The 72,089-nt window shown below is 42.5% G+C and overlaps 1 protein-coding gene and 1 pseudogene across 1 annotated transcript; both read right to left on the reverse strand.

Annotated features, from left to right (window-relative positions):
- Positions 1–22,200: 22,200 nt before the first annotated feature.
- LOC116537711 (ATM interactor-like) lies at positions 22,201–24,308 on the reverse strand. The gene has a single exon (XM_032259996.1). It carries the CDS (start codon positions 23,959–23,961, stop codon positions 22,201–22,203), a length of 1,761 nt encoding a protein of 586 aa, XP_032115887.1. The 5' UTR covers positions 23,962–24,308.
- LOC116537720 lies at positions 23,964–25,092 on the reverse strand (annotated as a pseudogene).
- Positions 25,093–72,089: the final 46,997 nt, after the last annotated feature.

Genomic DNA, 72,089 nt, shown 5'->3' on the forward strand with positions numbered 1-72,089 from the left:
GTTATGCTTTTCTCTTGTTAACCTGTTTTTGTCGTATCAGTGTGGCCATGTCCCTTAGGATGAGTAAGGAAAGGTATCACCCCTTACTGGCCCTACAGATAGAAAGATAGGAGGTGGTGTTGGAGAACAGAATGTCTGGGATTACGATTAGGGAGGGGTTGTTGTTGAAAATGCAAAACTGAGATAGGACTCTGAAAGTGAGTAGGTGAGGTCGGGTTGGGGACAGGATCCCTGGATGAGAAGACAGGAACTGAGAAGCCAGGACTTTGGGAGGATCATCTGTGTGGTTGTTAAAACCTCCAAGAATTAAGGCAAGAGTAGGGTTGGAGAGAGTGACAGTGACCTAGCAGCTAGACTCGTCAAGGTCTGGTGGGGTGTGTTCCAGGAGCTGGGAGATGACTGCAATGAGTAGAGGTGTGGAAGGGCCTGCAGAACATCCGAGATTCAAAGATGCTGGAGGGTGCAGCAAGTCAGAAAGGATGGAGGCAAGAGCATCCCCCAATCCCAGCCTCAGGGCCAGTGCATGAGGCCTGGTGGGCGCTGCAGGGGAGCGGTGTTCTCAGGACAGCTGGTTACTATTAGAGCAGGAAGGCCAGGACTGCATTTAGAGAAGAGACTGGGGACAGAGAGAGTTTTGTTGATGACTGTGAGTTTCCAGGGGATGGCTTTGGGAGTTTGGGAATGGAGAGGAATAGGTCAGGAAGGGACATGATTTTGAGGTTCCAAGTGTGGGAAAGGGAAGTGATCTGAGTCCTAGGATAAAAGGCAAAATGAGATGAGTGGTAAAACCCAAGTTCCTTCTGCAGCTGCAGTGACTCAGCAAATCAACTAGTCGCCTGTTATTCTGAGCAAAAATAACATTTTAAACTATAAAAGTAATATATGCCTCTGATAAAAAAAAATCCAAATAATTTAGAAAAGGATAAATTGGAAAATAAAAACCTGCCTCTCCCTCCCAGTCCTACTCCCCAGAAGTAGCCACTGTTAACATTTTCTTGGGTATCCTTGCATCCATTTTTTATGCATGTACAAGCAAAAAACAGTAGGTTTTTGATGGGATAATTTTATACAGCTTGGTCTTATCCATTAAAAAATATACTCTCTATACTTTGTCATACATATATAAATTCCTTCCTTTTGCTGCATAATATTTGATTATATACAATCTATTTCACCAGTCTCCTGTTGTCAGCCACGTAAGTGATTGCCAGTTTTTTCCTTATAGACAGTGCTTCAGGTAACATGGTTGAGCATAAATCTTTGTTTTACTTCCCATTTTATTTCTTTGTGCTCATTGGTTAATATCCATATCGTTATAAGTGTCAACTAATGAGCACAAAACATGTATACATACACAGTGTTACCTGTTATTCATATTGTTACATTGTAACATATTCATACTGTCAAAATAATAAAACATTTTTAACATTAAAAGTACAGGACAGATATAATAGGTAACTACACACACACTACTGGGATTGAATACATGTTAATGTTTTACCGTAATTGCCTTAAGTCTCCAACTTTACTTTGTGGCTACCTTGCTTTTCAAGGCAGTTGTACTGATTTATAGTCCCACCAGTAATTATAAGCATTACCATTTCCCCACATCTCTGACAGCACAGTTGTTAAAGTTTTGTTTGTCCAGTCTGTTGGGTAGAAAATCGTATTGCATTACTTTCGTTACATTTTCCTGTTTCAAAAACTATTCAAATGTTTCATGGCCATTTGAGTTTCCATCTTTATGAATTACCTGTCCTTCACATTTTCCTTGTTCTTCCTGGCAATATGTTCTTCCAACAGGATATAGGATTACTTTACCAAGTTTCTATGAAAAACCATTGTTCTAGCTATAGCTCTTTGCATCTGTTTCATTTGTTTTGGTTGTTGCTTTAAGGATTACATACTCTATGTCAGCGCTGCCCAACTTTTTTGGCACCAAGAACCCTGGATGTTCCACCTCAGATCATCAGGCATTAGTTAGATTCTCATAAGAAGCACGTGACCTAGATTCCTCATGTATACAGTTTGCAGTAGGTTTCATGCTCCTATGAGAATCTAATGCCATTGCTGATTTAACAGGGAGAGCTCAGGCAATAATGCTTCATCCCGCTCACCTCCTGCTATGCAGCCCAGTTCCTAACAGGCCACGGATCAGTACCAGTCCACGGCCTGGGGGCTGGGGACCCCTGCTCTGTATCCTTTACTTTGCACAGTCCTTTTACAGTTGATATTGTATCATTTTGTGTGTAAATACTGTTAAAAATAAACATAAAAATTTTACAATCATAGAAGTCTATTTACTCCCCTCCATGCCTTTGCACTAGTTGCTATATGTAATCATCTATATACTTATAAATGTATATAATTATAATATATGTTATAATTTTCGCTTTAAGTATTACTGCATATTTTAAAGGAACTAAGAGGAAAAAATAGTCATTTATATATACCCACAGATAGTTACTATTTCATTGCTTTTTTATTTTTTTTATTTGAGATGGAGTCTTACTTTCTTGCCCAGGCTAAAGTGCAGTGGTATGATCATAGCCCACTGTAACCTGGAACTATTAGGCACAAGCAATCCTCCTACCTCAGCCTTCTGAGAATTTGGGACTACAAACATGTGCTGCCACACCTGCCTAACTTTTTACTTACTTATTTATTTATTTTTGAGAGAGAGAGCCTTACTCTGTCACCCAAGTTGGAGAGCAATGGCATGATCTCAGCTCACTGCAAACTCTACCTCCATAGGTTCAAGAGATTTTTGTATTTTTAGTAGAGGTGGGGTTTTGCCATGTTGGCCAGGCTGGTCTTGGACTCCTGGCTTCAGGTGATCCACCTGCCTTGGCCTCCTAAAGTGCTGAGATTTACAGGTGTGGGCCACCACCCCAGCCTAACTTTTTTCCTTTAAATGTGGAGTCTTGCTATGTTGCCCAGGCTGGTCTTGAACTCTTGGCTTCAAGTGGTCCTCCCACCTCAACTTCCCAATGCGCTGGGATTACAGGCATTAGCTACCATGCCCGGCCTTTGTTTCATTGCTCTTTATTACTTCCTAGAGATTCTTATTTCCATCTGGTACCATTTTCCTTCAGTTAGAAGAAATTCCTTTAGCCTTTCTTGTAGTGCAAGTCTATGGTGACAAATTATCTTGTGCATTTTGTTTTTTAACCTGAAACTATATTTTGCCTTCATTACTGGAGGATATCTTTCTTGGATGTAGAATTCTAAGTTGATAGGTTTTATTTTTTCAACACTCTAAAAGTATATTCCACTCCCTTTTGGACCTTGTAATTTACAATCCAAATAATCAGAAACTTTATTCATTGTTCTCCTGTGATGCGCTGCTTTTATATTTGGTTTTCCACAGTTTTACCATGATGTGCCTAGGTGTCATTTTCTTCATATTTATCTTGTGTGGGATTCACTGAAATAATGGAATCTGTTAATTTATGTTTTTCACCAAATCAGGAAATTTTTCTACATTTGTATCTTCAAATATTTTTCTACCTCGGTCTCACCTTGCCTTTTCGGACTCCCAGAGCATGTTTCTTTAACTTTTTGATATTGTCCTTTAGAAGCCTAAGTCTGTTAATTTTATGCATTTTTTTCTGTTCTTGAGATTGGATGATTTATATTGATTTATATCCAAGTTTATTGACTTTTCATTGTCATCAGCATTCTGCTGTAGAATTTTAATTTTAATTTTAACTTTTATTGCTCCTTGTGATTTTTAAATGTCAGATATCATTTTTGAATTTCCAGTGATTCTTTTTGAAGTTTTAATTACTCTATTGGTATTTTTTCCATTTATTGGAAATATATATTCTTTTATTTTGTTGAGCATAATTGATGTAAATGCTTTAAAATCCTTGTCTACTAATGCTGAAGTTTGGATAACACTGGGATTGGTCTCTACCGGCTGCCTTTTCTCCTGACAGTAGATCACATTTTTTTTTTTTCTCTTCATATGCCAAATCTTGAATTGTGTCTTGTACATTGTCATAGGTTGTATAAATGCTGACATTTGTTATTCCTTCCAAAACTTGTGATGTTTTTGTGTTTGGAGGCAATTAACTTGATTGGACTCAAGCTGCAAACCATCTTGTTGCTTGGCAGCTCAAGTTTCAGTTCAATTCTGTCTCTGTGAGTTGCTCTGAGTCTGCCCCATGAATTCAGAGAATTGGGTATAATTTAGACTCAGGATCTGGGGGTTCCCCTACTCAGGTTCTTTCCTTTCAGGAATTCTCCCCTCCTTTTCTAGTGTATGCAGCTGCTCTAAACTCTGTCCTCTGGTTTTCCAGCCCACAAAAACCATGCTTTTTTATATCAGACTTTTAGTACTCTGTGTATCACTGACCTCAGCAAAAAGCCATTGAAAACAGGAAAATCACTTTTTATTATTTCCTTGTTTCAAGTTTTAACTTTCTTTCAGAATAGATTAACTCTTTTTTTCCCTATTCAGTGTCTTCGGTGTATGGATGTGTACATATGTATGTGTGATATTTTCTCCAGAGGTTATAGTTGCCTGTGGAAGTTGTTTCCAGGAAAATCTTACATGCTTACTTGGGCATACTGGAAGCAGAAGCCTTCATTCTTTTTTTATTTTGCATTCTTTAAAATTAGAATTTGGTGGAGCATCTTTTCATGTGTTTGTTTATATTTGTATTCTTTTTAAAAATCAATTATCTGTTCATGTCCTTTGGCTATTTTTTCATTGCTTTTTTTTTTTCTTGGTCTTTTGATGTATAGAAGCTCTTGTTATATTAAGTATATTAGCTCTGTCTGTCATACTTGTCACAGTTATTTTTTCCAGATTGTTCTTTTCTTTTGACTGTTCACTTTTAACTATTAGGAAGCTTACATTTTTTATGTACTTAAATTTATCAATCTTGCCTTTAATGATTTCTGGATTTTTGGGTCATGCTTAGAAAACTTTTCTCCATTAAATACTAAAATAACTACTTTTAAATATTTTAACACTCACCTATTTAATCTATTTATAATTTATCTTAGTGTAAGTATTTAGAAAATGAACCAGGTCTGGGTGAGGTGGCTCACACCTGTAATCCTAGCACTTTGGGAGGCCAAAGCAGGAGGATCACAAGGTCAGGAGTTGGAGACCAGCCTGGACAACATGGTGAAACTCCATCTCTATTAAAAAGACGAAAAATTAGCCCGGTGTGGTGGTGGGCACCTGTAGTCCCAGCAACTCAGAAGGCTGAGGCAGGAGAATTGTTTGAACCCGGAAGACAGAGGTTGCAGTGAAATGAGACTGCCCTGTTGCACTCCAGCCCAGGTGACAGATCAAGACTCCATCTCAAAAAAAAAAAAAAGAAACCAAACCAGCTTATTTTTCCAAATATGTAACTAATTATACCAAATTAATTTATTAGATAATTTATCTTTTCCTCACTGATTTTATAATGCCAACTATTTTACTTTTATATCTTTATTATCTTCCTGCAAATCATTAATTTTCTCTTAAAATTTATATTTCTGACTCTTTTAATCAGTATGTATTCTACTTCTTGCTCTTTTTTTTTTTGAGATGGAGTATCACTCTTGTTGCCCAGGCTGGAGTGCAGTCATGCTATCTGGGCTCACTGCAACCTCCACCTCCTGGGTTCAAGTAATTCTCCTGTGTCAGCCTAGCTGGGATTACAGGCACGCACCAATATGCCAGGCTAATTTTTGTATTTTGTTTTTAGTAGAGACAGGGTTTCACCATGTTGGCCAAGCTGGTCTTTAACTGTTAACCTCAGGTGATCTGCTTACCTCAGCCTCCCAAAGTGCTAGGATTACAGATGCGAGCCACTGCACCTGGCCCTCCTGCTTCTTTTAAGATGGCTTTCATTTTTCTAACATTTATATATTTATTTTCTTTTTATTGTCCTAAGACTCTGCCATCTTATTCTTCAACAATTTTGTCATCTTATCTGATCATATTTGATCTCTCAAATTTCTTCTTTGAGTTTTATTTCTTCCACAGTTCATATCTATTCCAATTTCTTTGAGAGCATGAAGAAGTATTTGCCTGATATTTTCTCCTGTTTCTGAAGTGATTCTTCTGCTGTGAAACATTAATCTATATTTTGCTTATTCTGTTCCTTCCCCCAGCTTCTGTCAGGTTTGAACCACATTAATTTATCTGACATCAAATTCCAAGTTACACTGATGCAGGATATAACATAATGGGTGAGAGTGCAGACTCCAGAGCCAGAAAGGCTGGCATGAAATCCCAGCTCTACCACTTACCAGTTCTGTGACCTTGGACAATGGAATTGGTATCACATTACCTGTCTTACAGGGCTGTTGTTGGGATTAAAGTGTTTAATACAGGATGTGGTACATAGTACTCAATAAATATTAGGGGAAGATAATTCTAGTTATTATTTTAGCAAGAGAAAAACTAAACTGGCATTATTGTATCCATATATTAATTAGATAATACCAAAATTATATAATATGTATACATATATTAGATAACATCAAAATTATATAATTCTTATATAATTTTATATAATACTTATTATATAATTTTGGTGTTTTCTAATTAATATATGGATACAAGAATGCTAATTTAGTTTTTCTTTTTGGTTCATCCAAAAAAATGACAAACTAAATTATTGGTGTTATTATCCACCAATAAAGAACTATCCCCACCTGCTGGCCACACTCAAGAATTAAAAATTCAAAAGATGTTCAAATATGGTTGTTGGAATATTTCATTGTGTAGCTACTGTGACTTGTAGCTGTCTTTGTAGCAAACAGCCCCTCTCTCTCACCTACGCAGTCAAATAGATTAGCATCTTCTCACACAGTGCTGGGTAACTGTTGATACACTTACTTAATTGAGGGCAAATGCTTATTTTCATTTGGGAATTTAGATTTAGATCCAGTCTGTACAGGTTTTCCTTCTTGCTTAGCTTGGCTATTTCATAGGTTTAGCTTTCCAAATCTTGAATGTTTGTCCCAAGAAAGGAGTTTCCCCAATGTCTTTTTTTTTTCCCCTTCTTAAGACTCACTGCAGTCAACACAAAGGATATTCCTAACTACTGTCAATGTTTCACAGAAAAAAAAAATCTCTTAACTGGTTTCTCTCTCTCTCTCTCTCTCTCTCTCTCTCTCTCTCTCTCTCAGATGCAAGAATTGCTGGTAAAAGGCCAATAAGTCTTGGCCTTTGAGTTTTGGCCTTTCTGAGATCCATGCATTTCATCAGAGCTTTCTTTGGGGTACAGAAAAGTGGCAATCCAGACCTTGCTCTTTGGGGAGCTTCCATTGCTATGGGTCGCAGGGATTGGCTCAGGGCAGTGACTCAGGTCAGTGCAGCAAGAGAAGCTGAAGCAGCACTTGCTGTGGAGGCTGAGAAGGACCCCAGACATGCCTGTGGCATTTCTGCATAATTGGTGTTAGCCTGTCTGCCCTTCCGGCCTTCTTCTTGTTACCAGGGCAACAGTGGGCCTGTTCTGAGCTGGCTGAGAGGTTGCTACCCTCCTCTGCCTTCTACCTCCACATTCATCGTGGCCTCGTTGTGTCACTGCTCCCATTGGCCTCCAGCTCTTTCTCTACCTGGATTCCCAAGGACTCCAGAGGACAAAGGGACTCTCTCACTCCTTATTCCAAAGGATATAGCTCTTATTACTTCACTTTCACTCTACCCTGTACCTGGCCTGTCCACCATCTTCTCTCCAACTTCTCCCAAACTGTCTGCTGTTCCCTCACCAACTGTCTGCATCTCTTCCCACTCGGCCCCAGCCTCTATGTCTTCCCAACCGCTCTCCTGCTCCCTCACTCTTTACCTCCACGGGGCCTTTCTTTTCTGCACTTTTGTAACGTCTTAGGCTGCTTTGTGCCCACTGATGACACACCTTGGTTTTTTATTACTCCTTTTCCCTCTGTGTTCCTGTGACACTTTGCTCGCTTCTCAGATAGTCCTCATCACAGTACCCCATCACTTTTGTGTCTGGATCCTTCTAGTCCAGACTCAGGCCTCACAGATATTGGGGACTGTCTTCTTCCTGGTTGTATCCCGAGTTCTAAGAACAGCCCCTGGCATACAGTAGACCACTTTTGTTGAGAAAATGAATTGTCCGTCATTCCAAATCATCATTTGTTGATCAAGTTTCTCTGATGTTTATTTTCTCCTGATTTTATTGTCCAAAGTTTTCAAATAACTTTCATTTTGAAGTACTTTGAGACTTTTTAAAAACTTGTAAAAATAGTACAAGAAATTCCCACTCTTTAGCCAGATTCTCCAAATGTTAACATCTAGCATAACTACAGTATGATGATCAAAACTAGGATATTAACACTGATGCAGTACTACTAACATCTCCAGATCTTTCTCAAATTTTCTCAATTTTCCCATTAATGTCCTTTTTCTGACCCAGGATACCAATCCAGAGTTACACATAGTATTTAGTTTTCACACCTCTTTAGTCCCCTTTAATCTGGGACAGTTCCTTCATCTTCCTTTGTCTTTCACGATCTTCAAACATTTCAAGGGTACTTGATAGTCATTTTGTAGACTGTTCCTCAAATTCAGTTTGTATAATGTTTTCGTATTATAATAAGCAAGTTTTACACTTTCCCCAAGAATCTCCTTCTTGGTGCATCGTATCAGAGGGTACTTGATGCCTATTTCTCTTATTACTGATGATATCAATGTTGATCTCTTGGGTAAGGTGGTCCTAGCAATTTTCTCCAATCTAAAATTATTATTTTTTCTTTGTAATTAATAAGTATTATACAGGAATATATAACTATACTGGTTCTCACCATACCACTGATTTTAATATCCTTTGATGACTCTGCATTGCATGGTTATTATTGTGGTGTTTTCGAAACGGCAGTTTTCTAATTCCAAGATTTTACATGGGGCTGAGGAAGTGATTTTCCATGGTGAATTGTCAGGATCTAATTCCAGGCATGACACTAAAGCATTCTCTAAATGAGACTTGAGCATTTCAGGTAGCGCTCTGGGTCACAGATCTCTCTAAACAACTTCGGTGTAAGGACTGCTTCCTTTCCCTTTTTTCCCCCAAGCCCCAAATCTGTGGACACAAATAGGCTCTCCTGATGGGATGGTAGTGTTCCTGATGAGACACCAAGAAGGGCTATCACAAGTAAATTGATCATGACTTAATTATTAATTCATGCCCTTAAAGTACATACTGTGGAGATTAATGCCCCAAGCTGAAAGATCCTTGGCTCACATTTTTAGAACCACTGTCTTAAAGGACAGCTGCATAGGCTGAGATCAAGGTAGCATATGATAAACCTAGACCTAATGTCTTTAGGGAAAACACTTCACAATCCATTATGAGCTATGTCATGAAATCAATGACCTTAGGATCTTTCCTAAGACATTCAAGCTCAGAGTTAATGAGCTTAGGGGAGGAGTTGGAGGTCGCATGACATTTTAAAATGCCAAAACACTGGATCCTTGACAGAATGCTTGTTAGATTCCATTATTCCCTGAAGTAAAGGCTGTTTATGATCTACAGAAAGTTTCAAATCCACAGACAGTGTCAGGAAAGAAAACCTTTTCTTTGATCATGTTTGCAGTAGCTCGGTTTCAGTGTGACCAAGTTTTGGTTAATTATTATCTGATTAGGAGGTCGAGGTGGTACAAATCTGAATGCCTTAGGGGACTACAAAGCAAGTCACCAGAATTCCTAGCTGTAGGAGGACTCCTTGAAATAATCAGGTAAGTGTACACTGGGATTCATAGTCAAGATGGAGAAGAAGAAAAGGTAGCAGCCTGCCTTTGACCCTGTGCTGGGATCAGTAGGCTGCTGAAGTGATTGGAGTCACCAAGCAAGAGAGAATCCAAGACATGGCCAGGGTTCTAGATTGAGTTTCAGGGCTGGAGGAGTCTCTCAACAATTGCCCCTCACCACATTCCCTATCCAGAAACCTGGGAATTCCAGAGGTGAATGAAGAACAAAAGGCCTCAGTTTGGCTGAGAAACACGTGACAGTTGGCAGTCGCTGCCCTGGCTTTCTCTTGTGTGAGAACACTGAGGCAGAAGCTGAGGACGGTGTGTGCGATGGGGATGTGGCAGGGGCTGGCAGCAGCCCCAGGGTGACAATTACAAAGGCAGAGAGATCCTGCCATCATTAGAACCCCTGCCTGTGACTCCCCCTGATCCATGGCGGGTATAGTCCAAGAAACAAAGGTTATCTTCAGGAATACATTAAAAACAAACGTTATTTCCTCTTTTTGTGAAATTCCTTAATACTGATTATTGTATCTTTTGCAATCCATAAGAAAAAGTAATCTTCCCTTGAGTTGGAACAGAGAAATCTGTATGTTCAAGTGGCAGTGCTGAGTGAATTATTCAAAATCTTTTAAGAATTGGACGGCCTAACTGCTCTCTGTGTTGCACAAAAGCTGTTTGTCATGAGAACCACATTCTCAACAAAGGCCTTCTTTGGAGCTGAAGACTTTGGACTGAGTTTAGTCTTTGGTAACTCATAAATCCTGTCAGCAGTTGAAGACGCCCTTTCTGAGGGTAGCTCTGACCAAAGGGATAGCACTATCTAGGGAGGACTTCTCGCCCCTGTTTCTCAATAGCATCTTAGGGACAAAGCTCTCGTTTCACAGCTCTGAGCTTCAAGTTGACAGTCTCCCTTTAAGACTTGGCTTCACCCAGCTGGGTTCTCTGAAAGAATGACCACGGAAAACACTGGAGCATATACATCACCACTGTGCACAATAATTTGAAATAACCAGTGTACAAATGGGACACCAGGCTGGGTACTTGTCATGGGGGAGGAGGATGAAGTTATATCCTGGTCCATCACTGAGCAGTCAGCTAGGTGATGCTGAGAAATGTTTTGCTTAGGACCTGTATGAATTCTATCAGTCAGATCTGGCAGTCGACCTGGCCTCGCTTTGGGACAGCTTGATTTGGAAAGACGTTGAAGAGGCCTGAGAGACCTGGGCTGGAGGGAGGGGTAGTGACTGATCCCCGGCCAAGGCCATTTTTATTAGGAGTATTAATATTGTTTCCAGTGTACAAACCATTAGATACACAATAAGAGTCCTTCCTCTCCTAGAATACCCTGGGAACGTACCAAAAAGCGAAGATCTAGTAAAATACTCTTTTGGTGAATGTTATTCATTCATTTAACTAATCACACTGCTGTTCCATGAATATTTATTGAGTGTCTAGTAAGTGGCAGGCACTGTACCAGGTGCCAGGAATGACAGCAGTGAACAAGATAGACACAGTCCCTGCCCTTGGAGAATTTGCTTTCTAGTTGAGGGAGACATCAACAACACATTAATCAGATATACTGTGGATAATAGTGTTATAAAGGAAATAAGGCAGGTTAATGCAATGGAAATGGTGTGGGGTGTAGAGGAGCCCCTGATCTCAATGCAGGACAGATCCTGTTAGGTGAAGACCTGAGGCAAGTGAATTTCAGGCAGTGGGAGCATCTAGGCACAGCCCTGTGGTAGGACCACACAGTGATAGAACTGTGTTTGAAGAGCAGAGAGAAGGCCATTGGAACAGAGCTCAGAGAACAGACGTGGGGCGGGCTGGGAGTGAGGGTGAGACGGTGAATCTAGATCAAGACCAGAGAGACAGGCAGAGACTGGATCGTGCAGGGCCTTGTAGGCCATGGCAAAGTCTCCTCAAAGAAAACTAGGAGGTCATTCAGGTGAATCTTTAAAAACTGTCTTCTCTAGGGACCTCTATTTTCATCTTAAGTCCAAGGGAGCAGCAGAAGGAGCAAGACTCTGCCCCCCATCACACCCACCCCCCCGACCCTGGAGTCCCCACGTCTAGCTAATATGCCTCTCTCCCCTTTGTCAGCTTTGCACAAATTCTGTGTAAGATTAGCCACTCAAAGGTTTCAAAGTTGTGATAGATTAAAGATGGCCAGAAATTCTTTTACTCCCCCACCAAGAGGTGAGGTTTTTATTTATCCTGCCTTTGAAACTGGGCTGCTTCTGTAACTGCTTTAACCAAAGACTGTGGTAGAAGTGGTGCTGCACAGCCTTGAAGAGGACTGACACCTTCCATGCCCTCCTTGACTGATGGGCTCTTGGAGCCTTTGCTGCCATAGAAGAAGTTCTATTCCACTGAAAAGGCCACATGGCAGACAGCCAAGCAACCAACAGACAAGGAGACCAGCAGCACTGACCCATGCCCTCCACTGGACTGTTTCGGCCAGCCCCCAGCCATCTGCACCCTCTCAGCAGACGTGAAGAAGCATGGACATTTCATCTCTAGCAGACATCACCTGGGGCAGAGACAAGTAGATCCTGGTTGACTTTGCCATGGACCTCAGAACTGTGTTCAACATCAAATGGTTGCTACTTTAATCCACTTTGCTTTGGGGCAGTTTATTACACAGCAATAGATAACTGAAGCAAAGGTTTAAAGAAAGAGGCTGAAAGCCACTTCTCAGAGCAAAATCGATGGTTTTACAAAGAACTCAGAGAGCTCCGCTCTCACAGCTGGGAAGGCGGTGGAGTGTGATGAAGAGGGGAAGGACTTGGGAGTAAGATGGTCCTGAGGCTGAGTCATGGCATAACCTTGATTCTTTGCCACTTCGTTTCTGAGACACAAAGATCAATATGTACCGTGGAGGCTTAATTTGAGACTTAAAATCTGACGTGATGTGTGAAGACCTTGGCACATGCTAAGAGTTTGACAAGTTGTAACTATCGGGTGGTCATGGGGCCCTTCCAGGCTCCTGGCTACCTGGGTTGGGCATCCACTTGGTGGGCCAGGCCCTGTCACTGCCAGAACCCTGGTGAAATCACAGCTGTGGGCAGCGGCAGGAGCAATTCTGTTGCCCAGACTTACTGTTGAGCCTGTTGAGTTTCCTCACATGTTAATGTGTTTCATGAACACAGTATTTTATAATGTTGAATTAGTATTGAGAATATTTTTCCCTATTCAATTCTCTTTCAGTCCTGATAAAATCAAAGCAAAATTGCTACTACAGCTTTAACATCTCTCTAGCCCTTGATGATCTGTCTTCTTTCCTTTTTTTTTTTTAGCAGAGTATAACCTTAGGTTTAGAGTGCTTGGCAGGCAACAGTATATAACTAGACCAATATAGATATCATTTAGTTTTCATTGTATTTGTGTTTTATTCTATTATTAATTTACTTTTTTGTTTGAACTTAATATAAAGATTTCCCAAAAATGAAGGAAGAAAAGTGAGCAATTTAAAGAAGACTATTAGATAAGAAATATACAGGTGCGATGTGACAAAGATTGGGATGAAAGTATCTGTGTTGACTGATGCAAATGCTGCTCCATTGAATATCCCCCAAGCTTTGTCTACAGGCCTACTCTGGGTTGTCACAGTGGAAAAAAGCTGACAAAGCCACTGTGTGTGAACTTTCCCTCTGTCATCTCTGAGGCCCATGCACCCTACAGTCCCCCACAACCCAGAGTACTCCAGCAGGGGTGACAGGAGCAGGCAGTAGGAGGGAATGACAGCTTCATGATTAAGACCCGAACACACAGTTGGTAAGACTCTTTCAGCTAGCCCCTGGCATTCGGCCTCTTGATTTCTTAGTTCTTTTCAGAGCCGGGCTGGCCCATGAGCCATGCAGCTGCCCCGGGACTCCTGCCCGGCAGTTCTGTCGGCTCAGCTCTCCCTGACCTTCTCCTTGTCTGCAGCTCTTCCCTCCCTAATGCACTCAGCACTTTTAGATGTTCTGTGATAGTCTCAAAGGGCATGGAGATGAGAGCTTTGCTGAAAATGTGCATCTTCTGCAGAAAAGGGCCACGAAACACTTAGAGAGGAAAAGGACATAAAGATCAAAGTGGTTTTGGAACAGAGGAGGGAATGAGGAGCTATAAAATTTGAATGAAGAGCCTGGAAAAAAGAAGCAGGAGAAAGGAAATGGCTTTGTTTGGTAGTTAGGGCTAAGAAGGGAGAAATGATAAGAACAAGGATGGAAGCCCTTTACATGAAGGGGCTGCTTTAAAACTAAAAATACCCAGGTGATAGTGATCAAGCTATCAAAACCTACCACAGCGTGGATCTCAAGCACTGAATGTAAGTATAGTATTTCCGTCTATAGCACAGTGTTTCTATGACTCCTTTATCCTCCCAGGTATCTGCTCTTATGTCACCTCCTCTGTGAAGTGTTCCTGTACCACTGAAATAGCAACCTCCTTTTTCTCTATCCCTGATCCCACAGTGGTTTTCTTCACCTCATCACTACATGGAATTTTATTTGGTCATTTATTTGTTATTCTATCTCCATTAGATAGAAACTCCATGAAGGCAGGGACTTTGCCTGTCATTCTCTATCTTCAGTTCCTCTGGCACACAGAAGGCACTCAATTAAAAGCAAATGTTAGAATAATGAATTCAAATAGTTAATGTAGGCCAGGCGCAGTGGCTCACACCTGTAATCCCAGCACTTTGGGAGGCTAAGGTGGGTGAATCACTTAAGTCCAGGAATTTGAGACCAGCCTGACCAACATGGCAAAACCTTGTCTCTACTAAAAATACAAAAATTAGCAGGGCATGGTGGCATGGACCTGTAGCCCCAGCTACTTGGGAGGCTAAGGCAGGAAAATGGCTTGAATCTGGGAGGCAGAGGTTGCAGTGACCTCCGATCGTGCCATTGCACTCCAGCCTGGGCGACAGAGCGAGACTCCATCTCAGAAAACAACAACGATAATGACCAAAAAAAAAATAGCTATGTATATAAAGCCCCTAATATTCTCAAGAAAATACTAAGAACAAAAGATGAGTCAGATATGAATTTTGCCCTCAATATGTAGTCTAATAATTATGATAACCACTATCCATTTTAGAGGGCTACTATGGGCTAGGCACTTTATACATATTATATTATCTTTAATAATTAGGAGTGATGGTCAATGTAAACATGTTTAACAGGTATTACAGAAATTGACCTATCATCACCATGACATATTAAATAATATTGCCAAAATCTGAGAACCAGAAAACGGCAGAGTCAAAATCTGAATGAAGGTGTACCTGACTCCAATGTGCATTCTTCCAGGCATACTACTGCCCTTATTGTAAATACATGTGAGCACATGTTTTCAGACTTACGGTTCTTTGATGCTGGAGACTATTCTTTTATGTGTGTTGTAAATAGTTGTCAAAAGACAACTTTTATGTGTGCACAGAAATAGAATGGTTTCCAGCATCAGAGAACTGTAAGTCTCACTGAAGAGCTAAGGACTTTGGACCAGTTAGGAGCTGGGGAGCCAGCCAGCTTTCTTCTCTCACAGCCATCTTAGCTTCAAGAGGTGCTAGATCCAAAGTCTATACAAACAGAGAAGGAGAAAAGGGCAAGTGCGGGGGGTTGGGGCGGGGAGAGCTGAGCAAGCAGGTAGCTTTGAGGAAGTTTACGGAAACTGGGAGAATAGGCAGAGACAGCCCAGATCCTTGGATAGTTTGCTGGTTTCCATAGAGCTGTGTTCTTCCTCACCTCTTTTAAGTGACCTCTGTCATGAGGGAGTCCAGCCCAGGGGAGCAGCGGTAGGCTGAGCTCTCTAGCACAGGCTTCTCAGGCCTGGTAGTGCAATTTGAATTTTTATCCCATATGATACCTAATACAAACAGTATCACCACAGTCAAGGAGAATGGGACCTGCCCTTCGCACTGTCTGCAGAGCTTGTGCCTTTGGCAGTTAACAGTTAGTGCATGCCAAATGTCCATGTGCTCCCTCTGTTTCCCAGCCTTCCTTGCAGTTCATGGGTGGCAAAAAAGATGTGCCACTTTCAACCTTAATGCCTCTCTTCTGCTGCTGTGGCCTTAGAGTCACATTTTCCAAATTCATAGTTACAAGATAGAGATCAGCCTCCTGACTCTCATGATTAGCAACCACAACAAACTTGTATTAGGTTACACCACTGAGCATTCAGGTTTGTCTGTTGCAGAAGCTAGAGTTAACTGACTTGGACTAGTATGTCTCCCTAAATGCACTCTGCACTTCCTAATAAACTTGTAATGATCACTGCTAATAATATATATAATATACTTTCATATTAACAGTATTTGCCTTAAACTTACATGGGCTTGGCACATGGCACAATTTTATCCTGGCGTTTTAGAGAAAGTAACAATGATGGAATTAAATCTTTGCTTGTGCCTCTACAGTGACATAGCACTATACGATAGCTTCCTAAGACATACCTACAGATTCTATACATCATCTGGGTAGGCAGACATTTTTGTATTTACCCTGCTAGGTGGATACTGTTATCTCCAAGTTACAGAAGGAGAATAAAGCTCAGAAAGGCCAATGAACCTGCCCACAGTTGCATGGCTACTGAGCAGTGGAGCTGGGCTTGTAACCAGGGGGCACTGATTCCAGAGCTCATTCCACAGTGCCCTGCTCCCTTGACTGATAAGTTGCCTCTATTTAATTCACAAATAAGACCTGAATATTAACCTTAAGAAGAATAGAAGCCAGATGAGGCAACTAGCTGAACCCAGGTAAGATAGAAGGCAATATTAAAAAGCACTAGTGTGAATGAAACAGATTTGAAATACTACAGGTACCCAAATAAGCAGGGAGAGAGAGATGCATGCATGGCTGGGAACACAAGGCTTCCCAAAGCTTAGAGAACTGAGGGAGGCCAAGAAGGAGGGAGAAGGTAGGGGGCAGGAGGAGGGAAGAAGGTGTCTTACGTGTGGGAGAGAGCATCCTTGCAGGGCCTGGGGATAGCAAGGGGGAACCAGCCAGAGGCATCAGGCAACAGGGAGAAAACTGATCTAGCAAAATGAAGGCTTTGTGTGGAGATGAGTGGGATGGAGGCCGCAGGACAGGAAGTGGTGGAAGGCCTGGCTGGGGAGTTTGGAATTGACCCTGAGGCAGGGCAGAGGCATAAAAGTGAAAAGAAAGGAATCAGCTGTTTGGAGAAGGAGGCAGTCTAAGAAATATTTTGAATATGTGCTTCCTTTAAAAATGGAATTGATTTGCAAGCAGTTAAAGATAAAGGGATTCGACTCAGGAAAAATGAAGATCCAGAATGTTAGTTTAGAAGACATTCCGTGGTTGCAGTTGGCACCAGGGTGAACCCTGTTTTCCTTCCTGCAGAGCAGGCCACCCCTCCAAAGACTCACCCTCTCCTGACATTGAATGAGAAATGACTGAGGATCAACAGCTGTCTTTGGCCTTTATTCCAAATCACTTTATCTGCCTGGCCTCTGTTGTTTTACTTATGAGTTGGCAGCATTGGACCTGGCAGTCTCCGGCTGGTGGTCGGCCATGGTGACGGCAAGCTCTTTATTTACGTCTATCCTGTTCTGCTTCTTTTCATCAAGCCCTTGCTCCCCCTTTTTCCCCCTTGGAGGATGTCTTGGGATATATGGTCAGATTGCCTCTTTGGGGTCTTTGGTTAGGTGGGAACAGAAGCCATCTGTCCTGCTTTGTATGGGTCCTGACTGCCTATTCTTGTGTTTGGGCAAAGCTTAGAGTCTCAGGGAATGCAGCCCTCTTCAGCTGTAGCATGTGAGGAATTGCTCCCATGCTGAGATCTGGGGGACCCTAGAAGAGATAAATGTTCAAAAACCACCTCTGTGAGTACACACTGAAATATTTATGGATAAAGCGATACGGTATCTGGGGAGTGGGTCATGAATGGATGAAACCAGATTGGCCATGACCTGGTAATTGCTAAAGCTGATAATTGCTTTGACCTGGTAATTGACCTGGTAATTGCTTTGACCTGGTAATTGCTAAAGCTGGGTGATACCACATGGGGTTTAATTAAACTGTCCTGATGACTTTTGTATATATTTAACGTTTTTCCATGATGAAAAGTTGAAAAAGCCACACACACATGCACACACACACACACACACGCACTTTTTTTCATGTTGCAGCATTCAGAAAACTGGACTGTTTAGTCTCCAGAGAGCACAAGCTGAATACCCACAGGGCAGTAAAGCAGTATCCATAAGGCACCCCTGAGATGTGGGACAACAGTAAAGCTGACACAGCTAAATAATTTACTGCACATCGTAGGGTCGCTCTGAGCACACTGGCCTCGGATGCCTTGTTCACCAGAACGTCTCCCTTTATTGTGTGCTGTTTTCCTGTCTGAACACTCTGCCTTCCACTTCTTTCTCTTGGTATTTCTCGTTGGCAAGTTAACTTTCTCCCATAGGCAGTTGGAGCTTCTCTTTCAGGAACCATAAAGGAAGGTATGAGAGAGCTCTCCAAAGCTGCAGTTTTCAATTTTTTTGACCACAACCCGGTGTAAAAGATATGTACTTTTATCATTATAGGCAATCATAACTAAAATGTAAGTTTCAAAAAATAACACCCTTTATCAAATGGGATACATTCTGATATTTTCTCTTCTGTTCTATTCTAGTCTATTCTATTCCAATATTTTAAAAGGCTGTCATGATCCACTAAATGGAAATCATTAATAAATTTGGGATTACTAACGGGTTGCAGCCTGCATTTTAAAAACAAAATTGTGGAAAAGATATGCTGGGCAGGAAACTTACCATCTAACACATCTGGCCTGGGGTTGAAGTCATAGGCAGCTGGATTTCATTTGCATCTGACAGTGGAGAAGCCCTCCATATTTTGTGTGGGTGTTAAGGTCAGATCTACAGTGCTAGCCAAGGATTGACTAGAGTATTAAATTTCAGCATGTATTAATTGATGTGCTCATCAATAGGGCGAGATCACAGGTCATAGGCTTAAGATGGGAATTTGGTTGAACTGAGTTGTCACATGCCATCTCGTAGTTTTAAGACAGAAAAAAAAAAAAAAAGATGTGTTGGCTCATGCCTGTAACCCCAGCACTTTGAGAGGCCTAGGCAGGTAGATCGCCTGAGGTCAGGAGATCGAGACCAGCTTGGCCAATGGGGTGAAACCCTGTCTCTACTAAAAATGCAGAAATTAGCTGGGCATGGTGGTGCGTGCCTGTAAAGCTAGCTACTCAGGTGGCTGAGGTAGGAGAATTGCTTGAACCTGGAAGGTGGAGGTTGCAGTGAGCTGATTGTGCCGCTGCACTCTAGCCTGGGCAACAGAGCAAGACTCCGTCTCAAAAAAAAAAAAAAAAAATAGCCCTGTCAGTCACACCACCACTATGACTGTGGCTCACAAAAGATGTCAGGCAGCAGGGTAAGGCAGTGCATGTCATTCAGAACCAGGTGGATCTGAATTTGGATTCCATAAACTACTAACCATGTGACTTCAGAAAGATTACTTAACCTCTCTGAATCCCAGTTTTTCTCATCAGAATAGGAGAATGATAATATTTCATTTTAAATGAGAGAATATATAGCATCTAGCCCAGAATCTGACCTGAGGGCAGACCCTCAAATGTTAATCCCTTGAGGTGTTAACACACTGACCCTATGAGGTTTCCTTCAAAGGCTGTCTGCCTGGTACCCTGTATGACAAATCCATCACCCCTACTTTCCCCAGAGGTTTACTGGAGTGAGAAGAGACCCGGGAGAATACCCAAATAGAAACAAATGAAGTGCCAAAAGAGAAGCCACATTTTCAGGCCAAGTGACCTAGGCAGCGCCATTCACCAGCTTTAGCTCTCCAGTTCTCAATCATGAAATGAAGATGAAGAAAATGCTGTGTTCTCCAAGAACTCTTGACTCACATTTCCTAAAGATAGTTAGCTTCCTGGGCACTAACTCAGACCCAGTGAATCATAATCATTCTAAGCCAGTGTCCAGTAATTCACCAAGTCCTTTCCAGCCTGCTTCCTAACCCTCTCTCCAAGCCAGCTCATTTCCTCCTCCTCACTGCCCCTACCTCTGTACCCTTCCCACTCCTGCTTCCCCTCTTGTCCTGTTGACTGCATTCCTGGCTTTCAGTCTTGCTTATTCTTCAATCAGTCTCCACTGTGCAACCAGAGAGACAGTTTTTGTTTTGTTTTGTTTTGTTTTTGAGACGGAGTCTTGCTCTGTTACCCAGGCTGGAGTGCAGTGGCCTGCTCACTGCAACCTCCGCCTTCTGGGGTCAAGTGATTCTCCTGCCTCAGCCTCCCAAGTAGCTGGGATTACAAGTGTGTGCCACCACGCCTAGCTAATATTTGAATTTTTAGTAGAGATAGGGTTTCACCATGTTGGCCAGTATCATCTAGATCTACTAACCTTGTACAGCGAGTGCTTGACTTACAACCACGGTCAGGACCGCGGACCGGTCGTAACACGATTTGGTCGTAAGTTGAGTAGGCCATATGTACAGTTGAAATGGTGCATGCGGAGACGGTAGTGCTGCTGGAAGCTGGCCCGCACTGTCGTACGCCCAGCTGGGCAACGTTTGCGCTGCCAGACGCGGAGCAGTCGTGGCTAGCGATTGTGGTCCTAAAGTTGCATAGGTGGTAAGTCGATCAATACCTGTAATTCACCTGCCTTGGCCTCCCAAAGTTCTGGGATTACAGGTGTGAGCCACCACGCCCAGTGGAGACCGTTTTATAATGCAAACATGACACCAAGACTGCGGTGAAAACTTCTAGTGATTTCTCTTTGTCCTAAAAATAAAGTCTCAACTCTTAACCTCTCTGTTCCAAGGGCTCATCTTGATCTTGTCAGCACCAACCCTTGCTCTTTCTTTTTTGATCATCAGTCCCCACCCCTGGACCGTCAAGTCAAGTCCAGGATAGTAGCAGCAGTGTCTCTCCTGCTGTTGATGTAGGCCCAATGCCCAGCACATGGCCTGTTGCAAGTCAGGCACTAAATGAAAAAGCAGTTGCTAAGCTCCAACTAATCCTTTTCCATAAAATGATAGCAAGTGACCTATTTTCTGGATAAAATAAATTCCATATGAGATGGCAAATTGTCTCTTAAAGTCCTTATTGTGTTTTCTGCTAGCTGTGTAGAGACTAAATCAATTGTACTATGATGCCCATTATTTTATATTTTGGTACAAGGATGCTTTCAAGGATTTTTTGGGGGTTTTGAAGAACAAATATAATTTGGGCTCCATTTCCATACTCCTAGAAATACTCTAAGTGGATAGTGAAGCTGCTCTTTATTTTTAAACCCTCATCTCACACAGACATAATGGCCAGAGATTTCCCTTAGCAGGAGAAATGTCACGCATTATGGTTTTCATTTCCATTTAACTGGATTAAGTATTTGTTGAAGCGCTTTGTGCTGTGATTAGAGATGTTGGAATATGAAGTGCTCCTTGAACAAAAGTTATGAGTAGTCAAATGCAATTTAATTGAAAAATGTTCCATAATTAAGGCAAAACCACTTCACTTAAATAATTAGCTTGAAGTGGTCACAGTAACATAGTTAATAGATTTGCTTTCATTTCCTCTGTGTCACTGGTGCTGCCTGACAAAAGAACATTGGTGACATGGTGTTCTACAGAAAATTTTGGGCTTAGCAATTTAGAGTTCTGTGCCACATAAGTACTGTCCAACTGTCTTCCTAAGAAGGCACCTAAAGAGGTGTCAAAGTACAATAAACAACAGATCATGATGTATTCATAAAGTTAAATAAGCATTCAAAACAGAGTGTTCTGGAGAGAATATGGGTGGTTCCACCCAGCTGAGTAGTGCACATTGGAGGAATTATTTCCAGAGTTTTCTAGAGTAGTGATTCTCACATCACTACTGATTTAGGATGCTGCAAAATCTTTGGGGTGTCAACTGCAGGTGATTCAGTGTAGGCAAAGGATTATTAAATTATCAGATATGTGTTCTGAAGCTCATAGCAGAAAACCCAATTTACAATGACTTAAACAATTTCCCTTTGACATAATCAAATATCCAGAAGTAGGTGGTTCTTTGTCTTAGTTCAGCAGTTCCAAGATGTCACATGGGCACCCAGGTGCTTTCTCTTTCTGTCTGCCATCTTGCAATGCTGCCCTCATCCTTGGGCTCCTCCCACCATGGTCACAAGCTGCAGTGCCAGCCATATATCAGCAGTCTAGGTGACAAGAGGGGAAAAGGCAGGTAAGCCACATATGGCATCCTTTATCAATAGAAAACAAGGCTTCTTGGACCCCTCTACCTTGCTTAGATCTCACTGCACGGCCACCCAGGTCAGGAAGTACAGGACAGTGGAGGACAGGATTTTCATATTTGCTTCAGACCTAGCTTTATTGTAGGATAAATACACCCAACAGCAATAATTGAAACGTACCCTTAGAATGACCCTGTGTGGTAGATGCACCCGAATGTGTGCACAGTGCTAGGGAATCTGGGAGTGGTCAACTCAGAGACTCGCTCCTTGTCTATGAGGCTGTGTGTGGTTCAGCAGAGGTCCGGGTTTCTACAGAGCTGAACTGAGACTCCATCGTGTTCCATGCCAAATCAGCCAGAAGAAAGTCGGCCATCACTGTTTGAGTTTCATTGCTGGCGAAGAACAAGTTCCCCAGGGTTTCAAACGCAGAACTCATGGTCTGTGTTTCTGTACTGTTCAACTGAACTTTGCTTTCTAGAGCAGGTATATTTTTAGCAGTGGAGATTCCTTCAGTTTGAGTCTCTGTGTCAGATGAATCAGTACTCATGAAAAAGCTGGAGTGTTTCAGAATACTTCCCAGAGGCAGATGAGGGCCACTGTCTAAGAAAAAATTTAAGTCTGTCTGTGTCTGTGCATCAAACATCTCAAGGCCTAAGAAGTTAGAATTTCCCCCACACCCGTAGGACTGAGCAGAGGTATCTGCAAGTAGGAAGTCCGTTTGAGTCTCTATGTCCAGTGACTCCAAGACTGGCACAGTGTTCATGGTGCTAAGTTCACTCTCTTCAGTTTGAGTCTGGATATTTGAGGCCGAAAAGAACTCTTCAATGTCAAAATCGATTCCAGGATTCCGGGCTGGGCCAGATGGGAGCTGGGTGTCAGGTCCAGGATTTGTATCAAACAAAAGACTATGATGATCCAATGTCTGAGCAGGTAGATTACTTGACAAGATGTTTTCAAAATCACTTAATAAATCCATGGTTTTGGTCTGATTATCTGTCATGTTCTGTGAAGGAAGCATACTATTCTGTGCACTGAAGTTTATAATTGGTGCAGATTTCTCAGTATCTTGATTTAAAGTCTTAGGGTCATTCTGAGGTAACAAACTATGAGTTACTGTCTCTGCTACTAAACTGTTACTTATAATGTTACCTATAGCAACATTATATGATGAATGAACACTCTCAAAAATGTCTCCACACATTGCAGCTTGGTCCATCTGTACGTGGTCTTCTGTTGGATTTTGTATCCCACTGGTTTGAGTTTCTCTGGAGACTCCACCTGACTGGTAACAGGTGTCAATAAATGTATCAGTCTGAGCAGCTATAGATGAATTTACCTTAGAGCTGGGCAAAAATGTCTGAGTGTGAACACTAATGGGAAGAGACACTTGAGAATCAAACGACAAATCTGTTTGAGAACAAGATGACACAGAGGAATCAGTGCCGGCCCACTGTGCAGAAGGTATAAAGTTGTTTTGTGAGGCATAAGACAGATCTGTCTGCACACTGATGGAAGAAATGCTGTTCTTTTGACATGTGTTCCCTAGTTCTTGTAAAGCAGCAGACAGACTTTTATACAAGTTCACTTGAACACCTGTACTTATGGGCTCAACAGCAACAGGATTCGCAGTTTTGAAAAGAGTTTTGCTCTCCTTTAGAGAGCAACCGTCTGAATCTAGGCCAAGGATCAGAGTTCCTACCGACAAAGGCAGCAAGTGCACAGCCCCTGTGGCAGAGCCCTGATGGACACCTACCACCAAGGGCTGGGCTGAGGAGTCGGCTGTAGGCACAAAGACCAGCATAAGAGAAAACTGCATCACTGGTAGTTTAACCAAAGCCACTTCTGAGGATATCTCGGCAGTGTTGTAAGAGGTCTGCTTTTCAGTGTTAAAGCCACAGGAGTCTTCAAAAGATGGTTCTAGCTTTATTTCTGAAGCTTCTAGTTCTTGAGTGTCTAATCTAGGGACTGGCTGGTTGTTCAGTGATTCAATGGTCTTATTGGATACCTTCTGGTTTTGCAAGCAATTTTCCATTTTCCTTTTTTTTAACTAGGTGGATCCCTGTGTTCTACAGGGATCTCGTGGCCAATTCGGTAGATGTGAGACTGCATTGCTGTTCTACCGGCTTAGGGACAGCCACATGTGCACCGGATGATCTTGACACAGTCCTCTGCGTGCCTTTTGAAGTCCCATTTTGTGCCATGTGAATTGCTACACTTACTACATTTGTGCTTCTTCTCAGCATGCATTTTCATAAAGTGCTGTTTTATGAGAGAAAATTGAGAAAATGGTCTGTCAGGGCCTCTGGGGCAGCCTTCGATTGGACATCAGTAGAATTTCGGTACAGTTTTCAAATCTTTTCTTATTGTTGGATTGACTATGCCATCCTGCAGGCGGTGGCTCTTGGCCAGGTGTCTGTTGAGCCCGGGGCTCTTGGGCAGGATCTTGCCGCTCCCGCGCACGGCGCGCAGGTCGCTGGTCCGCGCGCAGGTCGCTGGTCCGCGCGCAGGTCGCTGGTCCGCGCGCAGGACGCTGGTCCGCGCGCTGGACGCTGATCCGCGCGCAGGACGCTGATCCGCGCGCAGGACGCTGATCCGCACGCCTGGGCAGTTGGCTCTCCAACAGCTGATCAGCTCCCCCCGCCAGTAGCGCGGGGGCCGTGGACTGCTGCGTCGCCCCTGTGGGTCGAGGCCGGCCGCCCCTCAGTTGGGGTCCCGGCGGCACCTACGGGCCCAAGGCGGCTGCGGCGGCTCCTCTTGTGGCTGCCGGGACGGCCCGGGTACCCGCTGCCAGCCCACCGCCACCTCCAAGGCCACCATGGCTCCCGCACGGCTGCCGCGCCCAGATCGCAGGCCGAGAAAATCTTATAGAACTAAGGGAGAATCCCAGGCTGAAGGTCGGAAATTAACAAGTATGACTAATTTTCACCCAAAGGTAAACATCAGCTGCAAGAGGAATACCTTCATAGGTTTACTCACTTGCTTCTAGGTTCCTTTCACATTTGGGGAAGGCTGAAGCAGTTTCGCTGACTGTGGTCCTCCTCTTGAGCAGGCCACATACAATCTCCCTCATCTCATTGATTGGGGCATGTACCATTGACTGGGGTTCCCACCTCTGGAACCCTCTGGCATAACCACAGTTATTTCCTGGAGTCTGGGCTAGCATGCTGCTAGTGAGGAAACAGTCAGAGGTTAAATGCCAGGATGAATCTATTAGTTTTATGCAATGGAAGCTCCAGACCTTCTGTCCCAGAGAATCCCTGGCTTTGGTGGCTCAGGTCACACTCAGAGTCAAGGGCACCAGATGAGGACACATTGCAACTCTTACAACTGGAAGAATAGTTCATATCACTGCTCTGTTAATGGCATGTAAATGAAAGGAAGGGTCTCTTACTGCATGGAATTTCTAGTGGTCCACAGTTTTCTTTTAAGCAGAGTTAGGCAGACATTTAATTTTTTTTCAATGGCTATCAATGAAAACAGCATTCCACTTTTAAGTCGTTCATTGTACTTCCCAAGTGAGTACTTGCTCTGTGGTACATTGTCCCTTAGAGGAAGCAGAGGCATTGCTTTTTTAAAGTGAATAACATGGACTGTTTTTTCATATTCAAATGTGAAATGAATGAAACATGTGGCTAACAAGCAATTACAATTTCAGTCTTTCTCTTCAGCATAAGACTTAGGCATATCTTAACAGGATTGAAAATACCAGCATGTGGTAAATAAAAGAATTAATTGTGTCCTCACTCTTAATGATAATTTAGCTGGGTGTAAAATTCTATCCACCAACTGATGAGTGCATAAACCAAATATGGTATATCCATGAAATGGAATATTATTAACTAATAAAAAGGAGTAGTGATACATGCTGCAACATTGGACAAAACTTGAAAACGTTATGTTAAGTGAAAGAAAACAGATACAAAAGGCCATATATTATATGATTCCATTTATATAAAATATCCAAGATTGGCAAATCTGTAGACATAAAAAGTAGGCTAATGGATGCCTAGGGTTGACAGTGGGGTGGGGTGATTGGGGAATGGTGGCTAGGGCGTATGGGTTGTCTTCTTGGGCTAATGAAATATTCTAAAATGGGTCATGGTGATGGACACATAACTGTGACTCTAATAAAAGCCATTGAATTGAATTGTACACTTCAAATGGTTGCATTATGTTTGAATGATACTTTGATAAACCTGTTTGTTTGTTTTTAAGTAGCCATGGGCAGCCACTCTTTTCTGGGCATATGCTTACATTTAGGACCCTCTTTTTGGTCTCCTCTGTGTGGTTCTAATATTCCTGGCTTGTTTTTAATGCCTTCCTTTCATTGCTCTATTTGAAATCTCCTTTTTGTTTTATTGTACTGAGCTTTTCATTTGCCTCGTGGCTCTGCTTGTTCTCCTAATTTTGGTGAGTCTGCCAACCTTTGGCGACCATCCCTCTTCCTTCTCCAGCTCCAGGTTTCCACCATGATCTTGCATAACAGATGAGGAATGCAACAGAGACAGACCCATGCTCTCCTCCATAGTGGCTTTTCCTTGGACCATAAGAGGAGCTTGGTTATTTTTCCTTACTGCAACTACCTTTTGTGAGTATAGTTCTTTCACAAGGCAGCTTTCATGCTCACTATTATACTTGCTTTTCACAGTAATCCTGTGAAATGAATACAATAAGTGTTACCCTCCTCGTTTTACATGTGAGGAAACTGAGCTCAAAGAGGTTAGCCAGGCTCCAAGTCACACACAGGCTCATACAACTCGGATCTTCTGAGTCTAGCTCTATTATACTTTCCATTGATTCAGGATTTCCCAACATAAAATTCTAGGATTAATCCTTTACTCTTAATAAATTGCTTTTTTTAATCTCTGTTCTTCTCTCATGTTTATTGAGCATCTGCTATGTGTCAGACACTACTAGGTGCTGGAGATATGTTTGAGAAAAAAGTCCCAGCCCTACAAACTATCAGAGAAAGTAGACATGCCTCTCTCCTTATCTTTGCCCAGATAGTATCACCACCACCACCCAAAACACCCACCTCCCATCCTCCGCTACCACGCACCATCTGGCATGACTTCCGTCTCCTCTCTACAAGGTTAATGTCTATCTCTCTAACTTTGAAGGCTCTCCTACCTAGAGTAACACACCTTCCTGAGAATACACAATCCACAGGGGCTTTTCTCTACTTTCCTTTGTTGTTACATATAGGTTTTAAGTGAAGGCAACCATGAGCTAAGTGCTACTCCCCTGCCATATTCAGAAAAAAAGAAAATAAATAATCCTCTGAACCTGAAAGGGCTCAGAGCAGAGATATGCAAAGTCATCTTAAAGAGACAGAGTGGCTCCCAGGTGGTCCAACTGCCGGTAATTTGATTGAATGTACTAAAGTATCTAAAGAAAGAAACCATCATGAAGAGGGGGTTGGTCGGCCAGGGAAATTGGAAAAGGGACAGTTCCTGAAGCAAATGTTGCTGGGGCCGTTCAAACATTATTCAGGGAAAGGGGTGCCCAGCCAGCATGCAGAACAGGAATGACTTGTAGTCATGGTCCAGTGGCTACCAAAATCTTCTGGGACCCCTGATTCATATAACTCCCATCTGTTGCTCTGATGCCATGATGAGATAACCAGCCTTTAAACTGGCTTCCCTTGCTTACCTGTGGGGAAGAAGGGGCTGTTCAAGCTGGCATATTATCTGACCTACCCAACAGTTCCTTTCTCACTGGAAGTTAATAAATAGCAGTGGCTTTGTGCATCAGCATGGGAGTCTTTGGGAGATGGTTAGGTCATGAGAGCAGATTCCTCATGAATGGGATTAGTACCCTTAGGAAAGAGGCCCCAGAGAGCTGCCTTGCCCCTTTGATCATGTAAGGACACAGCAAGAAGATGCCATGTGTATTAGTCAGGGTTCTCCAGCGAGACAGAGCTAATATGTACATTATTATATATATACACACATACATATATATGTATATATGCACACATATACAAACACATATATAATATATGTATACACACATATTATATATATATATGGGAATTTATTACCTCACACAATCACAAGGTCACACAATAGGCCATCTGCAGGCTGAGGAGCAAGGAGAGACAGACAGAGTTCCAAAACTGAAGAACTTGGGAGTCTGATGTTCAAGGACAGGAAGCATCTGGCATAGGAGAAGGATGTAGGCTGGGAGGCTAGGCCAGGCTCTCTCTTCGTGTTTTTCTTCCTGCTTATATTCTAGCAGCGCTGGCAGCTGATTAGATTGTGCCCACCCAGATTGAGGGTGGGTCTGCCTTTCCCAACCCACTGACTCAAATGTTAATCTCCTTTGGCAACACCCTCACAGACACACCCAGTATCAATACTTTGTATCCTTCAATCCAATCGAGTTGACACTCAGTATTAACCATCACACTGTGTATGAACTGGAAAGCAGACCCTCATCAGATACCAAACGTGAAGGTACCCTGAGCTTGCACTTCCCAGCCTCTAGAATTGTGAGAAATAAATTTCTGTTGTTTGTGAGTCACTCAGTCTCACTCGTGTGAGACACACGAGTCAGCCTCATCTAGATCAGACAAGGTGACTTAACAAGACCTCACAAAAGCTGGTGTTTATCTCACTAAGGCCAAAGGCAGAACCCTGCACTACCCTAAATCAGAGAAAATGGCACTTTATGTGGCTGAGTGGGTGATATACCCACTTCCCTCAAACCCCTAAACCTAACAACAAATGATAATTGGTTGATACATTATCCTAGAGGGAAGACTTGAAGAAAACCCAGGCCTGACCCCTGCTTGCTTGCGGCTTAAGCACTTCTATAATTTTGGTTGCTGTTGTAATAAAGCCAAATTATCAAGGCTATGACATTTGTCAAGGGAAACCTGGGAAAAATGATCGTTTGAGTAAAAATGCATTTTTATTTTTATTTTTATTTCAGACCAAGTCTCTCACTCTGTCACCCAGGCTATAGTCAGTGGTGTGATCTCGGCTCATTGCAACCTCCACCTTCTAAGTTCAAGTGATTTCTTGTGCCTCAGCCTCCTGAGTAGCTGGAACTACAGGCACGCGCCACCATACCAGGTAAATTTTTGTATTTTTAGGAGAGACTAGGTTACACCATGTTGGCCAAGTTGATCTTAAACTCCTGACTCAGGTTATCACCCTCCTTGTTCTCCCAAAGTGCTGGGATTATAGGCGTGAGCCACCACACCCTGCCAAAAATGCATTTTTAAATATATTTAGTTGCAACCATTTTGGTAGGCAATGTCCTTACTCAGTATTTAATGTAATTTTCAAAAGCTGAATCCATTTTAAAGTTCTACAATTTGGAACTGCAACGAAAGTCCATCTGTGGAGGTGGACCATCAACAGAAGTCCCTGTGTCATTGCATATGGCTCCATTGTGCAGAGGGAGGGTAAATGGCTTGTTTAAAAATTTTTTTTGTGTGTATAGTGGTTTATCTAAATTTTATTATTTGACCTTGTATGTTTTATAGAGGTTCATTTAAACCATGAAATATCATTGATTAGAAGAAGTAACTATTTTAGTCCATAGAGACTATCATGAGTCACCTTGACCAACAAATTGGCCTTGATGACAGAGCTCTGCACAGATGCAGAAAAGTACACTATAGCAGCTAGAGGTTAATGATAAACAATGAGTTTCTTACATTAAGATATCTTCTAATTTAAGAAAGAAAAATCACATTTGGTAACACAATAGTTCAGGGATATCTGTGTTTTCAGGCACAGACAAAATTGGAAAGAACTGTGAAGATTAAAGGAAATTTTAGAATTTTCTATAATGTACACTGTGCTCTAGCAGGAAAAAAAAATAGTATCAGGTTGAGGTAAATTAGCTTAATTCTGTTACCTGAATGTGTTCACTAGTAGATTCTTTCTTCCATTTGTTAACTAATTGAATATAAATTCCATTAAAGGGCATTGGATTCATTTTTCATTTGAATGAAAGGAGCTCAATTTCCTAAAAGAATTGGCCTGCTGAGAATTCTTAACACACTGCTAAAAGTGCTCTAAATTTGCAATTCAAACCCAAAGGGAGGCGAAATCTCATGTGATGAACACACACTTACACATACACGCACATGTGCACACACACATGATGAGTTAAATTTAAGAATTTACATTATGAAATAAATTAGTTGTCAGATTATCGTGAATTACAGATCCCCAACAAGAAGGTAATTCTGGCTTCCTTTTCCCTCTTAACAAGTAGGGTAGGCTTATGAAGACCATACTAAGAAAATAAACAATCTAAGGAGTAATTATTATATTTCAAATGGCTAGAGGCTTTTGGCAAGATGAGGAGAAAATTTAAAAACAAAAAATGAGAAAATTTAAAAATGTATTTGCGTTTTTAATATTTAAAATTATCATAATTTAGAAGGAGAAAATTTGTAGTTTTAATTGGGAATATATTTGAACAAGTAAATTTTAGTTTAAACATTGGTAAACTTGAATTTTAATGTGAAATTAAGCCCTTATGGAATTACACTATCACTCCCATTTTTTGTTGTTGTGGTTTTTGAGACAGAGTCTTGCTCTGGTGTCCAGGCTGAAGTGCAGTGCAGTGGCATGATCTCGGCTCACTGCAACCTCTGCCTCCTAGGTTCAAGTGATTCTCCTGCCTCAGTGTACTGAGCAGCTGGGATTACAGGCACCCACTACCATGCCTGGCTAATTTTTAAAATATTTTTAGTGGAAACAGGGTTTCACCATGTTGGCCAAGCTGGTCTTGAACTCCTGGCCTCAAGTGATCCATTTGCCTTGGCCTCCCAAAGTGTTGGCATTACAGGGCTTAGCCACTGCACCCAGCCTGTCCCATGTCATATAATCATCTATTTTTATGTAGGGGTTACGTTACAGCAAAAGAAAAAATATAGATATGGCTCCTCCATTCTCCCATGATAGCTATGATAGCTAAATGAATGTCTTTTTTTTTTTAAAAATTTTTAAAAATTTAAGTTCTGGAATACACACGCAGAGTGTGCAGATTTGTTACGTAGGTAAACGTGTGCCATGGTGGTTTGCTGCACCTATCAACCCGTCATCTAGGTTTTAAGCCCCACATGCATTACGTATTTGTCCTAATGCTCTCCCTCCCCTAGTGCCCTCTCAGCAGGCCCCTGTGTGTGATGTTCCCCTCCCTGTGTCCATGTGCTCTTATTGTTCAACTCCCACTTATGAGTGAAAACATGCGGTGTTTGTTTTTTTGTTCCTGTGTTACTTTTCTGAGAATGTCTCAGTTGGACATACAGTTATCTAAGGCCTTCTCCCGTTAAAGGCCTCCCAGTTACCCTCTAGTCAAACAGATGAGTGTCAACTCTACAGTGCTTGCTGGGACGTCATGTCATTCCACAGTCCTGTTTTTGCTTCTGGGTGAGTCATACAAGTCAGTATACTTAGGGTGAAGAATCTCTGGGAATCATATACAGCAACTCAGCAGCGTCACAGAATTTAGCTTGGCAGGATAATGCGTTAGTCTGAACTGTTTTACCCATTGTCTTAGCCCTAACCTGTGGGGAAGCTGACTCTTTTAACCTGAGCCTTGATTGGCAACTTGAGCTGCGAATCCTAGGTGCTCCTCTGCAACCTCCTGACACCCATGCCATTTGTCCCCTGCCTGGTCTGTCTTGACCTCCTAGGTCTTCAGGGTTTCTCCAGCCTGAATCTTTATCTCCATCAGTTCTTGGGCTTCTTATTCTAGTTCTTTTGAAGTTTTTGCTCTTCTTGCTTTCATTTTTGTCAATCTTCACAAATAAGGTCTTGGGACCCATCCTAGCTGTTAAGATGGGGAATAGAGGGGCTAGCTGCTTTTGGGCTCAGAAGTGCTAGCAGCTGGATCCTTCCTTCCTCTCTTCTGTCCAGAAGAGGGGGAGGTAAGGGTTTGATAGGTGGGTGCGATTTTACCTGAAAAATAAAGATATTGTGAAAGCTAGTGAGGCTTTTTGGTGAACTTTAAAGTCAAAGAGTTTACCAAAGGATCATGGAAAGTTTTTGACTGGGGAGCTCTGGGGTGTCTCTGATTGGTGGCTTAGGTAGGAAGAAGCCAAGAGCAGGCTTTTTAGGTGCTAGGCTCTAGAAATAAAGAAAGCCTCCTGGTTTCCTTCTCAATGGTCTCACCCACTTCCTAAGCCTGGAGAATGGGCAGGGACTCTGGTAAAAGCCTGACCCTAAATCTTCCTGTGGGTTTTTGTTTTTTGGATCCTGACCCATGCATTATATGTAGTGCTGGAGAGCAAGAAATCCGAAGCAGTAATGGCTTTCATTGCCCAATGGTCTGGGGGGATATTAATTTTGATCCTAAATTCCTTTGTGTTTTCCCAGCTTATAATGGGATGATCGTCTAAATGAAGCCCCACCAAGCATTATGACATGGCATTGTCCCATTGTCCCAAACCACGGTCACCACCCAAATGTTTGTGTGTTGCCTACAAATGTCAACCAAGTCTGTTGGTCATCCATCCTAGCATGCCTACACTGAGTCCAGCAGAATTCCTTAAAAGCCGTTTATGTATTTTATTTTATTTTTTTTGGCCACAAGCAGAAGGACAGCTGACCCCTTGTGTTCCTAAAGCCAGCCCCTGCTAACCACAAGCTCCCTCGAACCCCTTGACCTTCCCAGGATACCTTATCTTGGACTTGTCACTTCCATTCATTAAGGGCAATATAAACCTCAGGGCCGTTGGGAAAGGCTATTTCAGCAGACCCCAAGTTCTCTGTGACCATGACTATACAAGGCTGCAGGGTGGGGCCTGTCATTTCATTCCAGTTGTTCTCACTGAGACTTGGCCATTAGAGACTACTCTGGGGGGAAACCCTTCTTCTTTTATGTAGATGCTTTATCTACAAAAAGCTTGATGTCATGATTGTGGGACCCTTTCTGCACCCTTGAAGCTGTCAGGACATGTGTGTGAGTCAACTAGTGGCATTCCATCATGACAACTCTTCACCCAGTTCTCACCTCACTGAGCAGGCAAATTCATTTTAGGTTAAGGTTGATAGCATTTATGCTTCAGGTCCTTTAGATGTATGTATAACTGCTGAGCCACCAGAGATATAATAGGTACCGCATTCCAACATACAAACTTCCAAGGGACTTAGCAGAAAAGTGCTTACAGACTCTTGAACTCTTTACCTATGTCAGGGGCACATAAAACATTGATGAGAGTAGAGACATAGAGTTGGTGAAGTGGATTTTTGGAAATTGTTGTTGGTGCATTAAGAATCTGATCCCAGTGGATGTGGTGGCTCACGCCTCTAATCCCAGCACTTTGGAAGACCAAGGTGGGCAGATCATGAGGTAAGGAGTTCGAGACCAGCCTGACCAACATGGTGAAACCCAGTCTCTACTAAAATTACAAAAATGAGCGTGGTGGTGGGCATCTGTAATTCCAGCTAATCGGGAAGCTGAGGCAGGACATTGTTTGAATCTGGGAAACCGAGGTTGCAGTGAGCCGAGGTCACACCATTGCACTCCAGCCTGGGTGACAGGGAAAGACTCTGTCTCAAAAACAACAACAACAAAAGAATCTGATTCTGATCCCCAGAAAAGGGCAAGGACTCCTCCTCACATCTCAAACCCAATGAAAGAGGCTTCAAGACAATCTTGGGATAGCTAGATGGGGGCAGAGGTGTCTTCTACAGCTGGGTCATGGCAATCTGCTGTCAACTTTGGTCTGAGAAGTAAAACAAAATGTTGAAGGGTGGACTGGCCAACAGCTTTGGTTGTGAGCAAAGGGGTTGGGTCGGGATAGGACCAGATGGCACTCATAGACTTTGTAAGCATATGTTTCGCGTGCTCCAAATGTAGGTTACAGCATAAGAAAGAGCTGGGGGCAAACAAAGCTGAGAGGATGTGAAGTTCTGGCTGGATTTTTAGAGGCTAGTATCCAAAGTCAGGTGCTGACAGAATAGAGATGAATTCACCTGGGGCATGATTGCTGCCAGCTGGATAACCTAGGTCTTGTTTTGGGGAGTAGGGTGGAGGTGGGCAGAGCTCTCCAAAGAATCCACAAAACACCCACAGGAGGAAGCCCGCACTTTAAACACCTACAAGACCTGGAAAGCTTGGAGCCAGAAGATGATAGAACAAGTCAATTGAGAACTTTTCTGTGACCCTCTGACCCTGGAGAGATTAGAAGCTACTGCAGCAAAAGGGTGGGGCCAGAGATCAGCACGCAGGGGCCAGAGAGACCAGCACAGGCTTTCTCCAAAGGGAAGTTCCTGTTAGCAGCGAGTCCTGGGTGGCCACAGACCCAAGAGTGATAGTTTCAACTTGAAGTTACAGTTGGAGTGTTTAATTTGATCCTGGCCAGATATATTAAGGTAAGTGCTCAGAATGGAGAAGTGCTGAGTCAGAGTAGAGAGAAGTGGCTTTGAAGATCCCTGACAAGGAGCCCTCCAAATGGAGGCACCTGGGCTAGGAATCAGTGAGGTGTAACAGTGCAGGCAGCCACGGGCAGCTTCCCCATGAGGCCTGCCAGGCTAAGCCTCTGTCATTGCTCATAGACAGGCCTGAAAAATCACCCAAAGGATTTTGACCTGGAGCTAGACTTCCCAAGGGTTACTTGATAATGTCTCTAACACAGATCTTTATGATAAGTCTGTAGCTTCTACAAAGAGTGAGAGACAGACGTGCTCCTAAGGACTGAGATCTTCCCCACCTCATTTTTTTAATTAAAAAAAAATTTAGAGATGGGATTTCATCATGTTGCCCAGGCTGGTCTTGAACTCAGAGCTCAGGCAATCCACCTGACTTTCCCTCCGAAAGTGCTAGGAGAACAGGTGTGAACCACCACACCAGGCCAGGACTGAGATCTTAAACCTGAAACATTTTCTTCCTGCAGTGTCACTAGGAAAACAAATCCACAAATCCAAATCCTGGATAAACCTAGCTTTATCCAGGAGGGTTTGGGCCATCCCCTCTATGGGGACTTAGGTAGCCAGGAAAGCCTTTGTGGAAACGTGTGCCTTCCTTCCCTTGACCAGCTCCCTCCCTTGTGAGGGGTTCCAGGGATGCCAAGTACTCCACAGTTCACGCCACCCTGTTGAGGTTACAGGGCAGTTGGGAGCAGGGCGGTGGGGGGTGGGGCATTGAACCCAAGGTAATGCCTGTGTTATATTAAGTGAAGGTGAGGGTCATTTTAACCAAGCAATTGGCAACTCCAGAGATTTCTGTATTATGGAGTACGGTTTGGATCTGGGGTCAGAATGCCAGGTTTAGAATCCCAGGTCTGCATCTTATTGGCCATGTATCTTGGGTTAATTACATAAATTCACTGAGCCTCAGTTTTCTCATCTGTAGAATAAGCATCTCACCAACACCTGCCTTATGTAGTTGTTAGAGAGAATTAAACGAGTTAATACATGTGAAGTGCCTAGCCTGTGCCTGGCACACAATGTATGCCCAATGGCAGTCACTGTTGTGGGCTTATTTGGCTGTCTGAGGGAGAGGAGCAGCAGAGATGGAAGAAAAGCTGAGGGTGCAGGTGATGGGCATTTTGCTGCTTCATAGTTCCTTGGATGTTACTCCTGAATCTAGAAGCTCAATTCCCAGAGAGAAAAGAACTTTTCCTCAATCAAGGGTAATAGAGTAATTTCAACTCCCTGCTTGAGTCTTATTCTTCAAGGTAAAGAGTCGTGCCATAGGGTACTATATGGTAAACACACCTGGTAGCAATAACTTAAGCATACTCTGCAGGGCAGATGCACCTGAGAGTATGTTCCCAACTAGGGAATCCTACAGTGGCCAACCTGGAGATTCGCTCCTTGTCTATGGGGAGCATCTGGGCCTGCCCCCCATCCCATGGAACATGGACCATACAGGACATCAAGGCCCCAAACTTTGGCTTGAATGAAGGTGGCCAGGTGGAGGTTGTTAGGGAAGGGGCTCTAAGTGAAAATGCTGTATAAACTACATGCCTTTTGCAAGCAGTTTGGTTCTTCTGCACAGCTCACCATCACTGGACTCTCTCCCCTGTATGTAAGCTCCCAGTAAAAGTCATGCCTCATTTGCTGGCTCTGGGTTGCTTCTTTGGCCTCTTGAAACTGGTGCCCTCACCATTGGAGCTGATAGGGATTTGGCACAACAGGCACGTGCGTAGAAGTACTACCCACTACCCAAGAAGGGATGTCCCACTTGCCTACGAGTAAAGTTGGTCTAAGAGTGGCTGATACTAGATGACTTCAAGAAAGAAAACCAACCTCGTTCTGACAGTCCTTATTTGCTACTATTCATAGTAGTGAAAGCACAAATGACTTAGGATCAACTAAAGAGACATCTGCTAAGAAAAAAAAGGTTTTTTGCTCTCTACGATTAGTGATTATTCTTTAAATTTGCCTGTAATATTTTATTAATAAACTAAAAAATTATGTTCCAAATGAATGTTTAATCAAATAATGCAGGATGAACAATATTGTCAAAATATCCATGACCACACAAAAAACGACTGAGATGTCCCTTCTCCAAATTGCCAGAGTGCCTTATCTGTTTGTGCTGCTTTGCCAACTCAGTTGCTACTAACACTACCATTTCAAGTTCCACATATAACACGAGGTACTCCTCACAGTTCTTGCTACATACCTACATTAAATTGGCTTGCCTATTAATGAACTTGTATGCTATTTTATTAATTTCACACATGGGTTGCACACATGTTCTCTTCAAGCTGAGAATTTACACAAAATGGAAGCTTTACAAACCTGTGTTACTAGGAATCTGCTTTTTTTTTTTTTTTTTTTTTTTTTTTTAGAGTGAGTCTCACTCTGTTGCCCAGGCTGGCGTTTAGTGGTGCAATCTCGGCTTACTGCAGCCTTCTCCCCACCCCAACCCCATCCCGGGTTCAGGCAATTCTCGTGCCTCAGCTTCCCAAGTAGCTGGAATTACAGGTGCCTACCACCATGCCTGGCTAATTTTTATATTTTCAGTAGAGATGGGGTTTCACCATGTTGGCCAGGCTGGTTTCAAACTTCAAGTGATTTCCCCACCTTGGCCTCCCAAAGTACTGGGATTATAGGTGTGAGCCACTGTGCCCAGCCCAGAATCTGCTCTAAGTTCAAGAATTCTATAATTACATTTTATTTTATTTTTGTTTTTAGGAAGAATGATTATAGATGACATGGAGGGAGTTGGGAAAGGCAGGAAATGATTATGGAAACATTTCTTTAGTTTGAAATTATAAGTTTATGCTCAGGGGGCCTTTTATTAGTTCTTGGCATTGCTTTTGCTAGACACTTGGGTGTGATTAGTCATCACCATGCTCAGGAGGAAAACTAAACAGCCAAGGGATCAAGAGTAGTCAAGAAATTGGACAAGGATATTCAGCCAGGCAGTACTCAGGGAACCAAAACCCTAAGTTCCCGAAGAGTCCAGGATAGGAAGCAGGACAATTGAGGCATTCTTAGGGAAACATGACCAGCAAGCTGAAAGAAATTGAGAGGTTTTCTAAGAAAAATTATTAAGGGAGAAAAGTATAAGTTATGTGAATAGTAGAAACTTGATAAATATGACTGAAATGGAGCTTAATTATTTTGATAATTATAATGTATTCTCAACCAACTATTGACAAGATGATGCATTGCAAATAGTTACAGATTAACATTATGGAGGGAAAAAAGAGTGTTTATCATAATCGTATGTGAATAGACAGAGGGCTGAGAAAAGTAGGAGTAAGGAAAGGTAAGGGGAATATCAGGGTAGGAAGAAAAACACTTGCAAACCTGATTGTGAACTAGTCTTGCAAGGGTAGCAGTGGTAATGACTCCAGAATTCAACAGTTGGGGAGTTATGTACCTTCTCTTGGGGCCTCCTATGTCAGGGTGATGACATATGACAATCACCCTGAGCTGTCCCTGGTGATCTCACAGAGCTTTTGGACCTCTGGGTTTTGGCTTGCTCAGCATCCAGAGTGTCCTTCAGGGAACTAGCCCTCCTCCAAAATATGCAGTCTGTGAATGCCAGCCATATCTCTTCACCTCCACAAGAGGTGTGCATGTGTGCAACCCAACTTCTACATCGATTAGACTCCTGGTCACAATTACTGTGTACTTGCTATGTGCCAGGAACTGTCGTTAGGGCTTTACATATACTAAATCATCTAAACTTCAGAACAACTCTATGAGGTAGTTACATTTTACAGTCAAGCTAACTGAGGTAAAGAGAGGTTAAATGACTTGCTCAACGTCACACAGCTCATAAGAGGAAAAACCAGATTTGAACCTGAGCAGTTTAGTTCCTGCTGGCTGCAGGGAAGACAAGGGAAAGAGGCTATTTTAACTTTTCCAGCCTTTAAAGCAGAGTAAGGCAAGCAAAGTTGAGAGATACTGAATGAGTCAACTATGATGTCTGCTGAATCTGTCTGGTCAGTTTCCTCTTCCCCTGCTGTTAATTATTTATTCCTGTCTGTTGTGGCTTTGTATGTGATTTAAATAATTCTCTAATGTCACACTCATTGCTTCACGAACCACATCTTTTATGAGACTTGCAATTTCACTTTGCAATTGATTGCATTGTAGTCTTTGTAGTCATGAATATCATCTGAAAATGGCAGGTACATTTATAGTATCTGACAGCCTATGAGAGACTGACCCCACATCTTTGATTGATAGCTGGTATAGACACTAGTGTGCTTGGGCAGGGATGTTTCAGTGGGGAATGATTTAAATACATGGATAGTTCAGGAGGGCATTTTAATAACATATTTACTTTCCTACATAACCTGGTAACCCAAGTTCTTGTATAATGAATACTAGGATTATCATGTGAAATTTGCAGATGGCAGGATGAAATCACTTTTGTCAGACCCAGACAAAATAGGGCCAGAAAAACGTGAAAGAGAGGAGGCCCATGCTTACATATTTGAGATAAGAAAGTCAAAGGACTTTCAGCCAGCGCGGTAGCTCTCGCCTGTAATCCTAGCACTTTGGGAGGTTGAGGTGGGTGGATCATCTGAGGTGAGAACAGCCCGGCCAACATGGTGAAACCCTGTCTCTACTAAAATTACAAAAATTAGCTGGGCCTTGGTGGCATGTGCCTGTAATCCCAGCTGCTAGGAGGCTAAGGTAGGAGAATTGCTTGAACCAGGGAGGCAGAGGTTGCAGTAAGCTGAGATTGCACCATTGCACTCCAACCTAAGGGACAAGAGTAAAACCCCGTCTCAAAAAAACAAAAACAAAACAAAACAAAACAAAAACCAACGACTTTCTGCAAGCCCTTTCATACCTCCTGCTTTGATAAGGCTTATCATTAGACATGCTTTAGGATTGGCAGTGTTCTTAGAAGAATGCTTGCCCAGTAGTGGAATCTCTACCAATAACTGACAACAACTCTGACTTTGAAACTCTGGAACCAATAAACTCTGTTCTAGGCAGCTTATGTAAATCTCTTTTGCTTATAAAAAGCTCTCCTTATCCTTCTGTCACCAAATGGGCTGGTGGCTTGCCATTCTGTGCATTCCAGATATAATCCTGAGTAAACACATTTAGACATAATTTTCTCTGTCTTTATTTAAGTTGACAATAAAAACTTCTTGAATATAGTACACAGTAACCTAATCCTTAATTCCCCTCAGTCCCACATCTTCCTTTGAATATCCTAAGGAGGATATTCAAAGAACATTGATACCATTAATAATGGCAACAAGAAAGATCTGTAGGCTTGAGGCACACTCAGGCCCATGCATCCCTCCGTCCTTCAGGTTACCCCTCTGTCTATAGCTGGGTCTGATGCCCATCAAAATTCTTCAGTGTCAGCTTTAGATGCAGCTCTCCTCGAGCCACTGCTGCTGCTTTAGGTCCCTCTGTGGCTGCCCACAGAACCTGACTGCAGATTCAGTCCTGCTTGTGACTTACATGGAGAGCCTCTATCTGTTGTTCACCAAGGGCTGTCTGTTAAGCAGCCGGTGCTGCTGTCTTTATGTGGATGAAGGTCTACTCTATGAATATGTCACAATTCCTTTTTAAATCCTGAAGTGGTAACATTATTCCCTCAGTCTTTTGTGATTACATGAAGACGCTTAGACTATGAAGAAATTTGGAAGGAACCAGGCAGGGTCTTACTTATCCTCTGTGAAAATTAAAATTATCACTGTCATATATCTATATATTCATAAAGATAAGTACATGATAAAGATTTTACTCATTGATCAGTGAGGGACTGGATCAGGTGGACATTACAACCTGAAGAACAGAGATTTATATATAGATCAGGAACAGTGAAATTGGCTAGCCTTGGATGCTCATACCTATAATCCCAGCATTTTGGGAGACTGAGGCAGTAGGATTGCTTAAGACTGGGAGTTTGAGACTAGGCTAAGCAACACAGTGAGACAAAAAAAAATTTTTTTTAATTGTTTTCATTAGCTGGGCATGGTGGCACACCTGTAATACCAGCTACTTGGGAGACTGAAGTGGGAGGATCACTTGAGCCCAGGAGTTCAAGGTTGCAGTGAGTTATGATTGCACCACTGCACTCCAGCCTGGGCTATAGGGCAAGACAGGGAGCCTTTATATCAAAAAAAAAAAAAAAAAAAAAAAGAAGAAGAAAAGGAAATGAATATATATGAATGCATAAATGGAGACAAATTGGTTTTCCCACAGATATTGGAGATATTGTAGAATCAACTGGACCTCTACTAGACAGGACAGTTTTGCATGTTGAAGGGAATCATTGCTATCAATGAACTACAACTTGAAATAGTTCAAAGGCAATAAAAGGTTGTAATACTATAAACTGGAGGACTATCCTTTGGACAGTGTCTCATTTTCCATTCAAGTACAATTCTTTTACCGTAAGTCCCAAAACATCTCTTTTCTTTGACAGCCAAGCAAGGCACCCCAGGTCCCTAACCTCACTGGGATAACCTTGATGCAGTGTTCCTGAGATTACCACTAAATGCTCTTTTATTCCTTGTTTCTCTCAGGATGATTTGGTCCTTATGTAAACTAGGCTCCTGGTGTCCTGCATTGAGGCTCAGGAAATAATACCCCAAATATGGCACCTTGACATGTTGAACTAAAGAAACAGACTCTCTGATCACCCCTCAACCCCCACCCCACACCATCTCTCTCCAAAAGCACAGAATGATGCTATTCTCTGATTTCCTTATCAGACTAGAAACTCAAATCACCAAAGGGAAGCATAATTGCCTTCAGTCCCCTCCCTGAAATGTCAAAACCAGAGAATATTAAAATTCATAGCACAGAGGAAGAGACTGAAAATTGTACATCACACCTAGAACCCAGATGAACTTCAATCCAAACTATTGTCAGTTCTCTGATCCCATTCAATTTCTAAAGGGAATTATTTGCTAGCCATTGTCTGAGCGTTGGGCCTGTTCATTCACTCCCCCTTTTTAAAAAATTTTTTTTGAGATGGAGTCTTACCCTGTCACCCAGGCTGGAATGCAGTGATGTGATCTTGGGTCACTGCAACTTCTGCCTCCTGGGTTCACGCAATTCTCCGGACTCAGCCTCCTGAGTAGCTAGGACTATAGGTGCCTGCCACCACACCCGGCTAATTTTGTGCATTTTTGATAAAGATAGGTTTCACCATGTTGGCCAGGTTGGTCTTGAACTCCTGACCTCAAGCAGTCCGTCCACCTTGGCCTCGAAAAATGCTGGGATTACAGGTGTGAGCCACTGTGCCCAGCCCATTTTTCCTAATAATCAATTACCCCTCAAAAGAATTGTCCACATCCATCCCCATTTTTTCCTCCCCTGTGAAGAAGGGTGTATAGGCATCTGTACCCTATTGGGTTATTAGGTAATCATTCTCCTCTGAGTCCCCATGCTATGCATGTTAAATAAATTTGTATACTTTCTCCCTACTATTTACCTGTCTATCATGGTTTCATTTCTGTGAACCTTCAGAGTGTGGAGGGGAAGCTTTCTCTTGTCTTCTATACCTGCCATAAACTGCCAGAGATCATATATGAGGCGCACAGGTCAGGCCTTCCCAGGGACCCTCACTGTAATGACATGCTGTATGATGTTGGGAGGGGGTACATGGCTCATTGGTTGCAGCAGGGGAGGCTGCAGGGAAGTCAGGATAGGGTCAAGTCATGAAGTGCCTTCTGTGCCATGCTAAACTATTTGTTCTTGACCTCAAAGGCAAAGGAGAGCAACTGCAGGCTTTTGGTTAGGTCAGTTAAGTGAGCAAACTGGGTTTTAATCAGGTAATTGGAGGTGATAATGAAGGATATATCCCAGTAAGGAAACTGAAGGTTTTTAAGGACGTGGGAGGGGCGCAGTGGAATGGAGGGACATTAGCTTGTGGAATTGTCTTCAGTAAATGGAAATACATTTTATTTTATGTTTGATTTTTTGAGACAAAGTTTCATTCTCACTGCCCAGGCTAGAGTGCAATGGCATGGTCTCAGCTCACTGTAACCTCTGCCTCCTGGGTTCAAGTGATTCTCCTGCCTCAGACTCCCAAGTAGGTGGGATTGCAGATGCCCACCACCATGCCCGGCTAATTTTTGTATTTTTAGTAGAGATGGGGTTTCACCATATTGGCCAGGCTGGTCTTGAACTCCTAACCTCAGGTGATTTGCCCACCTTTGCCTCCCATAGTGCTGGGATTACAGGCGTAAGCCACTGTGCCTGGCCGGAAATGTCTTTTAAAGAATTTTCCCACACCTTTCCCTCTTCTCTTTAAAATATCTCCAGATTTGCTGCCATATTCTTCCCTGCCTTCTTAGGGCTTCCCTTCTTTCTAACAGTTCCTAAGCAAGGAGAACATTCAGCCTCATCCTCATCCTCAGTTGTACCTGAAATGCTTGAAAGGGCTCATGCTCTGTGTAAAGATTGTATATGTCTTCAGGAAGAGGGTCAGGGGATGTCAAAGGCAAAAAAGTGGGACAAAGTAAGGAAATTATTTTTATTCAGGCTATTGGAATAGAGATAATTCTCCAGGTGTGAAGATCAGAGGGTCTTAGCAGGGTTGTTTCTTCGTAGACTTTGATAGGAAGGAGTAGACAAGTTACAGGGATGGTGATCTGACAATAGGGGTTGTTTTGTCATCAGAGGAAGTCCCAGTCTATCAGTTGAACAAGAAACATTTATCTCTGTGTTTAGCTAGTTTTTAAATTTTGTTTCTAAGAGAGACAGCAGGAGACAATTCAGCTAATCATTTCTAAGAAGAATGGGAATTCAGAGGGTTTGTATTTAGACCTTTCATAGGTAAACAAGGGGATGCAGATCTTACCTAAGTCATATTGGGGAAGACAGAAGATTTTAGAAAACAAAAATCCAGGACTGGGCATGGTGACTCACATCTGTAATCCTAGCACTTTGGGTGGCTAAGGTGGGAGGATGGTTTGAGGCCAGGAGTTTGAGACCATAGTGAGACCCTGTCTCTACAGAAAGTGAAATTAGCCAGGCATGGTAGCACATGCCTTTAGTCCCAGCTACTTGGGAGAATGAGGAGGGAGGATGGCTTGAGCCCAGAAGTTCAAGGTTACATTGAGCTATGGTCATGCTAGTGCATTCCAGCCTGAGCAACAGAAAAAGACCTCATCTATCGGTTGGGGGGCAGGGGGAGGAAATAAAGAGAGAAAATAAGAAGTCCAGCAAATTAATCCTCCCTGTTTTTCAAAAGCACTGGACTCAGGCAAAGTTCAATATTGTCAGTTATTATGGATTTATACATCCAAACCCAGTGTGAAGAAAAGAAGGCAAATGTTCAGTGTTGATGAAGAGTGAAAGTCTGTAAAATATTTGAAGAGATTTATTCTGAGCCAAATATGAGTGATCATGGCCCATAACACAGCCCTCAGGAGGTCCTGAGAACATGAGCCCAAGATGGTTGGGCTACAGCTTGGTTTTGTACATTTTTGGAAGACTTAAGACATCAGTTAGTACATTTAAGATGCACATTGGTTCCATCCAGAAGGATGGGACAACTTGAAGGTGGGGTTGAGGGCGGTGGGAAGTAGGGCTTCCATGTCATAGGCAGATTCAAAGATTTTCTGATTGGCAGTTCGTTGAAAGAGTTTATCTGAAGACCTGGAATCAATAGAAAGGAGTGTTTGGGTTAACATAAGGGGTTTAGAGACCAAGGTTCTCATTATGCAGATGAAGCCTCCAGGCAGCAGGTTTCAGAGAAAATAGACTATAAACATTTCTAACCAGACTTAGAGCCTATTCTGTCAGTTTTAAGGTCCCTGTTTTAATGCTAATGCTGGTCAGCTGTGCCTGAATTCCAAAGGGAGGAGGATGTAATGAGGCATGTCTGACCCTCACTTTCCATCATAGCCTGAACTAGATTTTCAGGTTAATATTAGAATCCCCTTGGCCGAGAGGTAGGCCAAAAGGCAGGGTCCATTCAGTAGGTGGGGGAGTGCTTAGGATTTTATTTTTTGGTTGCACTAGGAAGAAGTTGGAGGGCAGATAACCCCGCTCCCAATATTGTAACTCACTCCTTTACAGGGATAAAGACATCAAATGCCTGTCTGCACCAGACAGGTTCCATTAATGAATGGATAGTGCTGGGCACCAGGGTAACATGGAAAGCAAGTGCTCCATTGAAATTGGGGAAATTAGGCTGGGTGTGGTGGCTCACGCCTGCAATCCCAGCACTTTGAGAAGCCAAAGCAGGTGGATCACTTGAGATCAAGAGTTTGATGTTCTCACTCATAGGCGGGTGTTGAATGATGAGAACACATGGACACAGGGAGGGGAGTATCACACACTGAGGTCTGTTGTGGGAAGCTAGGGGAGGGACAGCGGAGGGTGGGGAGTTGGGGAGGGATAACATGGGGAGAAATGCCAGAAATAGATGATGGGGAGGAAGGCAGCAAACCACATTGCCATGTATGTACCTATGCAACAATCCTGCATGTTCTTCACATGTACCCCAAAACCTAAAATGCAATAAAATATTTAAAAAAAAAAAAAGAGTTCAAGACCAGCGTGGCCAACACAGAAAAATCCTGTCTTTACTAAAAATACAAAACTTAGCCAGGCATAGTGGCACACACCTGTAATCCCAGCAACTTGGAAGGTTGAGGCACAAGAATCGCTGGAACCCAGGAGGCTGAGGTTGCAGTGAGCTAAGATCATGCCACCGCATTCCAGCTTGGGTCACAGAGTGAGACTCTGTCTCAAAAAAAAAGAAAGTTGGAAAATGCTCCTCACCTCCATATGTGCGAATGTGGGCCCAATATTGAAAGGACTTACTTCCATTTTTTTTTTTTCCAGAAAAGATGGTAAACCAGATTTTTAAGCAAAATCTCCAAATTAAAACATTGAAGCTAAAATGGCTGGGTGTGGTGGTTCATGCCTGTAATCCCAACACTTTGGGAGGTGGAGGCAGGAGGATTGCTTGAGCCCAGAAAGGATTTTGCAACCAGCTTGGGCCACATAGGAAGACCCATCTCTACAAAAAATTTTTTAAAAATTAGTGTGGTAGCTTCTGCCTGTATTCTCAGCTACTAGGGAGTCCGAGTGAGGAGGATCACTTGAGGCTAGGAGGTGGAGGCTGTCGTGAGCTGTGATCGTGCCACTGCTTTCAAGCCTGGATAATGAAGCAAGACTTTGTCTCAAAACAAACAAACAAACAGACACCACAAACAGAAACCCAAAACACAAAATCAAAGCCAAACAACAACAAAACATTGAAACTAAAGTAAATTTTAGGAAATCATGTCAGAAAATTGACAAGCCATTGTCAGGCTCAGAAAATGCTATCCCAAAGTATTTGAATGGGAGGAGACTGGAAACAAGACCTCTTCAACATCTTGATCTCCTCCCAGTCTCCTGTCTTCCCCACCATCCTCTGCAAAGTGAGTCATAGAAACCAGAATTCTTCTTCACCAAGGTGGGTCATAGAAACTAAAACTCCTCTTCCCCACGGCAAGTCATAAAACCTAGAAGGATGACATTTTCCCTTCTCGAAGACCTTTATGTAACAGGTGTCCTAACCTGAACACATAGGCCTTCCGTGTTTCTCCCTTAGTCTATTACCATTAGCCTTCTGTCCAATCGCATTTCTACATGGCTATCCATTCTTTATCGAACCTAAGCATAAAAACATTTTCTCCTGGAACTTTAGACCATTTCTGAAGTCTCTTGTGTCTCACAAAGCCTTGATTAAATAAATTGGTTATGCTTTTCTCTTGTTAACCTGCCTTGTGCTTTAAGAGTGTTAGCCGTCTCCCTCCTACAGGGAGGAAAGATATCATACTTTTCTACCCTTATGCCATCAATTTCAACCTCCCATCATGATGTTTTCCAGATATAAACTCATTTGATCTTACTTAACTCTTTTTTTAAATACTTTAATTTCTGGGGTACATTTGCAGAATGTGCAGGTTCGTTGCATAGGTATACATGTGCCATGGTGGTTTGCTGCATCCGTCACCCCATCATCTACATTAGGTGTTTCTCCTAATGCTATCCCTCACCTAGCCCCCCACCATCCTACTATCCCTCTCGTAGCTACCCACCCCCTAATAGGCCCCAATGTGTGATGTTCCCCTCCCTGTGTCCATGTGTTCTTATTGTTCAACTCCCACTTATGAGTGAGAACATGCAGCGTTTGGTTTTCTGTTCTTGTGTCAGTTTGCTGAGAATGTTTTCCAGCTTCATCCATGTCCCTACAAAGGACATGAACTCATCCTATTTTATGGCTACATATTATTCCATGGTATATATGTGCCAGATTTTCTTTATCTAGTCTATAATTGATGGGCGTTTGGGTTAGTTCCAAGTCTTTGCTATTGTGAACAGTGCTGCAATAAACATACATGTGCATTTGTCTTTTTAATGGAATGATTTATATCCTTTGGGTATTTACTCAGTAATGGGATTGCTGGGTCAAATGGTATTTCTAGTTCTAGATCCTTGAGGAATCGCCACACTGTCTTCCACAATGATTGAACTAATTTACACTCCCACCAACAGTGTAAAAACATTCCTGTTTCTTCGCATCCTCTCCAGCACCTGTTGTCTCTTTTAATGATTACCATTGTAACTGGTGTGAGATGGTATCTCAATGTGGTTTTGATTTGCATTTCTCTAATGACCAGTGATGATGAGCTTTTTTTCATATGTTTGTTGGCTGCATGTCTTGTTTTGAAAAGTCTCTGTTCATATCCTTCCCCCACTTTTTGATGGGGTTGTTTTTTTCTTGTACATTTGTTTAATTTCTTTGTAGATTCTGGATATTAGCCCTTTGTCAGATGGGTAGATTGCAAAATTTTTTTTCCCGTTCTGTTGGTTGCTGATTCACTCTAATGATAGTTTATTTTGCTGTGCAGAAGCTCTTAAGTTTCATTAATCCCATTTGTCTATTTTGGCTTTTGTTGCCATTGCTTTTGGTGTTTTAGCCGTGAAGTCCTTGCCCATACCTATGATCTCACTTAACTCTTTTCAACATCCCATAAGGAGGGCACAGCAGCAATTGTTATATTTTGCAGGAGGAGAGACAGTTGCAGAGGGGTTGAAGGAATTGCTAGGGTCACGTGGCTGACACACTGCCTCACCTGAGTGGGAAACCAGCTCTCCATGACTGCAGCTGCTCTTGCTTATTACCACACAGACATCCTAGAGGCTGGTCCCAAGTCTCCTCTTCTGTTAATAGAAAAGTAGAACAGTCATCATTTTATTTTCCAATTCTAAAATTCCAGGTAGGTTCTCTAGTTTTATTTGCAATTCCACAGAGGAATCTATCAGGTTTGTAAGTTACATCCTTGCTTACTTATTTTAGAAAATGGGTGATTATATTCACTCTCTAGCTGGTTGAGTTTTTAAAAGCCATGGTATCCCACAGTGAAGAATCAAAATGACAATCAGGACCTTAAGCGACATGAAGGTGAAGAAAAGACAGAATACTAATAATAATTGTTCTATTGATCTCTTGGCCAAGAAGCAAGAAAAATTCAATTATAAATAACAATAGCTTTTAACTAATTGAGCTGTCTTTTCTCTTAAAATTAAGATAAAAGCCAAATTGTAGATGGCTGCAGATAGAATAAATTTTAGTTTCCAGAAAGGCTCCTTCAGCACTCATATAAGTAATAAGTAGATTCTATCAGGTTCATTTTCTCTGACCTCCTCCTGCCCTCCTGTCTCCCATACCTCATTCTTCTCTGAATTGAGTCATAGAATCTAGAGTTCCTCAGCCAGGTGCAGTGGCTCACTCCTGTAGTCCCAGCATTTTGGGAGGTCAAGGCGGGTGGGTGGTCACGAAGTCAGGAGTTTGAGGTTACCATGAGACTGGCAAATACTACTTTATAAATCTGTATTTTAACCTGATAACAACTTAACACCATTTGCATAAACAAACCAGCAAAAAGAAAATAAAAATTCTGTGCCTTAACTTTGTCTCTCTACTTTTTAACTTCTTACAGTTTCTATTTATATTTTATTGTACTATGTATGTCTTGAAAAGTTATTATAGTTCTTATTTTTGGATTGTTCATCATTTAGTCTTTCTACTTAGGATAAAAATAGTTTACACATTACAGTTACAGGGTTATTATATTCTGTGTTTTTCTCTGTACTTACTATTTCCAGTGAGTTTTCTATCTTCAGGTGATTACATATTGCTGATTAACATCCTTTTCTCTCTGATTGAAGTACTCCCCACTTAAGCATTATTGTAGGACAGGTCTGGTATTGATGAAATCCTTCAGCTTTTGTTTGTCTAGGAAAGTTTTTATTTCTCCTTCATGCTTGAAGGATATTTTTACCAGATATACTACTCTAGGGTAAACTTTTCTCCTTCAGCAGTTTAAATATGTTATGCTACTCTCTCCTGGCCCATAAAATTTCCATTGAAAAGTCTGCTGCCAGACATATTGGAGCTCCATTGTGTGTTATTTATTTATCTTCTCTTGCTGCTTTTAGGATCCATTTTTATCCTTGATCTTTGGGAGTTTGATTTTTAAATGCCTTGAGGTAGTTTTTTTGGGGTTAAATTTGCTTGATGTTCTATAACCTTCTTTTTCTTGGTTGTTGATTTTTTTGTTAGGGTTGAGAAGTTCCCTGTTATTATTCCTTTGAATAAACTTTCTATACCTATCTCTTTCCTTACCTCCTCTATAAAGCCAGTAAGTTGTAGATTTTCTGTGGGCAGATCACTTGAGGTCAGGAGTTTGAGATCAGCCTGGCCAACATGGTGAAACACCGTCTCTACTGAAAATATAAAAATTAGCTGGGTGTGGTGGTGCGCATCTGTAATCCCAGCTACTTGGAAAGCTGAGGCAGGAAATGAACCTGGGAGGCAGAGGTTGCAGTGAGCTAAGATCGTACCGCTGCATTCCAGACTGGATAAGAGAGCCAAACACCAAGCTAAAAAGGAACAGTCTTAGATTTTCCTTTTTGAGGCTATTTCCTATATCCTGTAGGTACGCCCATTGTTTTTTATTCTTTTTTTCTTTTGTCTCCTCTACTTTCAAATAGCCTGTCATCAAGCTCGCTAATTCTTTCTTCTGCTTGATGAATTCTGCTATAAAAAGACTCTTATGCATTCATAAGTATGCCATTTGCATTTTTCAGCTCCAGAATTTCTGCTTGATTCCTTTTAATTATTTCAATCTCTTTCTTATATTTTTCTGATAGAATTCTAAATTCCTGCTCTGTGTTATCTTGAATTTCTTTGAGGTTCTTCAACGTAGCTACTTTGAATTCTGTATCTGAAAGGTCACACATCTCTGTTTCTCCAGGATTGGTCCATTGCAGATCATTTAGTTCATTTGGTGAGGTCATGCTTTCCAGGATGTTGTTGGTGCTAATAATTGTTCTTTGGTGTCTACACATTGAAGAATTAGGTATTTATTGTAGTTGGCACTGTCTAAGCTTCTTTGTACTCATTTTTCTTGGGAAGACTTTCCAGATATTTTAAAGGACTTGGGTGTTGTGATCTAAGCTGTATCTGCTAAATTTAGAGGGCTCCCCAAACCCAGTAATACTGTGGTTCTTGAAGACTTGTGGAAGTGCTACCTTGACAGCCTTGGACAAGATCCAAGAGAATTTTCTGTATTACCAGGCAGAGATTCGTTTTCTCTTCCTTTACTTTCTACAAAACAAATGAAGTCTTTCTGTTCTGAGCCACCTAAAGCTTAGGGAAGAGTGACATAAGCACTCCTGTTGCCACCACCACTGGTCTGACCCTGAAGTGGTCAGACCTAGTGCCAGCACAGCACTGGGTCTTGCCCAAAGCCTACTGTAACCTCTCCCTAGCAACTGCTTATGTTTGCTGAAGGTCCAGTGGCTCTGTAATCAGCAGGTGGTAAAGCCAGCCAGGACTGTGTCCTTCCCTTTAGAGCAGTGGATTCCCCTAGAACCTGGGTGGGTCCAGAGGTCCCAACCATGTGTCAGGGACTAGAATCAAAAACCTTAGGAGTCTAGCTACTGTTCTATCATACTGCAGCTAAGCTGTACTCAAAACACAACACACGGTCCTTCCCACTCTTACCTCTTCTTTTTAAAGGCAAAGGGGCCTCATCCCAAGTACAACACCACAGGCCATGAGCAGTAGTACTACCGCCAGACTAGCACTGATAGTCCCTTAAGGCCTAAGGGCTCTGATTTCAGCTTGTGGTGAATACTGCCTGGCCTAGGGCTCACCCTTCAGGGCAGTGGGCTTCCTTCTGGCCCAGGGCAGGTGCAGAGATGCCATCCAAGTCAAGCCCTGGAATTGAGGTGCTCCAGAGCCTCCTTGGTGCTTTCCCCCACTGTGGCTGTGCTGGCACCTAGGGTGCAAGATAAAGTCCCCTTTACTTTTCTCCCTGCTTTTCTGAAGCAGAAGGAGTTTCACCCTGTAGCCACCAAAGCTGATAATGTGCTGAGTCTCACCTGAAGCCAGCAAGTCTCAGAAGCTCACTCAAGGCACTCTATGTAGTACTTGGGTATCACTGCTTGTTATTCAGGGCCCAAGGGCTCTTCAGTTAGCAGGTGATAAATGCTGCCAAGACTGTGTCCTTCCCTTCAAGGCAGCAGGTTCTCTTCTGCGCCAGGGTGTGTCTAGAAATGTTATCCAGGAACTAGGGTCTGGAAAGGGGGCCTCACAACTCTGACTGGTCCCCTATCCTGCTGTTGCTGAGCTCATATCCAAGATGCAAGACAAAGTTCTCCCCACTTCTCTTTCTCCTCTCCTCAGGCAGAAGGAAGGAGTCTCTTTTGGAGCCACAAGCTGTGTAGCCTGGGGTAGGGGAAGGGTAACACTCCAGCTGGAGTCTCAGTATGCCATGCGCCCCCCATATCCCAGGTCCTCTGTCTCTGGGCCCATTTCAGCACTAGGTCTTGCCTAAGAGTTACAGTCCTCATGGCCAAGACTGCCTTTTCAATTTACTTAGAGACCCAGAGTAGTTTAGTCCTTGGTGGTGAGGTCTGTAGGAATTCAAGTTCAGACCGCTGGAATCAGCGATTCCCTTCTGCCTAGGGCTGGTTTAAACATTCCCTTCATGGATGGGCAGCTGAGTATGGTCCAGTTTCCCCTTCTTCTATAACAGGGCAGCACTGACTTCAATGCCTCTTAGTTACTATGTTCTTGTTCTCCCTGCACAAAGACATGTTCTCTGCACCATGCTGCTGCTGTTGACCGGGGAGGGGTAGCACTGGCAGTTCAAGACTTTTTTTCTATCTCTTCAGTGCCACTTCCAGAGAGATGAAGATAAAACCTGTTACTATGAGGCCTAACCTGATAGTTGGTTCTTACACAGGTGTTTTCCCTGTGTAGATAATTGTTAAATTGTTGTCTTTGTGGGGGAAAGGATCCATGGTGCCTTCTATTCCACTATCTTGTTCCACCTCCCTGCTTCTGCCTCATTTTAGAGATGAAAAATAAAGCCAAGTGTTACTAAGGGTTACAAGGTTAATAAACAGAAACTAAATTATAAGCCAGTGTCTATGACTTCAAAACTACTAGCATAGCTGGGTGTGGTGGCTCATGCCTGTAATCCCAGCACTTTGGAAGACTGAGGAGGGAAGATCACAAGGTCAGGAGATCAAGACCATCCTGGCTAACATGCTGAAAACCCGTGTCTACTAAAAATACCAAAATTAGCCAGATGCAGTGGCACGCACCTGTGGTCCCAGCTACTTGGGAGGCTGAGGCAGGAAAATCGCTTGAACCTGGGAGGCACTGTACTCCAGCCTGGGTGACAGAGCAAGACTGTCTCAAAAAAAAAAGAAAAGAAAAAATCTACTGGCATGTGTACCATGTAAATAAAGTTTCCTTTAAAATTACCATTTTATTTCACAACAGTTTTAGATTTATAGAAAAACTATAGAGATAGCTCAGAAAGTTCCTATGTACTCCACACCTAAGTTCACCTGTTATTAACATCTCACATTACTGTGGCACATCTGTACAAATAATGAACCAATACTGATACATTATTATTAACTAAAGTCCATACTTTATGGCAATTTCCTTGATGTTCATTGAATATTCTTTTTCTGTTCAATGATCCCATCCAAGAAACCATATTACATTTCCCTGTTGTGTCTCTTCAGCTTCCTCTTGGTTGTGAAAATTTAACAGACTTTCCTCAGTTTTGATGGCAATTTTGAGGAATACTGGTCAAGTAGTTTATAGAATGCTCCTCAATTGGAATTTATCTAACATTTTCTCGTGATAAGACTGAGATTACATGTTTTGAAAGGAAGACCACAGAGTAAAGTGCCATTTTCATCACATTATACCAAGGATAACACACTGCCTCCATGAGTTACCACTGTTGATGTTGGCTTTTGATCATCTCTCTGAGATAGCGTGTACATGTTTCTTTACTATGAATTAATATAATTTTTTTGTCTGTCTGTTTTCTTCTTGGTCTTGCTTCATTTTCACATTTCTAGATAGTAGCAATCTCTGAACTTGTACTTTTACAATAATTCCACATCATCCCACTGTCAGTGTATCATGGGTACTGCTTGTCATTCTGCTATTTCAGTGAGAGATTTGTTCTTGCTTTTGTCCTGTGTGTGTTTGTGTGCATGTATATATGTATGTGCATGTGTGTGTGCATGTGTGTGTGATGTGTGTTTGTGTGCATGTGTAAAAGGGAGCAGGTAGCTTGTTGGAAAACTTTTATTCTAAGGACTCTGCTGGCCAAAAACATAGAGTCTAAGAGGGCTCTAGCACTATGTCCAAGCAGTAGAAAGCAGAGGGCACTTGGGAGGTACCTAGACTGAGACACTGAGGGGAGATGAAGTTTAGAAAAAAATTCCTGGGTTTCAGTTTTCTCAATGGTAAAATAGTAAGATTGTGAATGCTAAGGTCCCTTCCCACTCTGGGACTAGGAATCTGGAGTCTGTAGGTAGGCAAATAAGACTGGTTCTCTTCCTGTACCAACTTTAACAGTTCATTACATGCTAAAGCATTAGCAAGAATCCTGGCTCAGAGTCCCTGTGGATATTTCCTTGGCTGGAGTCTCTGATTTAATGAAGATATAAACAATTCTTGTGGAAACAGATCTCAGCTGATTGCTTTGCTCACACTTGCTTCCTTGAAGCAGCCCTGCCCTGTTTCTTCTTGTCCCTGTTGTGTTTCCTACTATCTTTCTTGTGTTTTACTGTCAGCTGTGGTAAGACAGACTTGTAAGACTTCTTATTTATCCTCTGGGAGCATTTTTGTAAACCCAGGTGGGATCTCACTCAGATTAGGCATGAATGGTATTTAATTTGGCCATTTTGGCCAAAAGCTGCTCCCATTTCTACATTTATTTAGAATAAGAGTCAGAGTACAAACATTTTCATTTTTGCTTTTGTGAACTTGAGAAAAATTACAGTTACTTTTTCTCTATCCTTGGCCATTTGCCACAAAATGAAACTTTTCCTGTGAAATTTATGCCTCCTGATAACAACTTTTTGTTTCTTTAATTACATCTTATATATATATTTTTTTTTTTTTTTTTTTTTGAGACGGAGTTTCACTCATGTTACCCAGGCTGGAGTGCAATGGCGCGATCTCGGCTCACCGCAACCTCCGCCTCCTGGGTTCAGGCAATTCTCCTGCCTCAGCCTCCTGAGTAGCTGGGATTACAGGCACGCACCACCATGCCCAGCTAATTTTTTGTATTTTTAGTAGAGACGGGGTTTCACCATGTTGACCAGGATGGTCTCGATCTCTTGACCTCGTGATCCACCCGCCTCGGCCTCCCAAAGTGCTGGGATTACAGGCTTGAGCCACCGCGCCCGGCACATCTTATATATTAACTAAGTACCAGTAAACATTTACTGTAGCCTGTTGCAATATTTCTGTTTTTGACAAAGCACCCTTGTACCCATGTAACAATTAACTTTTACAAGCTAGCAACTTGTCCATTTATGATGGGCACTGATATGCTAATTATTGCTTCCGGATAGAAAAGGAAAAGTCTAGGAAGTATCATCTTGTCCCATGTTGTCTTGGACTCATTTCTCCTCTTTGGCAGCTGAAAATTGAAGCTCTTCTTCCATCAATTTTTTCCACATGTTTTCATAGCCCCATTTAAGAAAAAAACTTTGGTTTCGGGTTGTCAATTCCTCTGGGTTCACTTCATCAGCTTTGGCTGAATTCATGTTTAAAATCTTTTCAGAGGGCTAAATGATTTATTTGAAAGCTAGTTGAAAAAGGCACTTTAAAAAATTAAACAAAGAGAATGGGTTTGAAAGAAAAAATGTTGCTGGGAATGAAGACATGCTGCCTAAAGAAGGAGAGATCCCCATTTCAAAAGCAAAAGTAAACGTCATTTTAGTGTGACCTTCATACAGATGATTTCATGAATCTTGTTTGAATATATAATTATGGATCAAAATATGCCTGAACAATTAAATATTTCTTTAAAATATTGGTTTAAAAATCCTCTAAGCTTTCACACTATCTTGTTACTTATCATATTGCAATTGTGAACACATTCATTAGCTCTTTGCATAATAATTAAATATCTTTCATGCCCAATGAAAACAAATTATCTTGGATTTTGTAAAACTGTATTGATTTTTTAAATTTTATTATTATTATTATTATTTTCAGACAGAGTCTCGCTCTGTTGATGGGCTGGAGTGCAGTGGCGCGATCGTTGCTCACCGTAACCCCTGCTTCCTGGGTTCAAGCAATTCTGCTGCCTCAGCCTCCCAAGTAGCTGGGACTACAGGTGTGTGCCACCACACCTGGCTATTTTGTATTTTTAGTAAAGGCAGGGTTTCATTGTGTTAGCCAGGATGGTCTTGATCTCCTGACCTTGTGATCCACCTGCCTTGGCCTCCCAAAGTGCTGGGATTATAGGTGTGAGCCACCGCTCCTGGCCCCTTCTACTTTATTTTTTATAGATTCATCATATCTTACTCTACTCTGATGTTATCTAGAATTGATTCTCCTTGTACTTAACAAAATTTTTCTTTTTCTAGAAAATTTCATTTAGGGGATCTAGTCTCAAGTTTTCCCTCCAAAATTCATGTGGATTTGCCAGAAAAAAGACTGAGGCCCTGAATGAATGGGCGCTAGATTTTTAGGAGGAAAGCCAGAAATAAAAACCAGGAGGTGGCCAGGTGCAGTGGCTCATGCTTATAGTCCCAGCATTTTGGGAGGCTGATGTGGGCAAACCACCTAAGATCAGGAGTTCGAGACCAGCCTGGCCAATGTGTTGAGTCTCTGTCTCTACTAAAAATATAAAAATTAGCCAGGCATGGTGGCACATGCCTGTAGTCCCAGCTACTTGGGAGGCTGAGGCGGGAGAGTCACTTGAACCCAGCGGCAGAGGTTGAGTGAGCCAAGATCATGCCACTGTACTCCAGCCTGGGTGACAGAGCAAGACTGTGTCTCAAAAAAAAAAAAAAAAAAACAAAAACCACAAAAAACAACAACAACAAAATACACACACACACACACACACACACACACACACGAGGCTCACTGAACTTTTCGTAGGCAACTGACCTCCACTGTGCAATTGCCAGGCCCTCAGTAAGAACAACTGGAACTGGGAAAAATTAGAGCACCAACCCTTTGCCATTAGAAACTTACAATTTAGTATGCTCTGCCTCTCACTGTACTATCGTGACATTTGCATATATTATTTATTTGAAAAAAGTCCCAAAGACCAAAATGGTTGAAGGGCAACGGAGTTTACTGTATTTTATAACTTGGGAGTCTGTGAAAGGAGAAGGGATGTTTTACACATGATCTTGGTATATACACAGTTTGCAATCGTATATTCATGCCAATTGCAAATTAAACTGTTTTTATGACAATTTTTCCTTTTTTTTGAGACAGGGTCTTCGTCACCCAGGCTGGAGTACAGTGGCACAATCACAGTTCACTGCAGCCTCGACCTCCCAGTCTAGATGGATGCTCCCATCTCAGCCTCTCGAGTAGCTGAGATTACAGGTGGGCACAGCTATACCTGGCCAGTTTTTAAAATTTTTTTGAAGAATTGTTGCCCAGGCTGATCTTGAATTCCTAGGCTCAAGTGGTCCTCTTGCCTTGGCCTCACAAAGGGTTGGGATTACAGGCATGAGCCACAATGCCCGGCCTATGATAATAATACATCCACGTGTTTTTTAAAAAATAAAAACATACATTTGGATATAAAATGAAGATAACTTCCCCATTTTGGCTGTAGCTGTTGAGAACGTGTCTATTTTATACAAGACAGAGGTTCTCATTCCTGACTGCAATCTGTGAAGGTATATAAGAAAAATACAGATTTCTGGTCACTTACCCAGAGCTGAATCACAGTACCTAAGAATGTGAGCAGCTGTGTTTTAAAAACTGTAGAGGTGATTCTGATGTGAGCCTAGATTCGAGATCCAATGATTTATGTGCTACTTTAACTTTTTACTTATTTATAAACTTATCAGTTGTTTGGGTTTTGCTAGGAGTCATTGTCTTTACCTTAAGATCCCTTAAAATTCTGGGCTCTTATTTTGGACTTTAGAGGGAATATGCAGAAAATCAGAGTGAGGACATACTTGCCCCAAAGAGGACTTTGTCTTGGCCCTAGAGGAAGCACTGCACAGGAAACATTTGTGAAAATGAAGTAGTAAAACCATGATAACAGTAGCAATATTAACATCAATCAGGGAAAAAAAAAAAAAAAACTGTCCGTAAATGTTTTATTTATCTCAGTAAATCAATCTACTTTCTTTTTTTTTTTTTTTTTTTTTTTGAGACGGAGTTTCGCTCTTGTTACCCAGGCTGGAGTGCAATGGCGCGATCTCGGCTCACCGCAACCTCCGTCTCCTGGGTTCAGGCAATTCTCCTGCCTGAGCCTCCTGAGTCGCTGGGATTACAGGCACACGCCACCATGCCCAGCTAATTTTTTGTATTTTTAGTAGAGACGGGGTTTCACCATGTTGACCAGGATGGTCTCGATCTCTTGACCTCGTGATCCACCCGCCTCGGCCTCCCAAAGTGCTGGGATTACAGGCTTGAGCCACCGCGCCCGGCCCAATCTACTTTCTTTTGCTAAGTTTGGATACATAAACAAAGGAAACATTGATGAAACATTCCAGTGTATGTTTGCTTCTCTCTCAGATCAGACCACAATATTGAGAGTTGGTATTACCAGATGCTTAATCAACTACCCAAAACTACTGGGCTTTGAACTTTCTGAAGAAATAAAAATACTTTTCAAACATCCATTACCAGAACTAAATGTGACAATGTTTTATTCTCAACTCAGCTACTTAAAATCACCAAGGAATGAATTTTAAATTTCCTTCAAGATACTATGTTCTCCAAAAGATGATCTCAAACCTATCCTTTTTCTTTTATCAGAAGCTTATAAGCTTCAAAACAACAATGATATATTTGAGGCTATGTGTTATAGTGTGCAGTTCTCAGTTTGGATGTTTTTAGTATTTCTTTCCAAATCTAAATATTTTAACATTTACCGGCCTATAGCTCCTAACAGGCGAACGTGACAACATTTTAAAATTAAAGATTTAATTTTGCTATTGTTTGAAAGACTTGGGATCTTTCATAATTGGAGTTTATGAGATTTGTTTGTGTTTTATTACTCTTGGACATATGGCTAAGCAGTTTTATAAGATCCACAGGGCTATTGAGAAATGCGAGCCCTCTGCCATTCCCTCAGGTTCTTTTTGGTACCATCAATATTTTATTGTTTGCCATTTACTCCATGGATTGGAACTCTTGCTGTCTTCCTCCCAGCCCAATAAAACCCTATAGTCTAAGCAGCAGCTCAGGAAATGAGGGGGATGAGGTCTTCTGAAAAAAGGGACAGCAATGGTTTGGGTCTTCTGAAACAAGAGGGTCAGCATAACATTCTAAGGCCTAATATAAGATGAACGTTTCTGACTCCTGAGCCCATGCTGTAGAGTTTTGGGGCTGGAGTTGACATACAGGAGGCTTTGACTTTTATGATAGAAATCTTCTCTTATTTATGTTGAGCTTTAGTGTTTTGGACATAAAAACATGACCCAGAAAATCAAAATGCACACAAATATGTTCAAGGATTTATAAAGAATGTTATGGACTCAGACTCTAAAAACAGTAGGTGAGTTTAATTGGGTACTCATTTTATAAATTTACACAGTGCCTTTCCTTGACTCTTGCCCAATAAAAAGTGGGATTTTAATTTTGAAGTTGCCTTCAGCCTCTAATAAAAATATGTATTTTATTAATAGGGATATGGATGACTTTTGTCCTGCGTACTACGCAATAAACCTTAGTAGTGCTACCTTGAATGCTAGTAGTGAGAAAACTCTATCATGCATCTCTCTGTATGTACTTCAGACTTGTGACTGGAAGCATTCTTTAAGTAAAATAATATTAACTTATAAAGTTATATGTAAGTCTCTTTGAGGTTGACATTCACAAACTATGTAAGAGTGAAGCATATTTTTCAAAAGCATCTATACTATAAACATTTCCAATATCTACTATATCCCAAGTGCTGCACCAGAAACTATAGAAGCAGAGATAAGAGACAGTCCCTGTTCTCAAGGAGCCCAGTGTTTCTGAAGAAGCCAATGGGTGGAGAGAAAACCACTGGTGACACTGATGTGCAGTGACGTCCATGGTCTCGGGCACTGCTACGGTTTGTGGGAGAAAGTGAGGGAGGCCCTCCTACCCGCTTCCTCATATGAAGTTAAAACTCCTTTTATTGATGTGACTTTGACTTGGACTCATGGGACTCAGAAAAGCTATTATACTCATGGTTATAGTTTACTAAATATATATGGCTTGTGAAACATGTTTTAGTACAGTGAAAGGACATAGATTAAAATCAGCAAAGGGAAAAGGTGCATGCAGCAAAATCCAGATGACAGCAGGCACAAGCTTCCAGGTGTCCCCTCCCAGTGGAGTTGCACAAGAGTGTGCTTAATTCTCCCAGCAACAATGTGTGACAACATGTGGAAAGTGTTGTCAACCAGGGAGGCACATGCAGGCATTGGACTGGGGTTTTTGTTGTGGATCAGCCATGTAGCCCTAGTGTGACTGGCCTCAGATACCAGAGACCAGCCCTTTTCCCAGAGCAAAAATAGGCATTCTCTGTATATAACACTATTAGCATAAACTTATGTGGTTAAATAAGTCTAGCATGGCCCAAGACCTCAGTCATACAAATGCACTCTCATCTGGCAGAATATTCTTAGGGCTCAGAGATTGTCTCCTGGGAGCTGGCCAATGGCCAATTCTGAAGGTAGGCTAACTGTACTAACAGTCCTTGCTAAGTATTCCATGTGAATACTTATTCTGATCTATTCTTGGGGTGAAGGTAGTAATACTGTATCTATTTAAGCTATAAGTGTTCTTGGGGTGAAGGTAGTAATACCGTATCTATTTAAGCATCCATTACCAGAAACTAAATGGGACAATGTTTTATTCTTAATGTGACAATGTTAGAGAATGTTCTTAAGACTGGAGGTCTTAAGACAGATCTCCCCAGTGGCCCAGCAGGATGTAGTTCCTGAAAATTCCTACCTTAATGATATCTTTTGTAGGAGATGTAACCTGAAAACTAAAAGTCAAAAATACTGGAAAATTACTAGAATCCCACTCAGTCACTAACAATTCACTCAACTTAACTATCCTATGGCTGAAGTGTCTCCCAGGGCACTGCCATTCAGGTATGCAGATTTCCATTTGACCTTGTAGGGTTCCAAAAGGAGGGGTAATCTTGGCAAATATATAGCTTTACTCTTTCTGGCATCTAGCAAAATTGTTCTAAGCAAAATCTTTCTATTGCTCCAAGCCTCTCTAGAGGCACAATTGTAATACTGAATTTCCCTTGCTGCATAACCCACTTTTTTATTCTCTTCCTTCCAACTATACTATTGTTCCTTCTCTCCACTTGTCATTGGTTTTTAATCAGACTTTTCCACCTGTGGAAGAGATATTAGGTTCAACCACTGAGCTGGTCCAGACTACAGGAAGCAACACCACTCTAGCAAGTACCTACCTCTTAGACCACTAGTATTCATATAGAGTAGGAATACATAGGTACAGACCAGTGGGCTCTCTCAACCACCATGCAGTATAGCTGCATTCACTGTCAACCCCAATTATGCCAGATAGGGTGAAAGTACCATCCAACCCATTAGGCCCTTCGGAATTCTGGTGTAGATATTTAAAGGCTTAGTTACAATTTTTGCTTACAGATCATCCCTACTTTATCCTGTTTCTGGCACTAGAGTTGCAGCCCTGGTGGCAGGAACACTGTGTCAGCTAGGAAAAGAGGAAGTTAAAGTGATATGGGAATAATTGTACAGTCATACTAGCATTCTTTTCACCCTCTTTCCCCCAAATCCACCAGAAAAGCAGAGAAATCTGACTAGAGACTCTCCTCTTGCCCCCATCATGTTGAATCTGAGCACCCAAGCATGAAAGCACCTAAGCCAGCCCCTCATACTTTATCTCCTCATGTTTGAGACAACAAGTGTTTCTGGTACCCCTACCAATTCTCTATCAAGCTGTTCCTCTGAGGATAATAAGCAATATGATGTATCCATTTGGTGTGAAATCTCTTTTTCCACTGTTGGACATTATGTGGGCCATAGAGTATGTTCTTTGGTTTAAAGAAATGTAACTTGGTGGCTTTACATAGTATAGTATTTTTGCTCCAATCCTTTTATGGTGTTTTGAGCATTTGCATTTACCACTGGGTATACAAAGTATGGTCCACAGTGTCTATTCCTGTCAGGACCCATTCCAAGGCAACTGACACTGGATGGTATAATAAAGTCTCTCTGTCAGCTCTGTACCAGGGACCCACCCTAAGGAACTCTGCCCCATTACCGCCTGCTTTCCTTTGTCTTTCCTGAATTTGTCTTTCTTGCTGGCAGACGGGACAGTTCCTGGCATTTTGTGCTTCTGAGGGTACAGAGGAATATGTGTCTATGATTACCCCTCTCTTCATTGCGGCCACTCCCCCATGTGCACTCACTCCATGAACCCAGTTGGCCACCTCAAGTAAGTGCAACAAGATTTTGAGTTAAAGTTGCAATCACCTTTCAGGCTGGGAAAGAGGTTTTTCTCATGAGCATTGATGTGTCTTATTTAATGCATCCCTTAAAATATATATATATATATTTTTTTTGAGATGAAGTCTCATGTGTCACCCAGGCTGGAGTGCAGAGGTGTGATCTCAGCTCACCACCACCTCTGCCTCCTTGGTTCAAGCAATTCTCCTGCCTCAGCCTCCCAAGTAGCTGGGATTACAGGTGCCCACCACCACACTTGGCTAATTTTTATATTTTTAGTAGAGATGGGGTTTAACCATGTTGGCCAGGCTGGTCTTGAACTCCTGACCTCAGGCAATCCACCTGCCTCGGACTCCCAAAATACTGGGATTACAGGCATGAGCTACTGTGCACAGCCACATCCCTTAAATTCTTATTGATGTTCATAGGACCATGATCCACATGGGCATTCCCTTAAAAATCCAGTTTTCCATTGCCCATCTTCCTGACCATGTAGCTATCCATTGGTCAGTGCCCAAGAGTTGGAATGCACCCAGACTTTGGGGAATTCAATTCTTACATCACTGCAAGGAAACCAGCATGCAATCCAGCCGCTGAGATTATTTGTTCTCAACTTCTTCAATTAAAATTTTTGCATTATTTGGTCATAGTACACAGCCTTCCAAACAGGATGCTGACCATCCACTGTGAAACTGTTATCTGCAAACCAAGCAGCTTTTTGTTGATCAGCCAAGGGCTGTTTATAAGGAACCTCCATGCTCCCCTGCCAAGTAGCTATACAATCTGGTAGTTCCTCAGAAATTCCAAAGTGTGTCCTAGAGGAAATGAGACTGCCCATTCATGCATGTGATGAGAACCTTCTTGTATTCCTTCAGTAGCATGTTCCTGTATAAACCATTTCCATTTTATTACAGAGTCAGCTCTTCTGGTCAAGGGCTTCCTCGTCAGAATTTTTCTCTGACATCACCCAAGACATAATAGTTATATCATATTTTAAGATTATTGAATGTCTTTCAGTCATAGTGGCAGTTTCAATTAATGCCCAAGAAGTAGCAACACAATAATTGTCTCTCTAATGACATGTACTATACTATCACATCTGGAAATTTTTTGGATCCCAATTCCAGTGGTCATCATCAGGCAGCACTTATGCACTTTTTTTTTTTTTTTTTGAGATGGAGTCTCACTCTGTCACCCAAGCGGGAGTACAGTGGTGCCATCTTGGCTCACTGCAACCTCCACCTCCGGAGTTCAAGCGATTCTCATGCCTCAACCTTCTGAATAGGTGGGATTACAGAAAAAATTAGTACCACCACGCCCAGCTAATTGTTTTTTTTTTTTTAGCAGAGATGGGGTTTCACCATGTTGGCCAGGCTGGTCTCAAATTCCTGACCTCAGATGATCTGCCCGACTCAGCCTACCAAAGTGCTGAGATTAAAAGCGTGAGCCACTGTGCCCAGCCCACTTATGCGTATTTTAGCTTCAGCCTGTAGAAGTGTAAGTTGCAGATACTTCCAAAGTCAAAATATGTATTTTAAGGGCCCAATATCGATTTAGCCATCGATTCTTGCAATTCAGACAGTTGGCTGTTGTGTAGAGTCCTATTCAAATACAGCCTTCCTTCAGAGACTCTTTTATCTTTTTCTTTTTTGAGACAGGGTCTTGATCTGTCACCCAGGCTGGAGTGCAGTGGTGTGATTATGGCTTACTGTAGCCTCAACCACTTAGGCACAAATGATCCTCCCACCGCAGGCTCCCGAGTAGCTGGGACAACAGACACACCACACTGTGACTCACTGATTTTGGGTTTTTTTTGTACAGACAGAATTTCATCACGTTATTCAGGCTGGTCTCCAACTCCCAGGCTCAAGCAATCCACCTGCATGAGCTTCCTAAGGTGCTGGGATTACAGGCAAGATACTATTATCCTGCTGTTGCACATGTCAAAACTGAGGCTCAGACAAGATAAGAAACTTGTCCAAGGTCACAGAGTACCAAAACTCAGGGAGGAAAAGGCTCCGGGTTGCCTGGTTGTCCTAATATCTATTCTTCCCTTTATTTATTAGTAAAATCTGTAAATTTTGGCTGAGCACATGGCTGCCTAATTTATAATCAGCATTCCCAAACCTCCACAGGATAGTCTGCAAAACTAAGTTTTGACAAATGGGATGGGAACAGAAGGTATTCATGCTCTTATATAAAAGGGGCATGTGCTTTTGTTCTTTTCTCCTCTTCCCACTGGCTACAAAGACGACTTACTTGTGGGAACAGAAGAAATCCTGTTGATGTTAATCTCATACTGGATTAGAGCCTAAAGAAGAAATTAATTTAAAAATAAATGCAGAGTGTTATGCCCACCCAGACCTACTGAATCTGAACCTACATTTCAACACAATCTTCCAGTGATTTGTATGAGGAGGAAACAGAGGGTATAAGATATTCCTGTCCTTGGTAAAGGCAAGTGGATCGGTAGTGGCAGAGCTGGACTCCACAACTCTTCTGCCCCCAAAATATGCAGAAAGTAGAGTCTGTTATGTCTTTGGCGACACAGCAGCTGAACTCCCTTGCCTGCATTTTGAAGTCTCCTCGCCTCCTTAGGCACACCTCTGCTCTCATTACTTAACTGAATATGTCACTCCCTCTCCTGGTATCCCCTGAGCTGAGGGATGGGCTGAGGCCTGGGCCTCAGCAGCCTTCTGTATCTGCCTTGGGTTTGAAGCTAGAGAATGAAGAAGGGGCTGGACCCACATGGCCTCCAGGGGGAGGGGAGAGGAGATGGCAGCTCTGCTGTGAAGCCAGCTCCCCACTGTTAGTGGTGCAGCCTTCTGGTCTTGCCCGGTGCCTGGTGACCCAAGCACTGGGATCATCCCCTCTGTGGCATAATGTGGGTGTTGTACCTGATGGTAACATCACCAAATCTGGCGCTGGAGCTTTCTGAAGAGTCTGTGAGCTATAAAATTACTTCTTCTCAAACATGAAACATACAAATCCCTGGAAGGTTATATCGAAATGTAGGTTCAGATTCAGTAGGTCTGGGTGGGCATCAAACTCTGTATTTATTTTTAAATTAATTTCTTCTTTAGGCTGTAGTCCAGTATAAGAGAGACTCTGCATTTCTTTTTTCCTTTTTGTTTTTTTTGAGACAGAGTCTTGGCCTGTCACCCAGGTTGGAGTGCAGTAGCACAATCTCGATTCACTGCAACCTCCACCTTTCAAGTTCAAGCAGTCCTCCTTCCTCAGCCTCCTAAGGAGCTGGGACTACAGGCATGCATCAGCACACCCCAGCTATTTTTTCTTTTCTTTTTTTTTTTGAGACAGAGTTTCGCTCTTGTTACCCAGGCTGGAGTGCAATGGCGCGATCTCGGCTCACTGCAACCTACGCCTCCTGGGTTCAGGCAACTCTCCTGCCTCAGCCTCCTGCGTAGCTGGGATTACAGGCACGCGCCACCATGCCCAGCTAATTTTTTGTATTTTTAGTAGAGACGGGGTTTCACCATGTTGACCAGGATGGTCTCGATCTCTTGACCTCGTGATCCACCTGCCTCGGCCTCCCAAAGTGCTGGAATTACAGGCTTGAGCCACCGTGCCCGGCCTTTTTTTTTTGTATTTTTAGTAGAGACAGGGTTTTGCCATGTTGGCCAGGATGGTCTCAAACTCCTGTCCTCAAGCAATCCACCAAACTTGGTCTCCCAAAATGATGAAATTACAGGTGTGAGCTATTGTGCCCAGCTGAGCCTCTGCATTTATTTTATTTTTTATTTTTGGAGATGGAGTCACGTTCTTATCATCCAGCTGGAATGCAGTGATGTGATCTTGACTCACTGCAACCTCCGCCCGCTGCGTTTTAGCGATTCTCCCAACAACTTTGCCTCCCAAAGTGCTGGGATTACAGGAGTGAGCCACTACACACAGCTGAGACTCTGCATTTTTAAAAAGCTCCCAGGTGATGCCACCCTTGGCCTGAGGTCCCTCATTTTGCACAGCGAGGTTTCACTCTATTTATTTCTGGCTTAAACTAACATTCTGACTGATAGCTATAGATTCCAACGTCTAAAAACTTAAAATGTATGGAAAGGCAGCATTTACACATCCATTACCGAAGCACACTAAAGGACATTCTCCAGTTTTTCTGGACTTATAATACCCTATGTCATCCTTGGTGAAAAAGTTCAGATGGTATTTAATTCGTAAAATCAAAACAAGTTAGAAGCTGGGCGGTGGCTCATGTTTGTAGTCCTAGACTTTAGGAGACAGAGGCAGGCAGATTGCTTGAGCCCAAGAGTTGGTGACCAGCTTGGGCAGCATAGCTAGACCTCATTTCTACAAACAATAAAAAAAATTACGGCTGGGTGTGGTGGTTTACTCCTGTAGTCTCAGCACTTTGGGAGGCCAAGGCAGGTGGATCACTTCAGGTTGGGAGTTCAAGACCAGCACAGCATGGCCAACCTGGTGAAACTGTATCTCTTCTACAGATACAAAAATTAGCCAGGCATGCTGGCATGTGCCTGTAATCCCAGCTAGTCAGGAGACCAAGGCACGAGAATCACTTGAGCCTGGTAAGCAGAGGTTGCAGTGAGCTGAAATCATGCCACTGCACTCCAGCCTGGGCGACAGAGTGAGACTTAGTCTCAATAAATAAATATAAAATAAAATTTTAAAATGGGCTGGCATGGTGGCACATGTCTGTAGTCCCAACTACTAAGGAAGCTGAAGTGAGAGGATTACCTTGAGCATTGGACGTCAGGTCTGCAATGAGCTGAGATCACACCACTGTATTTCAGCCTGAGTGATAGTGCAAGACCAATCTAAACAAAAAAACAAAAACAAGTTAAAAGTATGCTGATAGATATTTTATTATTCTGTAAGAGTCCTGGAGGTAATTGGAGACACAGTGATATCTCATCAAAGGAGATTTGGCAATCACTGTATAAGGTAGTAACATCTTGAGATGCAGGATTAGATGGAACATAGGTGGCAGGAATGATGACTCCCTGGCTAAAAGAACTTTCTTAAAATCACTTATTCACATACTCCCAATCTCTTTAAGTAACTGAGCCAAAGAGATAAAATTTAGCTAGACATAAAGCAGAAGCAGAGTAGTCCTCCCATCAGAAACTGGCAAGGTTCATTCGCAATGGAGGTTTAGTGTCTTAAAGTCATCTGGGGCTGCCATAACAATATATCACCAGGACCAGGTGCTTTAAATGACAGAAATTTATTTTTCATAGTTTTGGATACTGGGAAGTCCAAGATCAACGTGGGGACAGATTCAGTTTCTGCTCAGGGTTCGCTTTCTGGTTTGCAGATGGCCTTTGCCATCTCTTTGGGTGCTCATGACTCCTTCTTGGTGGATAGACAGCTCTGGTCTTTCTTCTTTTTATAACAGCACTACTCTCATTGTGGGGGTTCCATCTATAAGACCTCAACTGGGCCGGGCGCGGTGGCTCACGCCTGTAATCCCAGCACTTTGGGAGGCCGAGGCGGGTGGATCATGAGGTCAAGAGATCGAGACCATCCTGGTCAACATGGTGAAACCCCGTCTCTACTAAAAATACAAAAAATCAGCTGGGCATGGTGGCACATGCCTGTAATCCCAGCTACTCAGGAGGCTGAGGCAGGAGAATTGCCTGAACCCAGGATGCGGAGGTTGCGGTGAGCCGAGATTGCGCCGAGCCGAGATTGCGCCATTGCACTCCAGCCTGGGTAACGAGAGTGAAACTTCGTCTCAAAAAAAAAAAAGACCTCAACTAAACCTGATTACCTGCCAGAGGACCTACCTCCTAATTCATCATATTGGGGATCAGAACTTATAAACAAAAAATAAAATTCTCAGCCTTCTGACTAACTGAATGTACTCCTCCTCAGAGCCAAGGGCATTCCAAAATCAACCTGAAAAAATAGCTCAGGTCATGATAAGAGGTGGGGATCAAACATGCTTCATTATACCCTCCTCTGGTTGGAATTCAGGTACAGCTGACCAGTATTAACATTAAAACAGAGATTTTAACACTGACCAAACAGACTTTCTGTAGCAAAAAGACATCAAATTTCAACCTGACTCTAGTATAGTATCACATGACTTACAGCAGGGCCTGACATACATCTAAGTATTTTATCTCAATATATTTCTTTGACATGTTTTGAAATAATTCTGCAAAGCTGTCTCTTGTGGGGAAATCTACATTCTGTAGAGAATCCCCATTCCTTTCCATGTCTTTTCCCTAATCCAGAAGAGAATAAACTGAGAGTCTGGCATCCTTTTGGGTCAGATAGGAGCTCTAAAGCCTGCTACCTTGAGGTTTCATCTCCATGATAAAACCTTGGTGTCCACAACCTCTTAACTTATTCCTTTATATTGATTCCAGGTTTGTAGATGATAACTCTTTTAACCCATTGCCACTCAGAAAATCATTGAATCTACCTATTACCATGAAGCCCACCATTCCAAATTGTCCTGCCTTTCTGGACAGAACCCATGTATCTCATATATAATTGTACTTTAGGTTCTGGGGTACATGTGCAGATCATGCAGGATTGTTGCTTAGGTACATACATGGCAATGTGGTTTGCTGCCTCCATCCCCCCGTCACCTATATCTGGCATTTCTCCACATGCTATTCCTCCCCAACCTCCCTACCCGCCATGTCCCTCCCCCATTACCCCCAACAGACCCCAGTGTGTAATGCTCTCCTCCCTATGTCCATGTGTTCTCATTGTTCAATACCCACCCATGAGTGAGAACATGAGGTGTTTGATTTCCTGTTCTTGTGTCAGTTTGCTAAGAATGATGGTTTCCAGATTCATCCATGTCCCTACAAAGGACACAAATTCATCATTTTTTATGGCTGCATAATATTCCATGGTATATATATGCCACATTTTCCTTGTCCAGTCCATCATCGTTTATATGTGTTGATGTCTTATGTCTCTCAGTGTGTATAAACCCAAGCTGTAACCCACCCACCTTGGGCACATGTTCTGAGGATCTCCTGAGGCTGTGTCTTGGGCTGTTGGCCACTCATATTTCATGCAGAATCTCTTCAAACGTTTTAGAGTTTGACTCTTTACAGCAACAGGTCTTCCACGTAAGAATTTTTGTGGGATGCAAACATTGGGTCCATAACAACAGCTAAAGAGTCTTTGATATGAGTAATTTGGTTTCAGCATTAGGAGAGTGTCAGTTCTGGACACAAACCCCTGTTGCCAGCAGTAGTGTGTATTGTAAACCTGGAATAGAATTTCAGTTGTTTTACAGATCCCAAGAAGTAAATGAGGTACCCTTGGGGGTGTCTCATGATCCACAGGTGAAAAATCCACTCATACAGGAGTAACTCATCCCAGTCAGTAGGGAGAGGAGCTCTCTGCCTCTCCAGATTGACAGCGGCCCTTTCTCTTTAAGTCCTTTTTTTGGATGAAAACACTGGAGACTGGGTAATTATTAAAACACAGTAACATATTTCTCAGTTTTTGGAGGCTTCAAATTAAATATTAAGGTGAAGTTTAGGTATCTTCACATGCACAAAAGAGACCACATCCCTCCCTTAAGTGCTTTTGAGGAGGGCACTGGTGCAGCACTAAGAGCCTCCCAGCCCTTAGACCCCATCTCTCCTCAAGCCTCCGCCACTGATGCTGTTGTACTGGCTACTATTTCACTAGGGTGTTGGCACGGACACAAACATTCATCAAACCAAAGCACTTTTCTGCTTCACACAAGATCCATGGTAAGTGACACTAAGCCAGTTTCTGCAGAGTCAAGACATTCACAAGAGGCACGGCGTGGGTAATACTGGCTTCAAGCCGGCAGGCATTTCCAGTCCAGGAGCACTGACAGTCCCCCAGCCGGCCCTAGAGTGCAACCATTGCCCAGCACCCGCCTGCCCCAGTTGTGTTCCTGGCAGTGTTGGCCTCAGGGTGCACAGCAAACCACCCTGCACCCTGCAAACATCCTGCAGGCATCCTGGGCAGAGAGCGCCAAGGCTCCCCGGGAGCCATTCCCTGGGTCAAAGAAAGAAGGTGCAGTTAGCCTGGGGACTCCGGTCAGAGAAAAGGCAGACGGCGAAGGGCGGCTGGGCTCTAAGTCCCTGTGACGGTACCCGCTGAGCCCTGTCGGTATCCCCAACCCTGGGCTCTGATTCTAATATATTAAAAAAAAAAAAAAAAGTCCTTAGTGTTTGAAATGAATATTAGTCCAAATTACAAAAGGATAAAACCTTAAAAATCAGATGCTTCCTTGGTGCAAAATAATTATACATGCTTGGAATAGGAAAAAAATTCAAATTTCACAGAGGTCTTGATTTACTACCAATAAATCTCTGTGGCTAGAGTATTAATATGTCTATGCTTCAGAAACACTACCACAGCTGTGGATGGGAACCCTGTTTACTCCCAACAGGTTGCAGATGTCTTAGAAACACAGTCCTAGACCACAGTTTCAAGAGACCCAAGAAATCACCTCATCTGCTGACTTCCAGGTTGCCTGGCTAGAAGCAGGTCAGGTACCTGGAGGGTCCCTGAGCAGCCCTTCAAAAACCCTCTCTCCTCAATGACCCACTGCCTCTTCAGAGCAGACCCACTTTTGAATGCTTTACCAATCCAGATGCCAGCTGAGAGTTCTTTTCATAGCTGTTTCCATGGCAAAGAAAAAATTGCATGCTCACTGAATTAGTCCAAGCCCCCCTCTACAGTGTTTTTTATAAGTAACAGGACCTTATTGTGAAAACACTGCTGTAAAAGCATAGAACATCCTCCCCTCTGAAAACTTGTGCCAAAGGAAAAAGCAAACATTAAGAAGGGGATTGTGTGGAATAAAGGTGGCTGAGCAATAGACTTCTGTTGCTAACTGTGGACTTCTAACTGTGGACTTACATCACAATGGGAACAAATTAGATCTAAATCTACAGTGGGCTCCAGGGTAGAGCTGAGGTCCCAGCTAAGAAGCAGGAAGAACAATGGAACTCAGAGCCTGGAATCCAACCCCAGGGTCTCCACGTTAGCATCAGTGGCTGCAGAGCCATTATTAGGACTAATCAACACCAGGAAAGTAGGCAGGAAGGTGAAGAACTGGTCACCTGAAAACACACAGTCCCAGCAGTGAATCCCTTACCCACCTGGGATCAAGCTCTTTAGCAAGCAGTCTCCTGCATCAACCCAAGGACCCCCGGAAAATGGGCAGTGGGCTAGGCCAACTACTGGAAACCACTGCCCTAATGGGAACACATTTTAAAAAGCATCAATGGCTGTGTTCTCTGTAGAGAATGGAGTGAAGCAAGCTTCAGTATGAAAAAAGCAGGAGAAAACTTTTCCTGTAAAGCAGTAGAGCAAAAGAACCCCATGATGTGCGGAAAATAAGACTTACACAAGAGATGCACAGGCAAGGAACTAATAGGAATCTGAATGGTTTTAAATTAAAACAAACTTTACCACCCATAGAAGGGAGAAAACTATAATCATTTATGTGGCGAAAGAGGAAGGGGGTTATGCAGGTTGACCTAGTGAACTGACTTGCCCTGGTTTATTCTCACTCAGCCTCAGACCAAAACCCAAGGATCCAACTTTTGGCAAAAAGGCAAAGGAATAATAACCAAGGATAGGATGATTAAAAATATGGCCTGTAAGTAAATAATACAAAGACAGAGGAGAGGTATTAAAAGGCAGATTTATTTTCCTTCCAATCATCCATAATTTAGGGATTCTTCCAATAACTGAGAGAAGATATCGCCAAGTTGTGAATTACCACATGCACGATGCCAGGATAGTGGCAGCCTATATACAAACGAATAAAACCATTTCTCCAGATAATAAGAGCCAACATGGCCCATTTTTCCCCTGGTAAAGTACTCTTGAAGACGACATGATCACTTTAGAAAAACCAAGGGAAAACTATTTCTGATTAGAATTCTTCCCCCCAAAGTAAATGATCCCAGAGTGAAAGTCCATAACTGTGTCCTTTGCCTAGTGACTTCTGGAAGGTGGATGAGACTTGAAGAGACTCATTGAAGATGGGGTGACTTCTCCAGTGCAGTAATCACCTGTGAGCTTACATACCAACATTGCAAGGTGTGGGAGAACTGCATTCATTTCTAATCTCTGGAGGCATCAGCATCCAAAGACTGGAGAGTAGGAAAGAAAACTTCAGTGGCCCTCCTGGCAAAGTGGTCCTCGGGAGTTCCTAATGCTTGCCCACCATGTTTACAAAGTGTCCGGAGAGATGATAAGGTTTGACTTCTGCTACAATCTTCAGGGGGTGTTTTCACAGTCTTACATAATTTAAGGAATTAAAAATCTAATAGAATTTTCAAAGAAACCTCTCCAAATGTATGAGGATTCTCAGAAGGAACATGACATTTGTTAACTGTGTTAACAACATATAATAACCAAAGTTTTGAATTTATTTGAGTTCAGTTTTAACAATGTACTAAGTCCAGCCACAAAAAGAGAAGTGCTTACAAACCAAGCGGGAATACTGCGGTTTTCTGGATGAAGACCAGAATGACTCCCTCCAGCCCTCCCTGGTCTCTGCTTTCTGTCCTCCCCTCTTTGCCATTTGAGCATCGCTGGCGCCACCCAGTGGCCCTATGACCCCTGCTTCAGCGCTACGGAAGACCCAGAAGACTCAATGCTCCCAGTACCAGAGTACCAGAGTGACATGATGGACCCCTTACTGAGCTTGGCCACCTGCCTTGACTCCTTTCATTCTCATCAGAACCTAAGACACAGGGGGGTTTGCATCCAATTGGCAAATAGGAACACAGAGTCTTCA

Source organism: Sapajus apella, unplaced genomic scaffold (assembly GCF_009761245.1).
Source record: "Sapajus apella isolate SASKATOON/1434 unplaced genomic scaffold, GSC_monkey_1.0 scaffold4, whole genome shotgun sequence".
In the NCBI taxonomy this organism is placed as follows: domain Eukaryota; kingdom Metazoa; phylum Chordata; class Mammalia; order Primates; family Cebidae; genus Sapajus; species Sapajus apella.

What these genes read in the sequence shown, in the direction of transcription:
- LOC116537711 (XM_032259996.1), bottom strand. Translation starts at nt 23,961, where the DNA reads ATGGAAAATTGCTTGCAAAACCAGAAGGTATCCAATAAGACCATTGAA.